A 72,089-nucleotide genomic window follows, 5' to 3' on the forward strand; every position below is an offset into this window, starting at 1 on the left:
ATTGCATTAGTGTAAAGATGATTAAAGTATTTAAGATTACAAGGTAGACTTCTTGGTATTTGAATAAAATTATCCATCAATAATGTGTTTGTAGCCTTCTAAGATAATTAATTATTAAAAGTAAAAAAGGAAAAATATAATCATTTTGTCTTGAACTTCTAAAATGACAGATAATTTGAAACATTTATTTTTAGTAACTACGACATATATTATGAGACGGAGGGAGTAATAAAGAAATAGTTTTTCTCGGTTTCCTATCGAGATGAAATACAGTACTTGTTGGCAGAGAAGATTGTTAGTACATGGCAACTTGCTCCAATCAGAGAGGTTAATATTATTCACGTGATGCGGAGTACTACCCAACTAACTTTAGTAACTTGTACAAAAATTGTTATGTTACTTAATTATTATATGCGAAAATGTAACAAGCTAATTTGATAAACTACTACAGTTTAGTCCCTGAAAATCAAACAACATCAAGGTGTGTATGTTGTTTAGTACAGTCCCTGAAAATGAGACTGTACAACATACATTTGTGGAAAGCCAGCCGGCTGGATATCCGTGGAGAAATTTTGGGGATCCAATGGTGGAGTGTTAGGCCAAAAAATGGTGTTCACAAATACATTTTACAGATTACCCCTAAACTAATTGTATGGGAATTGTGGAAAAGTTGGTGCACCTGTAGATATGTTTCTTAGAAGAAGTTTATGACTAGAAATGTGGAGTATACGATGCTACTGGAATATCAAAGCAGCACTGGGGATTACCTTTCCCAATTGTGCTGTAACTTGGCCTTGGTGCAAGCTATGTGAAGACATTGAGAAGCTCAAGCATTCATGTACAGAAAATCCTCCCTCTAACTTGGAAGCTGCCGGAACAAGGGAATGTCAAAATGAACACGGCTGGAAGGTAAGAGCAAGCCAGGAATATGAGGAATTCTAATAAATGCTGATGGCGATTTCATTGCAACATTTTCTATACAGCAATAGCATGGCTGAAGCTTTGGCAGCAAGAGGTGGAATTCAACAGCCAAGGCTTTAACACTTTTGAGCTACAGTTGGACTCCTTACTCATCGTGGATATGCTGCAAAACAGAAAAATGTACAATGCTAGGATGAGAAAGATCATTGAGGATATAATACAAATTTTAGACCAAAATCGAGTAAGGATCTCTCAATGTTACAGGGAAGCAAATCAAGTCGCCGATGCTTTGGCGAAACATGCAACAACACTGGATAATGCTACCTTCTATGAGAGCCTCCAGCAACTACCTGGAGGAGCAAAGGGTCCCTTCCAACTTGATAAATGGCAATTACCAAGTTTTAGAAGTAAATATGATAAGGCTAATTTCTTTAAAAGTAAGTTGAATGTAATGAGTATAGGAGTCATTTTGTCCATAGGCTCCCCATTTTTTGAAGAATGGTCTGGTACACCATTCTTGCGTTGTATATTGTCGTAACGCAGAGGTTTTGGCCGAGTCCCCCTCTTTTTTACATGAAATACAGCACCTACACTGCTAATCGCTGGGTAGAGGTAGAATTAACCGGAAAAGAAAACTACAAGAAACTGTAATTACGACGGACATCATATGAAATTAACATATACGACGAACCTTAGAGCAAATTTACAACGAGATGAAAGAAAATAATTTAAAATAGCACTATGTTATGTTAATTTTAGCTTGTAGAAGATGAAGATGTCAAATTCACAAATTAACCATGTGCGTAGACTGCCATTGATGTGGCACCTTGAGCTCGAAAGACAAATGAGAGATTGAGCTGTGAAAGAGAAGAAGATTCTGGAGAAATGAAATGAGGAAAATGAAGACTAAGTTGTATTTATCTGCTATGTTTCTTTTATATATACACGTTTGATAGGAAAAGAAAATATCCAATCAACTAATGCTAACACTTAATTACAGAAGTACTCTTGTAACTGATTAACTGTGATAGCTACCACTTGAATAAATACTCTCAATATCCCCCCCCCCCCCATGTTGAAGGTGAGGTACAACTTGCTAAGAATATTAGTGTGCTTAATCCATGTTAAGGCCATGGATAATATGTCTGACAGTTGATCATGGGTGGAAATGTGGTGGAGGCTGATTAGTCCTTCGTGTAGCTTATCTCTTACAAAGTGACAATCCGCTTCTACATACTTTGTACACTCATGAACGGGTTGTTGAAGGCCAAAACTCTCACATCGGTAGAAGACCAAATTGGTTGGGATTTTTTCCCTATAAAAAGAGACATAATGTTTAGGATTTAAATACACCTCTCATTTGCCTTCTTATCTTTTTAAGGCATTTGTATCTTCTCTCTTTAGTATTATTTCACTTGTATTTTTGGAGTGGAATAAAATATTGGTTGTGTCCGAGGAGTAGGCAAAATTAGTCGAACCTCGTAAATTCTGGTGTTCCCTTTATTATTGCTTTATTGTCTTATTTATTATTTGGTGACTGTCATAATTTTTGGTATAGTAGTTGTGACTTATTCACACTATATACATTTGGCTTCCGCAACAATTGGTATCAGAGCCAAGGTATTGTCTAAGTATGCTCTGTGGTTGCAGCATAGTCTGATCTTCCACATCAGAAAAGATTTATCTTGGTAACTGAGTCAAGGTTCTGTCTGAGTATGCTCTGTGGTTGCAGCTTAGTCTGACCTTCCACACCAGAAAGGAAATAATCTTGATTTGTGTCGTCAGCTATTAAATAATATTTGTGTCAAAGATGGGAGACAATAAACAAGAAGAATCTACATCAAGTATCAACAATACGTCATCATTGGCATCTTCGCTTATGACAAGAATTGTGTCAAATGCGAAATTTGCGGTAGAAATATTTGACGGGTCCGGACATTTTGGGATGTGGAAAGGCGAGGTTCTAGATGTCCTTTTTCAACAAGGGCTAGATCTTGCTATTGAAGAAAAGAAACCATATGCTATTGGAGAAGAAGATTGGACAATTATCAACCGTGTTGCTTGCGGTACTATTCGATCCTGCCTTGCTAGAGAGCAGAAATATCCATACACAAAGGAAACTTCTGCAAGTAAATTATGAAAAGCACTGGAGGATAAATTTTTGAAGAAAAACAGTCAAAATAAATTGTACATGAAGAAGAGACTGTTTCACTTCACCTATGTTCCTGGTACCACGATGAATGAACATATCACCAGTTTCAATAAGTTGGTCACAGATTTGCAAAATATGGATACAACTTATGATGATGGTGACTTGGCCTTGATGTTGTTGGCGTCACTTCCTGATGAGTACGAGCACCTTGAAACTACTCTACTCCATGGAAATGACGAAGTTTCTCTTAGAGAAGTTTGTTCGGCTTTGTACAGCTATGAACAAAGAAAGCGAGAAAAACAGAAGGGCGGAGAAGGAGAAGCACTATTTGTGAGGGGTCGTCCTCAAAATCAAACGAGGACAAAGAAGGGAAGATCCAAGTCAAGATCCAGACCCAGCAAAGATGAATGTGCCTTTTGTCGAGAAAAAGGGCACTGGAAGAAAGACTGTCCGAAGTTGAAGAATAAGGCCAAACATAACAATGGAAAGGCCATTATGGATTCAAATGTAGCTGATTGTGATGATTCAGACTTCTCATTAGTTACAACAGAGTCATCAACATCATCAGACATATGGTTGATGGACTCGGCTTGTAGCTATCATATGTGTCCCAACAGGGACTGGTTCGTGGAATTTCAAGAAGGAGAATATGGAGTCATCCACACAGCGGATAACAGCCCTCTTACCTCATATGGCATTGGTTCAATACGATTAAGGAACCATGATGGAATGATCAGAACATTAACAGATGTTCGATATGTACCGGATTTGAAGAAGAATCTCATCTCTGTGGGAGCCCTAGAATCAAAAGGGTTCAAAATCATTGCAGAAAATGGAGTGATGAGAGTATGCTCTGGTGCACTAGTGGTAATGAAGGCTAATCGGAAGAATAATAATATGTACCGCTATCGTGGCAGTACAGTTATTGGGACAGCGACAGTGACATCCAGTGACGACAAAGAGGCAGAAGCAACCAAGCTATGGCACATGCGCTTGGGACATGCTGGAGGAAAATCCTTGAAAACTCTATCAGATCAAGGATTGTTAAAAGGAGTAAAGGCTTGCAACTTGGAGTTTTGTGAGCATTGTGTCAAAGGGAAACAGACAAGGGTTAAATTTGGTACAGCGATCCATAATACTAAAGGCATTTTGGATTATGTACACTCTGATGTTTGGGGTCCTTCCAAAACACCTTCATTGGGTGGGAAGCACTATTTTGTAACCTTTGTTGATGATTTTTCTCGAAGAGTGTGGGTGTATACAATGAAAAACAAAGATGAAGTGCTGGGAATTTTTCTCAAATGGAAGACGATGGTGGAGAATCAAACAGGCAGGAGGATCAAGTGTATTCGCACAGACAATGGAGGTGAATACAAAAATGATCATTTCAATAAGGTCTGTGAAAATGATGGCATCGTCCGACACTTCACTGTTAGACATACACCACAACAGAATGGAGTGGCAGAACGTATGAACCGGACCTTGCTGGAGAAGGTACGGTGTATGTTGTCCAATGCTGGCTTGGGCAAAGAATTTTGGGCTGAGGCAATTACATATGCATGTCACCTCATTAATCGTCTACCATCTGCTGCTATTGATGGCAAAACACCATTTGAAAAATGGTACGGAAAACCTGCTGTAGATTATAACTCTTTGCACGTGTTTGGCTCAACTGCATATTATCATGTGACGGAGTCAAAATTGGATCCAAGGGCAAAGAAGGCTATTTTTATGGGAATTACTTCTGGAGTCAAAGGATATCACTTATGGTGTCCTATGACAAAGAAAGTAATATTCAGTAGGGATGTTACCTTTGATGAATCTGCTATGGTAAATAAGGTAACAGAAGATACCAAACAAAATGAAGGTGCTTCTAAGCAGGTGGAGTTTGAGGGAAAATTTATTTTTCCTACACAAGAAGCAGAGGAGGAAACAAATGAAGATTACCCTCTGGAAGGAGAGCCAGTAGAGGAGATTCCAACTCAGGAACCTCAACAACAACTTGAATCAATAGCAACCAGCAGGCCAAAAAGAACAATAACGAAACCTGTTCGTCTCATAGAGACGGTTGCTTGTGCAACCTCAATTGTAGCTGATGATGTTCCTACCACTTATAAAGACGCTGTCCAAAGTTCAGAAGAAGATAAGTGGAGGATTGCCATGAATGATGAAATACAGTCCCTTCATCAGAATCATACATGGAGATTGGCCAATCTCCCGAAGGGAAAGAAAGCAATTGGGTGCAAATGGGTATTTGCAAAGAAGGAAGGATTTCCTAACCAAGTAGATGTTCGCTACAAAGCAAGATTGGTGGCCAAAGGATATGCTCAAAAGGAGGGAATTGATTACAATGAAGTATTTTCTCCAGTTGTAAAACATTCCTCCATTAGAATTATGTTGGCTTTGGTAGCACAATTGGATTTGGAACTAGTTCAGATGGATGTAAAAACTGCATTTTTACATGGAAACTTGGAGGAGGAAATCTACATGACTCAGCCAGAAGGATTCAAAGTTGCTGGAAAAGAAAATATGGTGTGCAAACTTGAAAAATCGTTGTACGGATTGAAACAATCTTCTAGACAATGGTACAAGCGATTTGACGAGTTTATGTTGCGGCAAGGGTACAAGAGAAGCAAATACGATCATTGTGTGTATTTGCACAAGCTTAAAGATGGTTCCTTTGTATATCTTCTCCTATATGTTGATGATATGTTGATAGCTTCCAAGAATTCGGAAGAAATGATAAGTTGAAGATTCAATTGAAGAAGGAGTTCGAGATGAAGGATTTGGGTGAGGCAAAGAAAATTCTTGGCATGGAGATAATAAGAGATAGACGTTCAAAGAAACTCTGTTTATCTCAGAAAGAATATTTGAAAAGAGTACTACAACGTTTTGGCATAGATGAAAAGACTAAGCCAGTTAGTACTCCACTTGCTCCCCATTTTAAGCTAAGTACTACTATGTCGCCAAAGGATGAAGCTGAACGAGAGTATATGTCAAATGTACCATACGCAAATGTTGTTGGTAGCTTGATGTATGCAATGGTCTGTACGAGACCTGACATTTCACAAGCTGTTGGAGTTATTAGCAGATACATGCATAATCCAGGAAAGGAGCATTGGCAAGCTGTGAAGTGGATTCTACGGTATATTCATAATACTGTAGATGTTGGGTTAGTTTTTGAGCAGGAATGCAATCAGTCTGTAGTTGGATATTGTGACTCAGATTTTGCCGGTGATCTGGACAAACGAAGATCAACTACTGGTTATGTGTTTACTTTTGCAAAAGCACCAGTTAGTTGGAAGTCTACTTTGCAGTCAATAGTAACTTTGTCTACAACAGAGGCAGAGTACATGACTATTACAGAGGCTGTAAAGGAGGCAATTTGGCTTCAGGAGTTGCTAAAAGAGCTTGGTGTTGAACAAAAAAGTATCACAATTTTTTGTGATAGTCAAAGTTCTATTCAATTAGCGAAGAACCAAGTTTATCATGCAAGGACGAAGCACATTGATGTTCGGTATCATTTCGTACAAGAAATCATAGAAGAAGGTGGAGTCACGGTAAAGAAAATTCCTACTACAGAGAATCCTACTGATATGCTGACAAAGGTGGTGACTGCGATCAAGTTTTAACATTGTTTGGATTTGATCAACATTGTTGAATACTGAAGATTGAAGATGAAGACATAACCAAAATTTGTTATTGAGAGAAAATTGAAGATGTGGAATTTTGCCAAGGTGGAGATTTGTTGAATGCCAAAACTCCCACATCGGTGGAAGACCAAATTGGTTGGGATTTTTTCCCTATAAAAGGAGACCTAATGTTTAGGATTTAAATACACCTCTCATTTGCCTTCTTATCTTTTTAAGGCATTTGTATCTTCTCTCTTTAGTATTATTTCACTTGTATTTTTGGAGTTGTGTCCGAGGAGTAGGCAAAATTAGCCAAACCTCGTAAATTCTGGTGTTCCCTTTATTATTGCGTTATTGTCTTATTTATTATTTGGTGGCTGTCATAATTTTTGGTATAGTAGTTGTGACTTATTCACACTATATACATTTGGCTTCCGCAACATGGGTTCCTTGGCATATACACTGCAGCTTAGCTATCACAGAAGACTAAGATAGGATGTGGGCAAGGTACTGTAACCTCTTCCAGCAATCTCTTAACAAAGATCAACTATCCAACTACCTTCTTGACAGACCTATACTCTGCTTTTGCAGGGGACAAGGACATTGTCTCATGTTTCTTTGATTTCCAGCTAATTGAACTATCACCGAGCAAGACAATGTAATCACTCATCAATCTCCGTGAATCAGCACATGATGCCTAGTCTGAATCACAGAAAGCCTTTATTGTACAATCTGAACTGTTGGAAAGGAACATTCCCAAGGTGGGATCATTTTTAAGGTACCTCAGAACATGTATGACAGCCTTGAGATGTGACTCTCTGGGAGCCTGCACAACCTGGCTCACTACTAGAAATTTAGTAAAAACTGACCACGGTTGATCGACCAATTTTGGTCGGTCAAAAAACAGGCCAAAAATCGACCAAAGTTGGTCGGTTTTTCAAAATATTTTATTTTTAAATTTTTTTTTATGAAACCGACCAACTTTGGCCGGTTTTATTTGGCGCAAAAATGCGAAAACCTATTTTTGAGTCCCGCGAAATTTATTTTTCAAGAAACCGACCAACTTTGGTAGGTTTTTCATTTAAAATAAATTAAAATTAATACTAAAAAAACCGACCGAAATCGGTTGGTTAATTCGGCCAGTCATTTTAAAAAACCTACAGAATTCGGTCGGTAATTTTATTTTTTAATAAAACCGACCAACTTTGGTTGGTAATTTTCGTGCGAAAATCCAATTAAAGAGTATAAATGAAATAAAAGATATTCTTAAAATAAAATGCACCAATGGTCTAGTGGTAGAATAGTATCCTGCCACAGCACAGACCTCGGTTCGATTCCCAGATGGTGCATTTTTTAATTACATAATTAAAATACCGACCAACTTTGGTCGGTTTTTTCGGTAATTTTTTTTTTGAATTTAATTGACCGACCAAAGTTGGTCGGTTTTGGTCGGTATGTCCTTCCGACCTTCAAAATACCGACCACACGTTAATGATCGCATTTTGAACGGTTATTGGTCATTACCGACCAACTTTGGTTGGTTTTTTTGGACGTTTGTCCCGAATTTCTAGTAGCGGCTTAAGTGTTGTACACTATAAGCAATATACATTCTTGTATTGGTGAGGAAGTTAACTTTTCCAACCAATTTGCTATAGTGTATAGGATTAGACAACAGAGATCCCTCATCAGCCTTTAGTTTGATGCTACAGTCAAGAGGAGCAGAAACTGTAGCATATTGATTATCATACTCCTTCATTAGGTCCGTAGTGAACTTCCTTTGTGATATGAGAACCCCTTCAGAATCAAACAACCAAAGGCTGCTCATATTGTATATGATCCCCCCTAACTCACTTGATCATAGCTTGTTAAATTTTTATAAGGACAAACATAACTACTCTCAATTCAATGATCATGTACACAGTTTGAAAAGTCAAACTCAATTGTAACTTTTTGCACATCAATGATCAATGGAGATAGTTTTAATAATTAAAAAAAAAGTTTTAGTTTTGGATAATTTACCTCTTCTTTTGATACTCCTTTTTATGAAAATATCATTTAGAGAGTGCATAGAAACGGCCTTTGTTGAGACTTAATAGTTGCTTGAGTAATTTTTCAGTCGAAGTTGTATAAAAGGGATTTTGAAGTTAAGTTGAAGAAAAGAGTTTGTAAAACTAAACCTTGATTTTTATGATTTTTATCTCATTGCATTGACCACTTTCACAATCTTTACTGCGGTTTATGCAACGATCCATTGGCCATTGAGACCCGACGCGGACCTAACCGTAGGGTAACGAGGGCACCGGCTTACGGTAATTTAAAAAAGAAAATGTGTATATATCATAAATACCATGTACATATTTTGATTGGCATGCTAAGACTCAAAGCTTAGCTAGCTACATTGGCCTATTTTGGGGCACAACATAACTTTTAGTGTCTGGGCTCGATTCCCACTAACATTTCCTCAAATTTTATTTCATAGTGGTGTCACCGCTACTTTCAATTTTGGATCCGCCTCTAATTGATACCATTTGATAAGACGACGAAGATAACAAACCTAATCAATTTTAGACCATATCAACAGCATATCATTCGAGATCCAATGGAGAAAAATGAAATAAGCTTAATTAACATAAACCACGAACCTCAATGCAAGTCTAGAACAAGAAGAAAGCTTAAATAAAACCACGTTATATTTTCTTTTTATTTTTTCCTTGGGGTGGGGTTGGGTTTAAGGAAATAAGAAAGTAAAAGAAAACAAAAATTGTTATAAAATCTAATCCCAAACCATATCGTTGACTCCAATTGATGAGTCCTCCATCCGGGAATGCATCTGCACAAACAACACATGGTAATTGTTAGCAATAGGAAAAGGGATGGCATGTGTTCATGCGTTTTACGTAACAAATAGTTAACTTGAAATAGACGATTCTTTGTTTCTCTTTTCCTTTAAGCTTGCTTGAAGCGAATTGTATGGATCTCTTCAATAATATCAGGTTTAGCTGCCAACATTTTCCTATCAAGAGTCACACAATTTTCTTGTATTCTATCTGAGCATTTATGAGATACTCTTTCCAAGTACATTTGCTACGTCTCCACTGGTACTTTTTCAACAATTGTTGACGTAGAAACTTTTTAAATTCTTCGCTACATTGTACTGTTAAACTAATGTTGTACGGTGGGCCGGGCTGGGACCTAACCGGGCCCGCGGTCCTAACGGGCTAAACGGGCCTGGTGGGCCGGTCCTTAATGGTGCAAAAAGCTCGTGGCGGCCCGGGTATGGTAAAAAAGTCCACGAGCCCGGGACCGGCTGGCGGGCCTGGGCCGGTCTTAACGGGCCTACCGGCCACTTTTTAAAAAAAAAACGGTCAAAAATTAAAATTATAGCCGTTGGGCTGCAATTTTGACCGTTTGAAAGTTTAAAAAATAGCATAACATACAATATATATGCATAACATACAATATATACTACAAGAAAATATATAAGAGAATATATATACATAACATACAATATATACTACAAAAAAATATATAAGGGAATATATATACATAACATACAATATATACTACAAGAAAATATATAAGAGAATATATATACATAACATACAATATATACTACAAAAAAATATATAAGGGAATATATATACATAACATACAATATATACTACAAGAAAATATATAAGGGAAATATATATATACATAACACACAATATATACTACAAGAAAATATATAAGGTAATATATATAAGCATAACATACAATATATACTACAAGAAAATATATAAGGTAATATATATACATAGCATACAATATATACTACAAGAAAATATATAAGGTAATGTATATACATAACATACAATATATACTACAAGAAAATATATAAGGTAATATATATACATAACATACAATATATACTACAAGAAAATATATAAGGTAATATATATACATAACATACAATATATACTACAAGAAAATCTATATATATATACTACAAAACATTATAAGAAATACTACAAGAAAAAAAAAACACATAACATACAATATATACTACAAGAAAATTTATAAGATAATATATACCTTGCTTCTCGGCCTTCAAGGTACATATTTTTATTCTTCTTTTTAGTATTTTTAGTCTCTCTCCCTAGCCGTGACTATGTCCGGCTAAACAGATTCATATCTATGTTGAAGAACTAATTTCTCTTGCATATTAACCATGAAGAATCCAGACTCTTTCAAAATATAAAGAAATTTTAATATAGTTTCTTGATTTGGTTCCAAGATGGTGGTACAGTCGGTTCTGGTACTACTCTTATTGGCTTTGCCTTAGTGGCTACGTCTAGCCAGCTGTGACATTAAAGCCCGCTGAAGTTGTCAAAAGGGCTACCTCTTTCACAGTTAGAACTGCTAGACACATGGGCTCAGTAAGAGTATGTATCGGGCTTAGACAGGCCCCGTGCTTGGGTAAAAGGATATAGATCCTTCCATACAGTCATTAAATTATAATAGAATTTCCGTATATTTCGAATCCTTATTGGTCGTGCGGACTACCGCCAACCTTTAAAGTGTACTAAAGCAGCTAGATCTGGATGGCCGTGCGGATTACCGCCCGCCTACCTAGTTCCTGGTGTAAATGGTGTTGATAACATAGGTATGGCTCTAGTAATGGGTAGGGAAGATGCAGTTTATACCCTTATCCTTACTATCTTAGAACATTTCAATGGTAGATTTACCTCGAATCATCAGACCATTCGAACTTTACTTAATGGGCTTAGATGTAAGACCCAGCTAGCAATCGTGCAGCTTCTCTACACACTATTGCTAGTGATAAGCCTGATCAAAAGGTATGAATGCAGCTTACATCTGCACAACTATCAATCATAGCTATATCAGTTATAGAAAAATTATTATCGATTAAAATAGTACATTTAATATACCATTTGTGTGCAGTAATAATTTGCATCATACCTAAAAATAAATCAGATTTTTCATCAGAAATTTCTTTTCCTTTATCATTAGAAAAATCAGAAATTCCTTTAGTCGAAGATTCAGGTAGAGAATTATTTTTCTCAATTTGAGTAATACGGTGATCGCAAATCATTTGATTTTGCTTAAGAGACTTAATATCCTTTTTCAAATTCTCAATTTCTTCTTTTAAATCATCAAAAGAAGTATCTCGACTAGGTGTATTGGACTTTTGAAGTCTTCTATTAATTTCAGATAAAGAATATGGTGCAAAATTTTCAAATTCGTTCTTGTATTTTTCAACAGATTTTGAACTACTAGAACTGGAACTTGCAGCTAAATTAATAATTTTTTCACGAAGTTTTTCATCAGTAACTTCTTTTAAAAGTTCTATTACATTGTCAGATGTAATAGTTTTTATATTAAGATTATCAAATTGTGATTGTAATTTATAAAATTCGTCACTATCACAAGTACAAATATCACTTTTACAAGCAGTGCAAGAAGTATCAATATTCTTATTATTATCAGAAAAATCAATTAACTCAACTTCAGTTTCAGATTCAGTCTCTGAGTAATAGTCAGATTCTGATCCCGAAGTGTATAACAAACCATAAACCTTATCGTGTAACTCATCATCGAGTTCTAAGGTTTTTAGCTTTTGAAGCTTGCAATTTGGAGAAATATGACCAAACTTTCCACATTTATAACACTTAATATCAGCGAGATCACGTTTGGATCTATTCTTTGCAAATCGAGTAGATTTCCGATGCGCTTTTCTAGTATCACGTTCTTCCTTAGGCCTATATCTAGACTTCTTTTTCTTATACGGGCTGTCCGGGTAAGGATACCTATGATATTTGGTTTTCTTCTTCCTATTTTGAGTGGAAGTTCCGGGTAAACCGAACTTGGTACAGAAGTCTCCTAATTGGGACTTTTCTTTAAGCTTATCAATCTTAAGCTGTCTAGAAAGCCTTAACTCATTACACAATTTTAATCCTTCTTCTGTACAAACACCTATAAGCTTAACATAGGTATAATTATTATACAGAATCTCGCCGCAACTACCTTTTAACACATTCCTCACTCTTTCAGCAAATAAGGAAGGGAGACCATCTATAAACTTGGCTTTCCAATGCTCAAATTTATTGTCGGGTAGTTCCATAACTCTACTCATAAAAGTGTCTTTATACCATCTAAATTCACTAAGGGTCTTACATCTAAGCCCATTAAGTAAAGTTCGAATGGTCTGATGATTCGAGGTAAATCTACCATTGAAATGTTCTAAGATAGTAAGGATAAGGGTATAAACTGCATCTTCCCTACCCATTACTAGAGCCATACCTATGTTATCAACACCTTCGTCGGTTGCCGTAGCATTAATAACGAAAGCCTTTTCTTCTACAGATAAATGATTGTCCCACCAGCCACGAAGTTGGCCAGTGAATCCTGCAATGATCATTTTGCAAATATTTCTATCTGTATTTTTAACACTTTTACAGATAGTCGAATACATAAGCATTCTGTGTACGAGAATGGTTAATTGTCTATCAGTTAGACCATCAAGATTCCATTCATAAATTTCGGAACCGTTATAAGACGTATTTGTCTGATTCCAATCTCGTTCCTCAATTAACACATCTTGAGGAGTAGGACGAGGATAATAATAGGTCTGCATCCTTGGTTTGTCAGCATACCTATGATTTTGTTTAACAATCCCTTTGAGTTTATTAAACTCTGACCAAGTCTCAGTTTTATAATCAGAAACAGTCTCAATTTTATCAGCAAATTTTTTTGATAAATCAATAGGTCTAATATTTAAACCAGAAAGCTTTTTATCTAAAAGTTGAGCTAAGTCATCAAGAGATTTAAATTTAAAATCCTGAATCTCAGGAGGTCTTTGAATATGAGTAGGAATAGCTTGATCAACTGTTTTACTTCTTGAAGTGGAGGCAATATCAGTTGGTCCTTTCTTAGTACTAATTTCCTTTATTAAACTAGTCAAATTATCAAGTTTTTTATCAAGAGAACCAATATGTTCTCCTAAAAGTTTTACATACAAACCCAAATAATTGTTTTGAGAAATCAATTTATTAATTTCTGCAATACTAATAGCTGCCACGTTATCATCAATAAATTTTTGAAAGGCAGTGAAAGTAATACTAGTATTATTAGGTAGAATAAAGGGAGCCTGAGGAGGATAAATCGCTTTAGTAATATTACCACTCCCGTCTTTATAAGATCTTTCCAATACCTTTATATAAAGCGGCAAATAAGTTGTTATAAATCAAGGAACAAAATACATAATTTGATTATGCAAGGCACAAGCTTCATAAAATTCTTGAGATATATTATTCAAATCATTTTTACTATAAGTATCAAAAAACCATGTTTTAAACTGATTCCATTTTTCACTAAAAAATTCCTTTTGAATATAACTACGGGCCCGAGAACCGGGGCTAAAATCTATTTGGTGTGGAATCATTAAATATTATTGGGGTCGAAATCCATCTCGGATACAGAAGGAATATCCTTATCAAAAATATTGTCATTATCTTGAACAATATTCGTTTGAGGGTTAATCTTAACCCTTTCAACCCTTTTAACCTTTTGATCAGGCTTATCACTAGCAATAGTGTGTAGAGAAGTTGCACGATTGCGAGCTGGACCGTAGACTGGTTCAATAGGGGAAATATGTTGAATAGCAGATAGAAGTCTATGATTAGAAAATGAATGTCTATTATAAATAGTAGACTTATCATCAAATTGAATACAAATCCTACCATCCGGATTTTGAGTGACATGCGAAAATTCAGTGTTTGACAAGTCGTTAATAATTTGACTTGGGGAGATAACAGAATTTAAAGTCCATGTAGTTGGAAAATTAATTTCCTCCCACCTGATAGGTCTCCTAGTGGTGACCTTGGACTTTGCAAAATTGGTTTTGACCAATATGGTCTGATCCGATGTATCGTATAACTTACATCTAGGATTCAAAGTAGATAACAATTTGAAATAAATCCTATAGGATAGACATATAAGTTCAGAACCAGGCGCATAATTATAACCATGCGTTTTCACATTTAAAGTCAAAGCATCAAGAATATTAACATCAGAAAGAGATAATTGCATATTGGGTTGAGTATTAAAATATACCGGACCATAGGCCACTGTAGATTCTATCGAACCCATTAGAGACTGTCTGAAATTCAGATTTCTAGCATCTCTAAGAGCTGCTAAAAAGGTCTCTGGTAATCCTTTAAGGGTTAAAGGTTTAAATGCAATTTGAACCATACCAATATGCACATAATGGTAATGATGTTTATATAAATCTATATCATGTTTGTTTAACAAACGAATAGTCTGTTCAGACGAATTTAATGCTAAAGACTGTTCAGTCGTTTTTATCAATTGTTTAGAAGAAAGTTTATCAAACCAACCATAATCATAAATGGTTTTTATAGAAACTTTAGGAATTGTCCATTTATTTAATAAATCAAGGTTTTGAGGGATATCTACCTCTTCAAGTCTAGTACTTTTAGTACTTGTTTCTCCCAGATCCATTCCAAAAGTTTCATATCTATGTTGAATCTTTCATATCTATTACACATTTACCATGAAAATTCCTAGGCTCTGATACCATTTACACCAGGAACTAGGTAGGCGGGCGGTAATCCGCACGGCCATCCAGATCTAGCTGCTTTAGTACACTTTAAAGGTTGGCGGTAGTCCGCACGACCAATAAGGATTCGAAATATACGGAAATTCTATTATAATTTAATGACTGTATGGAAGGATCTATATCCTTTTACCCAAGCACGGGGCCTGTCTAAGCCCGATACATACTCTTACTGAGCCCATGTGTCTAGCAGTTCTAACTGTGAAAGAGGTAGCCCTTTTGACAACTTCAGCGGGCTTTAATGTCACAGCTGGCTAGACGTAGCCACTAAGGCAAAGCCAATAAGAGTAGTACCAGAACCGACTGTACCACCATCTTGGAACCAAATCAAGAAACTATATTAAAATTTCTTTATATTTTGAAAGAGTCTGGATTCTTCATGGTTAATATGCAAGAGAAATTAGTTCTTCAACATAGATATGAATCCGTTTAGCCGGACACAGTCACGGCTGGGGAGAGAAACTAAGTATTTAAAATACTAAAAAGAAAAGAGAATAAGTACCTTGAAGGCCGAGAAGCAAGGCCCTGAAGATGAACTGAACTTCAAAACTTTTATTAGCTTTAACTGATTTACAAACTATAAACTAAATCTTTACAAAGGGGGTTGGTTGAGAGAGAGAGGAGAGAGAAAGTAGAGAGGGGGGGTTTCGGCTCTTCTTCTTCAAATGAAGAAGCCTCCTTATATAACAAAAAAAAGAATCTAGAATAGTAAATTGGGTCCCACATCTGGGTCCCTACATAGTGTTTCTACTGTAGTTAAACAGTGTTTCTACTGTGGATGAACAGTGTATCTACTGTTTAAGTGGGTCCTGGCGGCTGATAAGCTGTCAAGTCTTCTTTTTGTCCAAATTGTGCATTTGTTGGAGGAATTCTTCCACCTTGTCGATATCTCTGTCAGATAATATCATTTCTGGCTGTATAGGTTGTGTATCTTCTACGAGGTCATCACCACTCGTTTCACTTCTCATTGAAGTGTCTTATTTTTTGCACTGATCTAGTGATTGGAGCAGATTTCTTTTTAATCCTTCTAAGTATTGATTTATCAAATCAATTTTATCTCCGTCTTGAATAGAGATTCTTCTAGCAATATGTTTAACAGTGCTTTCTTCTATTATCCTCTTTTGAGGGGTCGTTACATATAAATGGATTTGTGTTTTGATAGAATCTAATAATTCTTGTCCATATAACGTTTTTGTTTTGGGATCAGTCTTCATCAATTTGTCCCAAAAATTGTTGTAGAATACCCTATATAAACAAGGGATTTGTTCTTCCGTATAACCTAATTCCGGAGTCCATTTATGGATCCAGGGGATAGAAAATTCAATAAAGAAGTAGATTTGATCAATTTTTTCTAGGTAGCAGATATGATCTGCGTGATATAACTCTGTTAAGAACGGCGAAGCTTTTGTCCATTCTTTGTATAACTTTAGAAATGGTTCGGGCAAAATCTTGGTAGTAGGACCGTGGTATGACCACCAGTTTAAAAACCAGTTAGGGATAGGTCCTGTAAATACCTTTGCGCATACTTTGATAAACCAAGTATGCTTATGTCTCTCATTGTTATAATAAAGCACCCTATCAAATGCTTGAATATAATCCCAATAAGTGAAATTCATAGGTGATTTATTAAGGCTTATCTGCCTTTCTTTCATTGTTGAAATACCCCATTCTTCAACAGATATAATCTGTTTGATAATGACTTTTGAAAAGTTATAAACATTTTCATTCGTGTTATAACCCGAAAAGTGCTGGAATTCTGCACTACCTGTACTGATCAGGATAGTCTCATAATAGGTACGGGTTTTATATGATTCACCCGGATAGTATAACCCATTAATCAGATATCTCTGAAATATTTTCCACGGTTCTTCTTTTCTCTGAATCTCAGAGTTTTCAAGGAGAAATATCATTTCTCTCTTTGGTAACTTTTCATATGACTTGATATCGTCATTGTCTTCTTCTTTAGCAATTGAAGCAAAAGTATCACTTTGCTTTTTGGATGCTAAATAGGCCTGCAGATGTCCATATAATGGACTATCTTCTGGAATATCTTCCAAATGTATAGAATGTCCTGAGGATTCACCTGTATGCGGTACCTTTGAGTTTATCAAACTCTTTTTCCTCTTTGTATTACTGGGGAGTTTGATGAGGATCCGTATGACGATCCTTGAGAATAAGTCCTACTAGGGGAAGATCTTCCCCTACCTCTACCCCTGGTGACCCACGAAGGGTCCATTCTGCAGAAATTGTAAATCATCAATTAACTGAAAAATAGCAGTAATTTCATCAGAATTAGAGTATTCTTCTTCCATATTATCAATTCTGTCAGCCATGATTTTATCAAGTATGAGTTCCTTTAAGTCTCTGTTTAAATTAATCACTCTAAGAATAGTGATCAATTCCTCGTTATCAAATAGCATGGTATAATAATTCATAAATTATTCTAAATATTCCCGGGATAGAAAATCCGGAAGGGAATTATCAATTCCTTTTTTGTATTGTATTTCAAAATCGAAAGGTGCTAGCTGAGCCTGCCATCTAGCAAATATTAATTTAGAAGCATCGTGCTTAAAATCTTTGTCAAACATGTATTTAACAGATTGAGCATCAGTTTTTATCAAAAACTTTTGGTTATATAAGTCGTCTTGAAATTTTAATACACACTTAACAATTGTTAACATTTCATGCGCCATAGTAGCATATTTCTTCTGGGCTTCGGTCCATTTACCAGAGTGAAATCTTATTAAGTATTCACTCTTATTATTGGGATTTACTTGTTTCAAAATCCCTCCATATCCAACATTAGATGCATCTGTCTCGATAATCTTTTGCCAAGTAGGATTGGCAAGGGTTAAACAAGGTAGAGATTTAACCCGCCCTTTAATACTTTTGACTAACTCAGTATGTTGGTTAGTCCAAGGGTGTTTATGATCTTTCTTCAGCCGATCGTATAGAGGGGCTAGATCTCGTGACAAACTTTTATAAAAAGGGGATATATAATTCAGACTTCCCAAAAATCTTTGTAATTGAGTCCTGTCAGTGATAACATCAGGAAATTTTGAGGCAAAATCAATTGATCTTTGTATTGGGGTAATTTTTCCCTGGCAAATATTATGACCTAAAAAACGAACATTCGTTTGGAATAGACTCATCTTAGGCTTAGAAATTACTAAACCGTTTTGTATAACAATTTTCTTAAGAATATCAAGATGCTTAATATGCATCTCCAAAGTTTTAGAAAATACTAATATGTCGTCAATATACACGATGATAAAATCCAAATACGGGTTAAAAATATCATTCATAATTTTTTGAAATTCAGAAGGGGCATTTTTCAAACCAAATGACATAACATTCCATTCATATTGCCCAAATGGAACATTGAAAGCAGTTCTATAAGTATGCTCTTTAAATATTTGAATTTGTCAATAACCAGATTTTAAATCAAATTTTGAAAATATATTGGCGTCATATAACCTAGATAGCAAGTCCCTTTTATTATGGATAGGATACCTAATCCATTTTAGATGTTTATTTAATGGTTTATAATTTATAACTAATCGAGGGATACCTCGTTCTTTTTATGCCGCATTATTAACATAAAAGGAAGAACATGACCAAGGAGATTTTGAGGGTTTTATCAAACCCTTTTGTAACAAACTATCAATCTCGTTTTTGCAGAATTCAACTAGTTCAGCATTCATCTGGAAAGGTCGAGATTTAGTAGGAATATCATCCTCAGAGAAGTTTTCTTCGTATGGAAGAGTTACAATATGCCTTTTCCGGTTCCAAAAGGCACTAGGGTGATCGGCGCAAACATCAACGGCCATTTTTTCAGCAATCAATTTAATCTTTTGCTGAACTTTAACAGATTGTAAAGTATCGAATATATTCATGCTAAGAATTTCTAATTGTAATGAATCAACATGCCTTTGTATCATATTAATCAAGGCATTATTATCTCTAGTTACGGGATCTGTAACAAAGGAATAACTTATCTTTTTATCTTGATAAGTAGCAGAAAAACCATGTTCATCTATATTATTAAACGGATAAATAGCATTAATAAAAGGTGTTCCAAGTATGATTGGAGGGTATAACTGGTTTTTTACCAAAAAGAAGAAATGTGGAATACAGACTTTATTCTGGCAAATATGAGTATTAGGCAATTTGTACTCTATATCTAAAGCATGACCAGAAGCGGATTTCACCAAATGAGTAGTCTTTTGAAAATATCTAGTAGGAATCAATCCTTCCTGAATGCAGCTTACATCTGCACCACTATCAATCATAGCTATATCAGTTATAGAAAAATTATTATCAATTAAAATAGTACATTTAATATACCATTTGTGTGCAGTAACAATTTGCATCATACCTAAAAATAAATCAGATTTTTCATCAGAAATTTCTTTTCCTTTATCATTAGAAAAATCAGAAAATCCTTTAGTCGAAGATTCAGGTAGAGAATTATTTTTCTCAATTTGAGTAATCCGGTGATCGCAAATCATTTGATTTTGCTTAAGAGACTTAATATCTCTTTTCAAATTTTCGATTTCTTCTTTTAAATCATCAAAAGAAGTATCTCGACTTGGAGTACTGGACTTTTGAAGTCTTCTATTTATCTCAGATAAAGAATATAGACTTCTATCTGCTATTCAACATATTTCCCCTATTGAACCAGTCTACGGTCCTGCTCGCAATCGTGCAGCTTCTCTACACACTATTGCTAGTGATAAGCCTGATCAAAAGGTTAAAAGGGTTGAAAGGGTTAAGATTAACCCTTAAACGAATATTGTTCAAGATAATGACAATATTTCTGATAAGGATATTCCTTCTGTATCCGAGATGAATTTCGACCCCAATAATATTTAATGATTCCACACCAAATAGATTTTAGCCCCGGTTCTCGGGCCCGTAGTTATATTCAAAAGGAATTTTTTAGTGAAAAATGGAATCAGTTTAAAGCATGGTTTTTTGATACTTATAGTTAAGATGATTTGAATAATATATCTCAAGAATTTTATGAAGCTTGTGCCTTGCATAATCAAATTATGTATTTTGTTCCTTGGTTTATAACAACTTATTTGCCTCTTTATATAAAGGTATTGGAAAGATCTTATAAAGACGGGAGTGGTAATATTACTAAAGCGATTTATCCTCCTCAGGCTCCCTTTATTCTACCTAATAATACTGGTATTACTTTCACTGCCTTTCAAAAATTTATTGATGATAACGTGGCAGCTATTAGTATTGCAGAAATTAATAAATTGATTTCTCAAAACAATTATTTGGGTTTGTATGTAAAAATTTTAGGAGAACATATTGGTTCTCTTGATAAAAAACTTGATGATTTGACTAGTTTAATAAAGGAAATGAGTACTAAGAAAGGACCAACTAATATTGTCTCCACTTCAGGAAGAAAAACAGTTGATCAAGTTATTCCTACTCATATTCAAAGACCTCCTGAGATTCAGGATTTTAAATTTAAATCTCTTGATGACTTAGCTCAACTTTTAGATAAAAAGCTTTCTGGTTTAAATATTAGACCTATTGATTTATCAAAAAAATTTGCTGATAAAATTGAGACTGTTTCTGATTATAAAACTGAGACTTGGTCAGAGTTTAATAAACTCAAAGGGATTGTTAAACAAAATCATAGGTATGCTGACAAACCAAGGATGCAGACCTATTATTATCCTCGTCCTACTCCTCAAGATGTGTTAATTGAGGAACGAGATTGGAATCAGACAAATACGTCTTATAACGGTTCCGAAATTTATGAATGGAATCTTGATGGTCTAACTGATAGACAATTAACCATTCTCGTACACAGAATGCTTATGTATTCGACTATCTGTAAAAGTGTTAAAAATACAGATAGAAATATTTGCAAAATGATCATTGCAGGATTCACTGGCCAACTTCGTGGCTGGTGGGACAATCATTTATCTGTAGAAGAAAAGTCTTTCGTTATTAATGCTACGGCAACCGACGAAGGTGTTGATAACATAGGTATGGCTCTAGTAATGGGTGGAGAAGATGCAGTTTATACCCTTATCCTTACTATCTTAGAACATTTCAATGGTAGATTTACCTCGAATCATCAGACCATTCGAACTTTACTTAATGGGCTTAGATGTAAGACCCTTAGTGAATTTAGATGGTATAAAGACACTTTTATGAGTAGAGTTATGGAACTACCCGACAATAAATTTGAGCATTGGAAAGCCAAGTTTATAGATGGTCTCCCTTCCTTATTTGCTGAAAGAGTGAGGAATGTGTTAAAAGGTAGTTGCGGCGAGATTCTGTATAATAATTATACCTATGGTAAGCTTATAGGTGTTTGTACAGAAGAAGGATTAAAATTGTGTAATGAGTTAAGGCTTTCTAGACAGCTTAAGATTGATAAGCTTAAAGAAAAGTCCCAATTAGGAGACTTCTGTACCCAGTTCGGTTTACCCGGAACTTCCACTCAAAATAGGAAGAAGAAAACCAAATATCATAGGTATCCTTACCCGGACAGCCCGTATAAGAAAAAGAGGTCTAGATATAGGCCTAAGGAAGAACGTGATACTAGAAAAGCGCATCGGAAATCTACTCGATTTGCAAAGAATAGATCCAAACGTGATCTCACTGATATTAAGTGTTATAAATGTGGAAAGTTTGGTCATATTTCTCCAAATTGCAAGCTTCAAAAGCTAAAAACCTTAGAACTCGATGATGAGTTACACGATAAGGTTTATGGTTTGTTATACACTTCGGGGTCAGAATCTGACTATTACTCAGAGACTGAATCTGAAACTGAAGTTGAGTTAATTGATTTTTCTGATAATAATAAGAATATTGATACTTCTTGCACTGCTTATAAAGGTGATATTTGTACTTGTCATAGTGACGAATTTTATAAATTACAATCACAATTTGATAATCTTAATATAAAAACTATTACATCTGACAATGTAATAGAACTTTTAAAAGAAGTTACTGATGAAAAACTTCGTGAAAAAATTATTAATTTAGCTGCAAGTTCCAGTTCTAGTAGTTTAAAATCTGTTGAAAAATACAAGAACGAATTTGAAAATTTTGCATCATATTCTTTATCTGAAATTAATAGAAGAGTTCAAAAGTCCAATACACCTAGTCGAGATACTTTTTTGATGATTTAAAAGAAGAAATTGAGAATTTGAAAAAGGATATTAAGTCTGTTAAGCAAAATCAAATGATTTGCGATCACCGTATTACTCAAATTGAGAAAAATAATTCTCTACCTGAATCTTCGACTAAAAGAATTTCTGATTTTTCTAATGATAAAGGAAAAGAAATTTCTGATGAAAAATCTGATTTATTTTTAGGTATGATGCAAATTATTACTGCACACAAATGGTATATTAAATGTACTATTTTAATCGATAATAATTTTTCTATAACTGATATAGCTATGATTGATAGTGGTGCAGATGTAAGCTGCATTCAGGAAGGATTAATTCCTACTAAGTATTTTCAAAAGACCACTCATTTGGTGAAATCCGCTTCTGGTCATGCTTTAGATATAGAGTACAAATTGCCTAATACTCATATTTGCCAGAATAAAGTCTGTATTCCACATTTCTTCTTTTTGGTAAAAAACCAGTTATACCCTCCAATCATACTTGGAACACCTTTTATTAATGCTATTTATCCGTTTAATAATATAGATGAACATGGTTTTTCTGCTACTTATCAAGATAAAAAGATAAGTTATTCCTTTGTTACAGATCCCGTAACTAGAGATATTAATGCCTTGATTAATATGAAACAAAGGCATGTTGATTCATTACAATTAGAAATTCTTAGTATGAATATATTCGATACTATACAATCTGCTAAAGTTCAGCAAAAGATTAAATTGATTGCTGAAAAAATGGCCGTTGATGTTTGCGCTGATCACCCTAGTGCCTTTTGGAACCGGAAAGGCATATTGTAACTCTTCCATACGAAGAAAACTTCTCTGAGGATGATATTCCTACTAAATCTCGACCTTGCCAGATGAATGCTGAACTAGTTGAATTCTGCAAAAACGAGATTGATAGTTTGTTACAAAAGGGTTTGATAAAACCCTCAAAATCTCCTTGGTCATGTTCTGCCTTTTATGTTAATAATGCGGCAGAAAAAGAACGAGGTATCCCTCGATTAGTTATAAATTATAAACCATTAAATAAACATCTAAAATGGATTAGGTATCCTATCCCTAATAAAAGGGACTTGCTATCTAGGTTATATGACGCCAATATATTTTCAAAATTTGATTTAAAATCTGGTTATTGGCAAATTCAAATATTTAAAGAGCATACTTATAGAACTGCTTTCAATGTTCCATTTGGGCAATATGAATGGAATGTTATGCCATTTGGTTTGAAAAATGCCCCTTCTGAATTTCAAAAAATTATGAATGATATTTTTAACCCATATTTGGATTTTATCATCGTTTATATTGACGACATATTGGTATTTTCTAAAACTCTGGAGATGCATATTAAGCATCTTGATATTTTCAAGAAAATTGTTATACAAAACGGTTTAGTAATCTCTAAGCCCAAGATGAGTCTATTCCAAACAAATGTTCGTTTTCTAGGTCATAATATTTGCCAGGGAAAAATTACCCCAATACAAAGATCTATTGATTTTGCCTCAAAATTTCCTGATGTTATCACTGACAGGACTCAATTACAAAGATTTTTGGGAAGTCTGAATTATATATCCCCTTTTTATAAAAGTTTGTCACGAGATCTAGCCCCTCTATACGATCGGCTGAAGAAAGATCATAAACACCCTTGGACTAACCAACATACTGAGTTAGTCAAAAGTATTAAAGGGCGGGTTAAATCTCTACCTTGTTTAACCCTTGCCAATCCTACTTGGCAAAAGATTATCGAGACAGATGCGTCTAATGTTGGATATGGAGGGATTTTGAAACAAGTAAATCCCAATAATAAGAGTAAATACTTAATAAGATTTCACTCTGGTAAATGGACCGAAGCCCAGAAGAAATATGCTACTATGGCGCATGAAAAGTTAACAATTGTTAAGTGTGTATTAAAATTTCAAGACGACTTATATAACCAAGAGTTTTTGATAAAAACTAATGCTCAATCTGTTAAATACATGTTTGACAAAGATTTTAAGCACGATGCTTCTAAATTAATATTTGCTAGATGGCAGGCTCAGCTAGCGCCTTTCGATTTTGAAATACAATACAAAAAAGGAATTGATAATTCCCTTCCGGATTTTCTATCCCGGGAATATTTAGAATAATTTATGAATTATTATACCATGCTATTTTATAACGAGGAATTGATCACTATTTTTAGAGTGATTAATTTAAACAGAGACTTAAAGGAACTCATACTTGATAAAATCATGGCTGACAGAATTGATAATATGGAAGAAGAATACTCTAATACTGATGAAATTACTGTTATTCTTCAGTTAATTGATGATTTACAATTTCTGCAGAATGGACCCTTCGTGGGTCACCAGGGGCAGAGGTAGGGGAAGATCTTCCCCTAGTAGGACTTATTCTCAAGGATCGTCATACGGATCCTTATCAAACTCCCCAGTATACAAAGAGGAAAAAAAAGTTTGATAAACTCAAAGGTACCGCATACAGGTGAATCTTCAGGACATTCTATACATTTGGAAGATATTCCAGAAGATAGTCCGATATATGGACATCTGCAGGCCTATTTAGCATCCAAAAAGCAAAGTGATACTTTTGCTTCAATTGCTAAAGAAGAAGACAATGACGATATCAAGTCATATGAAAAGTTACCAAAGAGAGAAATGATATTTCTCCTTGAAAACTCTGAGATTCAGAGAAAAGAAGAACCGTGGAAAATATTTCAGAGATATCTGATTAATGGGTTATACTATCCGGGTGAATCATATAAAACCCGCACCTATTATGAGACTATCCTGATCAGTACAGGTAGTGCAGAATTCCAGCACTTTTCGGGTTATAACACGAATGAAAATGTTTATAACTTTTCAAAAGTCATTATCAAACAGATTATATCTGTTGAAGAATGGGGTATTTCAACAATGAAAGAAAGGCAGATAAGCCTTAATAAATCACCTATGAATTTCACTTATTGGGATTATATTCAAGCATTTGATAGGGTGCTTTATTATAACAATGAGAGACATAAGCATACTTGGTTTATCAAAGTATGCGCAAAGGTATTTACAGGACCTATCCCTAACTGGTTTTTAAACTGGTGGTCATACCACGGTCCTACTACCAAGATTTTGCCCGAACCATTTCTAAAGTTATACAAAGAATGGACAAAAGCTTCGCCGTTCTTAACAGAGTTATATCACGTAGATCATATCTGCTACCTAGAAAAAATTGATCAAATCTACTTCTTTATTGAATTTTCTATCCCCTGGATCCATAAATGGACTCCGGAATTAGGTTATACGGAAGAACAAATCCCTTGTTTATATAGGGTATTCTACAACAAATTTTGGGACAAATTGATGAAGACTGATCCCAAAACAAAAACGTTATATGGACAAGAATTATTAGATTCTATCAAAACACAAATCCATTTATATGTAACGGCCCCTCAAAAGAGGATAATAGAAGAAAGCATTGTTAAACATATTGCTAGAAGAATCTCTATTCAAGACGGAGATAAAATTGATTTGATAAATCAATACTTAGAAGGATTAAAAAGAAATCTGCTCCAATCACTAGATCAGTGCGAAAAATCAGACACTTCAATGAGAAGTGAAACGAGTGGTGATGACCTCGTAGAAGATACACAACCAATACAGCCAGAAATGATACTATCTGACAGAGATATCGACAAGGTGGAAGAATTCCTCCAACAAATGCACAATTTGGACAAAAAGAAGACTTGACATCTTATCAGCCGCCAGGACCCACTTAAACAGTAGATACACTGTTCATCCACAATAGAAACACTGTTTAACTACAGTAGAAACACTATGTAGGGACCCAGATGTGGGACCCAATTTACTATTCTAGATTCTTTTTTTGTTATATAAGGAGGCTTCTTCATTTAAAGAAGAGAGAGCCGGAACCCCCCTCTATCTCTACTTTCTCTCTCCTCTCTCTCTCAACCAACCCCTTTTGTAAAGATTTAGTTTATAGTTTGTAAATCAGTTAAAGCTAATAAAAGTTTTAAGTTCAGTTTATCTTCAGGGCCTTGCTTCTCGGCCTTCAAGGTACTTATTCCCTTTTCTTTTTAGTATTTTAAATACTTAGTTTCTCTCCCCAGCCGTGACTATGTCCGGCTAAACGGATTCATATCTATGTTGAAGAACTAATTTCTCTTGCATATTAACCATGAAGAATCCAGACTCTTTCAAAATATAAAGAAATTTTAATATAGTTTCTTGATTTGGTTCCAAGATGGTGGTACAGTCGGTTCTGGTACTACTCTTATTGGCTTTGCCTTAGTGGCTACGTCTAGCCAGCTGTGACATTAAAGCCCGCTGAAGTTGTCAAAAGGGCTACCTCTTTCACAGTTAGAACTGCTAGACACATGGGCTCAGTAAGAGTATGTATCGGGCTTAGACAGGCCCCGTGCTTGGGTAAAAGGATATAGATCCTTCCATACAGTCATTAAATTATAATAGAATTTCCGTATATTTCGAATCCTTATTGGTCGTGCGGACTACCGCCAACCTTTAAAGTGTACTAAAGCAGCTAGATCTGGATGGCCGTGCGGATTACCACCCGCCTACCTAGTTCCTGGTGTAAATGGTGTCAGAGCCTAGGAATTTTCATGGTAAATGTGTAATAGATATGAAAGATTCAACATAGATATGAAGCTTTTGGAATGGATCTGGGAGAAACAAGTACTAAAAGTACTAGACTTGAAGAGGTAGATATACCTCAAAACCTTGATTTATTAAATAAATGGACAATTCCTAAAGTTTCTATAAAAACCATTTATGATTATGGTTGGTTTGATAAACTTTCTTCTAAACAATTGATAAAAACGACTGAACAGTCTTTAGCATTAAATTCGTCTGAACAGACTATTCGTTTGTTAAACAAGCATGATATAGATTTATATAAACATCATTACCATTATGTGCATATTGGTATGGTTCAAATTGCATTTAAACCTTTAACCCTTAAAGGATTACCAGAGACCTTTTTATGGTAAAAAACCAGTTATACCCTCCAATCATACTTGGAACACCTTTTATTAATGCTATTTATCCATTTAATAATATAGATGAACATGGTTTTTCTGCTACTTATCAAGATAAAAAGATAAGTTATTCCTTTGTTACAGATCCCGTAACTAGAGATATTAATGCCTTGATTAATATGAAACAAAGGCATGTTGATTCATTACAATTAGAAATTCTTAGTATGAATATATTCGATACTATACAATCTGCAAAAGTTCAGCAGAAGATTAAATTGATTGCTGAAAAAATGGCCGTTGATGTTTGCGCCGATCACCCTAGTGCCTTTTGGAACAGGAAAAGGCATATTGTAACTCTTCCATACGAAAGTCCCTTTTATTAGGGATAGGATACCTAATCCATTTTAGATGTTTATTTAATGGTTTATAATTTATAACTAATCGAGGGATACCTCGTTCTTTTTCTGCCGCATTATTAACATAAAAGGCAGAACATGACCAAGGAGATTTTGAGGGTTTTATCAAACCCTTTTGTAACAAACTATCAATCTCGTTTTTGCAGAATTCAACTAGTTCAGCATTCATCTGGCAAGGTCGAGATTTAGTAGGAATATCATCCTCAGAGAAGTTTTCTTCGTATGGAAGAGTTACAATATGCCTTTTCCGGTTCCAAAAGGCACTAGGGTGATCGGCGCAAACATCAACGGCCATTTTTTCAGCAATCAATTTAATCTTTTGCTGAACTTTAACAGATTGTAAAGTATCGAATATATTCATGCTAAGAATTTCTAATTGTAATGAATCAACATGCCTTTGTTTCATATTAATCAAGGCATTAATATCTCTAGTTACGGGATCTGTAACAAAGGAATAACTTATCTTTTTATCTTGATAAGTAGCAGAAAAACCATGTTCATCTATATTATTAAACGGATAAATAGCATTAATAAAAGGTGTTCCAAGTATGATTGGAGGGTATAACTGGTTTTTTACCAAAAAGAAGAAATGTGGAATACAGACTTTATTCTGGCAAATATGAGTATTAGGCAATTTGTACTCTATATCTAAAGCATGACCAGAAGCGGATTTCACCAAATGAGTGGTCTTTTGAAAATACTTAGTAGGAATTAATCCTTCCTGAATGCAGCTTACATCTGCACCACTATCAATCATAGCTATATCAGTTATAGAAAAATTATTATCGATTAAAATAGTACATTTAATATACCATTTGTGTGCAGTAATAATTTGCATCATACCTAAAAATAAATCAGATTTTTCATCAGAAATTTCTTTTCCTTTATCATTAGAAAAATCAGAAATTCCTTTAGTCGAAGATTCAGGTAGAGAATTATTTTTCACAATTTGAGTAATACGGTGATCGCAAATCATTTGATTTTGCTTAAGAGACTTAATATCCTTTTTCAAATTCTCAATTTCTTCTTTTAAATCATCAAAAGAAGTATCTCGACTAGGTGTATTGGACTTTTGAAGTCTTCTATTAATTTCAGATAAAGAATATGGTGCAAAATTTTCAAATTCGTTCTTGTATTTTTCAACATATTTTGAACTACTAGAACTGGAACTTGCAGCTAAATTAATAATTTTTTCACGAAGTTTTTCATCAGTAACTTCTTTTAAAAGTTCTATTACATTGTCAGATGTAATAGTTTTTATATTAAGATTATCAAATTGTGATTGTAATTTATAAAATTCGTCACTATCACAAGTACAAATATCACCTTTACAAGCAGTGCAAGAAGTATCAATATTCTTATTATTATCAGAAAAATCAATTAACTCAACTTCAGTTTCAGATTCAGTCTCTGAGTAATAGTCAGATTCTGATCCCGAAGTGTATAACAAACCATAAACCTTATCGTGTAACTCATCATCGAGTTCTAAGGTTTTTAGCTTTTGAAGCTTGCAATTTGGAGAAATATGACCAAACTTTCCACATTTATAACACTTAATATCAGCGAGATCACGTTTGGATCTATTCTTTGCAAATCGAGTAGATTTCCGATGCGCTTTTCTAGTATCACGTTCTTCCTTAGGCCTATATCTAGACCTCTTTTTCTTATACGGGCTGTCCGGGTAAGGATACCTATGATATTTGGTTTTCTTCTTCCTATTTTGAGTGGAAGTTCCGGGTAAACCGAACTGGGTATAGAAGTCTCCTAATTGGGACTTTTCTTTAAGCTTATCAATCTTAAGCTGTCTAGAAAGCCTTAACTCATTACACAATTTTAATCATTCTTCTGTACAAACACCTATAAGCTTACAATAGGTATAATTATTATATAGAATCTCGCCGCAACTACCTTTTAACACATTCCTCACTCTTTCAGCAAATAAGGAAGGGAGACCATCTATAAACTTGGCTTTCTAATGCTCAAATTTATTGTCGGGTAGTTCCATAACTCTACTCATAAAAGTGTCTTTATACCATCTAAATTCACTAAGGGTCTTACATCTAAGCCCATTAAGTAAAGTTCGAATGGTCTGATGATTCGAGGTAAATCTACCATTAAAATGTTCTAAGATAGTAAGGATAAGGGTATAAACTGCATCTTCCCTACCCATTACTAGAGCCATACCTATGTTATCAACACCTTCGTCGGTTGCCGTAGCATTTATGACGAAAGCCTTTTCCTCTACAGATAAATGATTATCCCACCAGCCACGAAGTTGGCCAGTAAATCCTGCAATAATCATTTTGCAAATAGTTCTATCTGTATTTTTAACACTTTTACAGATAGTCGAATACATAAGCATTCTGTGTACGAGAATGGTTAATTGTCTATCAGTTAGACCATCAAGATTCCATTCATAAATTTCGGAACCGTTATAAGACGTATTTGTCTGATTCCAATCTCGTTCCTCAATTAACACATCTTGAGGAGTAGGACGAGGATAATAATAGGTCTACATCCTTGGTTTGTCAGCATACCTATGATTTTGTTTAACAATCCATTTGAGTTTATTAAACTCTGACCAAGTCTCAGTTTTATAATCAGAAACAGTCTCAATTTTATCAGCAAAATTTTTTGATAAATCAATAGGTCTAATATTTAAACCAGAAAGCTTTTTATCTAAAAGTTGAGCTAAGTCATCAAGAGATTTAAATTTAAAATCCTGAATCTCAGGAGGTCTTTGAATATGAGTAGGAATAGCTTGATCAACTGTTTTACTTCCTGAAGTGGAGGCAATATCAGTTGGTCCTTTCTTAGTACTCATTTCCTTTATTAAACTAGTCAAATTTTCAAGTTTTTTATCAAGAGAACCAATATGTTCTCCTAAAATTTTTACATACAAACCCAAATAATTTTTCTATAACTGATATAGCTATGATTGATAGTGGTGCAGATGTAAGCTGCATTCAGGAAGGATTGATTCCTACTAGATATTTTCAAAAGACTACTCATTTGGTGAAATCCGCTTCTGGTCATGCTTTAGATATAGAGTACAAATTGCCTAATACTCATATTTGCCAGAATAAAGTCTGTATTCCACATTTCTTCTTTTTGGTAAAAAACCAGTTATACCCTCCAATCATACTTGGAACACCTTTTATTAATGCTATTTATCCGTTTAATAATATAGATGAACATGGTTTTTCTGCTACTTATCAAGATAAAAAGATAAGTTATTCCTTTGTTACAGATCCCGTAACTAGAGATATTAATGCCTTGATTAATATGATACAAAGGCATGTTGATTCATTACAATTAGAAATTCTTAGCATGAATATATTCGATACTTTACAATCTGTTAAAGTTCAGCAAAAGATTAAATTGATTGCTGAAAAAATGGCCGTTGATGTTTGCGTCGATCACCCTAGTGCCTTTTGGAACCGGAAAAGGCATATTCTAACTCTTCCATACGAAGAAAACTTCTCTGAGGATGATATTCCTACTAAATCTCGACCTTGCCAGATGAATGCTGAACTAGTTGAATTCTGCAAAAACGAGATTGATAGTTTGTTACAAAAGGGTTTGATAAAACCCTCAAAATCTCCTTGGTCATGTTCTGCCTTTTATGTTAATAATGCCGCAGAAAAGGAACGAGGTATTCCTCGCTTAGTTATAAATTATAAACCATTAAATAAACATCTAAAATGGATTAGGTATCCTATCCCTAATAAAAGGGACTTGCTATCTAGGTTATATGACGCCAATATATTTTCAAAATTTGATTTAAAATCTGGTTATTGGCAAATTCAAATATTTAAAGAGCATACTTATAGAACTGCTTTCAATGTTCCATTTGGGCAATATGAATGGAATGTTATGCCATTTGGTTTGAAAAATGCCCCTTCTGAATTTCAAAAAATTATGAATGATATTTTTAACCCATATTTGGATTTTATCATCGTTTATATTGACGACATATTGGTATTTTCTAAAACTCTGGAGATGCATATTAAGCATCTTGATATTTTCAAGAAAATTGTTATACAAAACGGTTTAGTAATCTCTAAGCCCAAGATGAGTCTATTCCAAACAAGTGTTCGTTTTCTAGGTCATAATATTTGCCAGGGAAAAATTACCCCAATACAAAGATCTATTGATTTTGCCTCAAAATTTCCTGATGTTATCACTGACAGGACTCAATTACAAAGATTTTTGGGAAGTCTGAATTATATATCCCCTTTTTATAAAAGTTTGTCACGAGATCTAGCCCCTCTATACGATCGGCTGAAGAAAGATCATAAACACCCTTGGACTAACCAACATACTGAGTTAGTCAAAAGTATTAAAGGGCGGGTTAAATCTTTACCTTGTTTAACCCTTGCCAATCCTACTTGGCAAAAGATTATCGAGACAGATGCGTCTAATGTTGGATATGGAGGGATTTTGAAACAAGTAAATCCCAATAATAAGAGTGAATACTTAATAAGATTTCACTCTGGTAAATGGACCGAAGCCCAGAAGAAATACGCTACTGTGGCGCATGAAATGTTAACAATTGTTAAGTGTGTATTAAAATTTCAAGACGACTTATACAACCAAAAGTTTTTGATAAAAACTGATGCTCAATCTGTTAAATACATGTTTGACAAAGATTTTAAGCACGATGCTTCTAAATTAATATTTGCTAGATGGCAGGCTCAGCTAGCACCTTTCGATTTTGAAATACAATACAAAAAAGGAATTGATAATTCCCTTCCGGATTTTCTATCCCGGGAATATTTAGAATAATTTATGAATTATTATACCATGCTATTTGATAACGAGGAATTGATCACTATTCTTAGAGTGATTAATTTAAACAAAGACTTAAAGGAACTCATACTTGATAAAATCATGGCTGACAGAATTGATAATATGGAAGAAGAATACTCTAATTCTGATGAAATTACTGCTATTCTTCAGTTAATTGATGATTTACAATTTCTGCAGAATGGACCCTTCGTGGGTCACCAGGGGCAGAGGTAGGGGAAGATCTTCCCCTAGTAGGACTTATTCTCAAGGATCGTCATACGGATCCTCATCAAACTCCCCAGTAATACAAAGAGGAAAAAGAGTTTGATAAACTCAAAGGTACCGCATACAGGTGAATCCTCAGGACATTCTATACATTTGGAAGATATTCCAGAAGATAGTCCGTTATATGGACATCTGCAGGCCTATTTAGTATCCAAAAAGCAAAGTGATACTTTTGCTTCAATTGCTAAAGAAGAAGACAATGACGATATCAAGTCATATGAAAAGTTACCAAAGAGAGAAATGATATTTCTCCTTGAAAACTCTGAGATTCAGAGAAAAGAAGAACCGTGGAAAATATTTCAGAGATATCTGATTAATGGATTATACTATCCGGGTGAATCATATAAAACCCGCACCTATTATGAAACTATCCTGATCAGTACAGGTAGTGCAGAATTCCAGCACTTTTCGGGTTATAACACGAATGAAAATGTTTATAACTTTTCAAAAGTCATTATCAAACAGATTATATCTGTTGAAGAATGGGGTATTTCAACAATGAAAGAAAGGCAGATAAGCCTTAATAAATCACCTATGAATTTCACTTATTGGGATTATATTCAAGCATTTGATAGAGTGCTTTATTATAACAATGAGAGACATAAGCATACTTGGTTTATCAAAGTATGCGCAAAGGTATTTACTTGACCTATCCCTAACTGGTTTTTAAACTGGTGGTCATACCACGGTCCTACTACCAAGACTTTACCCGAACCATTCCTAAAGTTATACAAAGAATGGACAAAAGCTTCGCCGTTCTTAACAGAGTTATATCACGCAGATCATATCTGCTACCTAGAAAAAATTGATCAAATCTACTTCTTTATTGAATTTTCTATCCCCTGGATCCATAAATGGACTCCGGAATTAGGTTATACGGAAGAACAAATCCCTTGTTTATATAGGGTATTCTACAACAATTTTTGGGACAAATTGATGAAGACTGATCCCAAAACAAAAACGTTATATGGACAAGAATTATTAGATTCTATCAAAACACAAATCCATTTATATGTAACGGCCCCTCAAAAGAGGATAATAGAAGAAAGCACTTTTAAACATATTGCTAGAAGAATCTCTATTCAAGACGGAGATAAAATTGATTTGATAAATCAATACTTAGAAGGATTAAAAAGAAATCTGCTCCAATCACTAGATCAGTGCAAAAAATAAGACACTTCAATGAGAAGTGAAACGAGTGGTGATGACCTCGTAGAAGATACACAACCAATACAACCAGAAATGATACTATCTGACAGAGATATCGACAAGGTGGAAGAATTCCTCCAACAAATGCACAATTTGGACAAAAAGAAGACTTGAGAGCTTATCAGCCGCCAGGACCCACTTAAACAGTAGATACACTGTTCATCCACAGTAGAAACACTGTTTAACTATAGTAGAAACACTGTGTAGGGACCCAGATGTGGGACCCAATTTACTATTCTAGATTCTTTTTTTTTGTTATATAAGGAGGCTTCTTCATTTGAAGAAGAATAGCCGAAACCCCCCCTCTCTACTTTCTCTCTCCTCTCTCTCTCAACCAACCCCCTTTGTAAAGATTTAGTTTATAGTTTGTAAATCAGTTAAACCTAATAAAAGTTTTGAAGTTCAGTTCATCTTCAGGGCCTTGCTTCTCGGCCTTCAAGGTACTTATTCTCTTTTCTTTTTAGTATTTTAAATACTTAGTTTCTCTCCCCAGCCGTGACTATGTCCGGCTAAACGGATTCATATATATGTTGAAGAACTAATTTCTCTTGCATATTAACCATGAAGAATCCAGACTCTTTCAAAATATAAAGAAATTTTAATATAGTTTCTTGATTTTGTTCCAAGATGGTGGTACAGTCGGTTCTGGTACTACTCTTATTGGCTTTGCCTTAGTGGCTACGTCTAGCCAGCTGTGACATTAAAGCCCGCTGAAGTTGTCAAAAGGGCTACCTCTTTCACAGTTAGAACTGCTAGACACATGGGCTCAGTAAGAGTATGTATTTTCATGGTAAATGTGTAATAGATATGAAAGATTCAACATAGATATGAAACTTTTGGAATGGATTTGGGAGAAACAAGTACTAAAAGTACTAGACTTGAAGAGGTAGATATACCTCAAAACCTTGATTTATTAAATAAATGGACAATTCCTAAAGTTTCTATAAAAACCATTTATGATTATGGTTGGTTTGATAAACTTTCTTCTAAACAATTGATAAAAACGACTGAACAGTCTTTAGCATTAAATTCGTCTGAACAGACTATTCGTTTGTTAAACAAGCATGATATAGATTTATATAAACATCATTACCATTATGTGCATATTGGTATGGTTCAAATTGCATTTAAACCTTTAACCCTTAAAGGATTACCAGAGACCTTTTTAGCAGCTCTTAGAGATGCTAGAAATCTGAATTTCAGACAGTCTCTAATGGGTTCGATAGAATCTACAGTGGCCTATGGTCCGGTATATTTTAATACTCAACCCAAATCTGCAATTATCTCTTTCTGATGTTAATATTCTTGATGCTTTGACTTTAAATGTGAAAACGCATGGTTATAATTATGCGCCTGGTTCTGAACTTATATGTCTATCCTATAGGATTTATTTCAAATTGTTATCTACTTTGAATACTAGATGTGAGTTATACGATACATCGGATCAGACCATATTGGTCGAAACCAATTTTGCAAAGTCCAAGGTCACCACTAGGAGACCTATCAGGTGGGAGAAAATTAGTTTTCCAACTACATGGACTTTAAATTCTGTTATCTCCCCAAGTCAAATTACTAACGACTTGTCAAACACTGAATTTTCGCATGTCACTCAAAATCCGGATGGTAGGATTTGTATTCAATTTGATGATAAGTCTACTATTTATAATAGACATTCATTTTCTAATCATAGACTTCTATCTGTTATTCAACATATTTCCCCTATTAAACCAGTCTACGGTCCAGCTCGCAATCGTGCAGCTTCTCTACACACTATTGCTAGTGATAAGCCTGATCAAAAGGTTAAAAGGGTTGAAAGGGTTAAGATTAACCCTTAAACGAATATTGTTCAAGATAATGACAATATTTCTGATAAGGATATTCCTTCTGTATCCGAGATGGATTTCGACCCCAATAATATTTAATGATTCCACACCAAATAGATTTTAGCCCCGGTTCTCGGGCCCGTAGTTATATTCAAAAGGAATTTTTTAGTGAAAAATGGAATCAGTTTAAAGCATGGTTTTTTGATACTTATAGTTAAGATGATTTGAATAATATATCTCAAGAATTTTATGAAGCTTGTGCCTTGCATAATCAAATTATGTATTTTGTTCCTTGGTTTATAACAACTTATTTGCCTCTTTATATAAAGGTATTGGAAAGATCTTATAAAGACGGGAGTGGTAATATTACTAAAGCGATTTATCCTCCTCAGGCTCCCTTTATTCTACCTAATAATACTGGTATTACTTTCACTGCCTTTCAAAAATTTATTGATGATAACGTGGCAGCTATTAGTATTGCAGAAATTAATAAATTGATTTCTCAAAACAATTATTTGGGTTTGTATGTAAAAATTTTAGGAGAACATATTGGTTCTCTTGATAAAAAACTTGATGATTTGACTATTTTAATAAAAGAAATGGGTACTAAGAAAGGACCAACTGATATTGCCTCCACTTCAGGAAGTAAAACAGTTGATCAAAACATTCTTACTCATATTCAAAGACCTCCTGAGATTCAGGATTTTAAATTTAAATCTCTTGATGACTTAGCTCAACTTTTAGATAAAAAGCTTTCTGGTTTAAATATTAGACCTATTGATTTATCAAAAAAATTTGCTGATAAAATTGAGACTGTTTCTGATTATAAAACTGAGACTTGGTCAGAGTTTAATAAACTCAAAGGGATTGTTAAACAAAATCATAGGTATGCTGACAAACCAAGGATGCAGACCTATTATTATCCTCGTCCTACTCCTCAAGATGTGTTAATTGAGGAACGAGATTGGAATCAGACAAATACGTCTTATAACGGTTCCGAAATTTATGAATGGAATCTTGATAGTCTAACTGATAGACAATTAACCATTCTCGTACACAGAATGCTTATGTATTCGACTATCTGTAAAGTGTTAAAAATACAGATAGAAATATTTGCAAAATGATCATTGCAGGATTCACTGGCCAACTTCGTGGCTGGTGGGACAATCATTTATCTGTAGAAGAAAAGGCTTTCGTTATTAATGCTACGGCAACCGACGAAGGTGTTGATAACATAGGTATGGCTCTAGTAATGGGTGGGGAAGATGCAGTTTATACCCTTATCCTTGCTATCTTAGAACATTTCAATGGTAGATTTACCTCGAATCATCAGACCATTCGAACTTTACTTAATGGGCTTAGATGTAAGACCCTTAGTGAATTTAGATGGTATAAAGACACTTTTATGAGTAGAGTTATGGAACTACCCGACAATAAATTTGAGCATTGGAAAGCCAAGTTTATAGATGGTCTCCTTTCCTTATTTGCTGAAAGAGTGAGGAATGTGTTAAAAGGTAGTTGCGGCGAGATTCTGTATAATAATTATACCTATGGTAAGCTTATAGGTGTTTGTACAGAAGAAGGATTAAAATTGTGTAATGAGTTAAGGCTTTCTAGACAGCTTAAGATTGATAAGCTTAAAGAAAAGTCCCAATTAGGAGACTTCTGTACCCAGTTCGGTTTACCCGGAACTTCCACTCAAAATAGGAAGAAGAAAACCAAATATCATAGGTATCCTTACCCGGACAGCCCGTATAAGAAAAAGAGGTCTAGATATAGGCCTAAGGAAGAACGTGATATTAGAAAAGCGCATCGGAAATCTACTCGATTTGCAAAGAATAGATCCAAACGTGATCTCGCTGATATTAAGTGTTATAAATGTGGAAAGTTTGGTCATATTTCTCCAAATTGCAAGCTTCAAAAGCTAAAAACCTTAGAACTCGATGATGAGTTACACGATAAGGTTTATGGTTTGTTATACACTTCGGGATCAGAATCTGACTATTACTCAGAGACTGAATCTGAAACTGAAGTTGAGTTAATTGATTTTTCTGATAATAATAAGAATATTGATACTTCTTGCACTGCTTGTAAAGGTGATATTTGTACTTGTGATAGTGACGAATTTTATAAATTACAATCACAATTTGATAATCTTAATATAAAAACTATTACATCTGACAATGTAATAGAACTTTTAAAAGAAGTTACTGATGAAAAACTTCGTGAAAAAATTATTAATTTAGCTGCAAGTTCCAGTTCTAGTAGTTCAAAATCTGTTGAAAAATACAAGAACGAATTTGAAAATTTTGCATCATATTCTTTATCTGAAATTAATAGAAGACTTCAAAATTCCAATACACCTAGTCGAGATACTTCTTTTGATGATTTAAAAGAAGAAATCGAAAATTTGAAAAGAGATATTAAGTCTCTTAAGCAAAATCAAATGATTTGCGATCACCGGATTACTCAAATTGAGAAAAATAATTCTCTACCTGAATCTTCGACTAAAGGATTTTCTGATTTTTCTAATGATAAAGGAAAAGAAATTTCTGATGAAAAATCTGATTTATTTTTAGGTATGATGCAAATTGTTACTGCACACAAATGGTATATTAAATGTACTATTTTAATTGATAATAATTTTTCTATAACTGATATAGCTATGATTGATAGTGGTGCAGATGTAAGCTGCATTCAGGAAGGATTGATTCCTACTAGATATTTTCAAAAGACTACTCATTTGGTGAAATCCGCTTCTGGTCATGCTTTAGATATAGAGTACAAATTGCCTAATACTCATATTTGCCAGAATAAAGTCTGTATTCCACATTTCTTCTTTTTGGTAAAAAACCAGTTATACCCTCCAATCATACTTGGAACACCTTTTATTAATGCTATTTATCCGTTTAATAATATAGATGAACATGGTTTTTCTGCTACTTATCAAGATAAAAAGATAAGTTATTCCTTTGTTACAGATCCCGTAACTAGAGATATTAATGCCTTGATTAATATGAAACAAAGGCATGTTGATTCATTACAATTAGAAATTCTTAGCATGAATATATTCGATACTTTACAATCTGTTAAAGTTCAGCAAAAGATTAAATTGATTGCTGAAAAAATGGCCGTTGATGTTTGCGCTGATCACCCTAGTGCCTTTTGGAACTGGAAAAGGCATATTGTAACTCTTCCATACGAAGAAAACTTCTCTGAGGATGATATTCCTACTAAATCTCGACCTTGCCAGATGAATGCTGAACTAGTTGAATTCTGCAAAAACGAGATTGATAGTTTGTTACAAAAGGGTTTGATAAAACCCTCAAAATCTCCTTGGTCATGTTCTGCCTTTTATGTTAATAATGCGGCAGAAAAAGAACGAGGTATCCCTCGATTAGTTATAAATTATAAATCATTAAATAAAAATCTAAAATGAATTAGGTATCCTATCCCTAATAAAAGGGACTTGCTATCTAGGTTATATGACGCCAATATATTTTCAAAATTTGATTTAAAATCTGGTTATTGGAAAATTCAAATATTTAAAGAGCATACTTATAGAGCTACTTTCAATGTTCCGTTTGGGCAATATGAATGGAATGTTATGCCATTTGGTTTGAAAAATGCCCCTTCTGAATTTCAAAAAATTATGAATGATATTTTTAACCCGTATTTGGATTTTTTCATCGTGTATATTGACGACATATTAGTATTTTCTAAAACTTTGGAGATGCATATTAAGCATCTTGATATTTTTAAGAAAATTGTTATACAAAACGGTTTAGTAATTTCTAAGCCTAAGATGAGTCTATTCCAAACGAATGTTCGTTTTTTAGGTCATAATATTTGCCAGGGAAAAATTACCCCAATACAAAGATCAATTGATTTTGCCTCAAAATTTCCTGATGTTATCACTGACAGGACTCAATTACAAAGATTTTTGGGAAGTCTGAATTATATATCCCCTTTTTATAAAAGTTTGTCACGAGATCTAGCCCCTCTATACGATCGGCTGAAGAAAGATCATAAACACCCTTGGACTAACCAACATACTGAGTTAGTCAAAAGTATTAAAGGGCGGGTTAAATCTCTACCTTGTTTAACCCTTGCCAATCCTACTTGGCAAAAGATTATCGAGACAGATGCATCTAATGTTGGATATGGAGGGATTTTGAAACAAGTAAATCCCAAAAATAAGAGTGAATACTTAATAAGATTTCACTCTGGTAAATGGACCGAAGCCCAGAAGAAATATGCTACTGTGGCGCATGAAATGTTAACAATTGTTAAGTGTGTATTAAAATTTCAAGACGACTTATATAACCAAAAGGTTTTGATAAAAACTGATGCTCAATCTGTTAAATACATGTTTGACAAAGATTTTAAGCACGATGCTTCTAAATTAATATTTGCTAGATGGCAGGCTCAGCTAGCACCTTTCGATTTTGAAATACAATACAAAAAAAGAATTGATAATTCCCTTCCGGATTTTCTATCCCGGGAATATTTAGAATAATTTATGAATTATTATACCATGCTATTTGATAACGAGGAATTGATCACTATTCTTAGAGTGATTAATTTAAACAGAGACTTAAAGGAACTCATACTTGATAAAATCATGGCTGACAGAATTGATAATATGGAAGAAGAATACTCTAATTCTGATGAAATTACTGCTATTCTTCAGTTAATTGATGATTTACAATTTCTGCAGAATGGACCCTTCGTGGGTCACCAGGGGCAGAGGTAGGGGAAGATCTTCCCCTAGTAGGACTTATTCTCAAGGATCGTCATACGGATCCTCATCAAACTCCGCAGTAATACAAAGAGGAAAAAAGAGTTTGATAAACTCAAAGGTACCGCATACAGGTGAATCCTCAGGACATTCTATACATCTGGAAGATATTCCAGAAGATAGTCCGTTATATGGACATCTGCAGGCTTATTTAGCATCCAAAAAGCAAAGTGATACTTTTGCTTCAATTGCTAAAGAGGAAGACAATGACGATATCAAGTCATATGAAAAGTTACCAAAGAGAGAAATGATATTTCTCCTTGAAAACTCTGAGATTCAGAGAAAAGAAGAACCGTGGAAAATATTTCAGAGATATCTGATTAATGGATTATACTATCCGGGTGAATCATATAAAACCCGCACCTATTATGAAACTATCCTGATCAGTACAGGTAGTGCAGAATTCCAGCACTTTTCGGGTTATAACACGAATGAAAATGTTTATAACTTTTCAAAAGTCATTATCAAACAGATTATATCTGTTGAAGAATGGGGTATTTCAACAATAAAAGAAAGGCAGATAAGCCTTAATAAATCACCTATGAATTTCACTTATTGGGATTATATTCAAGCATTTGATAGAGTGCTTTATTATAACAATGAGAGACATAAGCATACTTGGTTTATCAAAGTATGCGCAAAAGTATTTACAGGACCTATCCCTAACTGGTTTTTAAACTGGTGGTCATACCACGGTCCTACTACCAAGATTTTACCCGAACCATTCCTAAAGTTATACAAAGAATGGACAAAAGCTTCGCCGTTCTTAACAGAGTTATATCACGCAGATCATATCTGCTACCTAGAAAAAATTGATCAAATCTACTTCTTTATTGAATTTTCTATCCCCTGGATCCATAAATGGACTCCGGAATTAGGTTATACGGAAGAACAAATCCCTTGTTTATATAGGGTATTCTACAACAATTTTTGGGACAAATTGATGAAGACTGATCCCAAAACAAAAACGTTATATGGACAAGAATTATTAGATTCTATCAAAACACAAATCCATTTATATGTAACGGCCCCTCAAAAGAGGATAATAGAAGAAAGCACTGTTAAACATATTGCTAGAAGAATCTCTATTCAAGACGGAGATAAAATTGATTTGATAAATCAATACTTAGAAGGATTAAAAAGAAATCTGCTCCAATCACTAGATCAGTGCGAAAAATCAGACACTTCAATGAGAAGTGAAACGAGTGGTGATGACCTCGTAGAAGATACACAACCTATACAGCCAGAAATGATATTATCTGACAGAGATATCGACAAGGTGGAAGAATTCCTCCAACAAATGCACAATTTGGACAAAAAGAAGACTTGACAGCTTATCAGCCGCCAGGACCCACTTAAACAGTAGATACACTGTTCATCCACAGTAGAAACACTGTGTAGGGACCCAGATGTGGGACCCAATTTACTATTCTAGATTCTTTTTTTTTGTTATATAAGGAGGCTTCTTCATTTGAAGAAGAAGAGCCGAAACCCCACTCTCTCTCTACTTTCTCTCTCCTCTCTCTCTCAACCAACCCACTTTGTAAAGATTTAGTTTATAGTTTGTAAATCAGTTAAAGCTAATAAAAGTTTTGAAGTTCAGTTCATCTTCAGGGCCTTGCTTCTCGGCCTTCAAGGTACTTATTCTCTTTTCTTTTTAGTATTTTAAATACTTAGTTTCTCTCCCCAGCCGTGACTATGTCCGGCTAAACGGATTCATATCTATGTTGAAGAACTAATTTCTCTTGCATATTAACCATGAAGAATCCAGACTCTTTCAAAATATAAAGAAATTTTAATATAGTTTCTTGATTTGGTTCCAAGATGGTGGTACAGTCGGTTCTGGTACTACTCTTATTGGCTTTGCCTTAGTGGCTACGTCTAGCCAGCTGTGACATTAAAGCCTGCTGAATTTTTTCACGAAGTTTTTCATCAGTAACTTCTTTTAAAAGTTCTATTACATTGTCAGATGTAATAGTTTTTATATTAAGATTATCAAATTGTGATTGTAATTTATAAAATTCGTCACTATCACAAGTACAAATATCACCTTTACAAGCAGTGCAAGAAGTATCAATATTCTTATTATTATCAGAAAAATCAATTAACTCAACTTCAGTTTCAGATTCAGTCTCTGAGTAATAGTCAGATTCTGATCCCGAAGTGTATAACAAACCGGCTTTGCCTTAGTGGCTACGTCTAGCCAGCTGTTACATTAAAGCCCGCTGAAGTTGTCAAAAGGGCTACCTCTTTCACAGTTAGAACTGCTAGACACATGGGCTCAGTAAGAGTATGTATCGGGCTTAGACAGGCCCGTGCTTGGGTAAAAGGATATAGATCCTTCCATACAGTCATTAAATTATAATAGAATTTCCGTATATTTCGAATCCTTATTGGTCGTGCGGACTACCGCCAACCTTTAAAGTGTACTAAAGCAGCTAGATCTGGATGGTCGTGCGGATTACCGCCCGCCTACCAGACAAATACGTCTTATAACGGTTCCGAAATTTATGAATGGAATCTTGATGGTCTAACTGATAGACAATTAACCATTCTCGTACACAGAATGCTTATGTATTCGACTATCTGTAAAAGTGTTAAAAATACAGATAGAAATATTTGCAAAATGATCATTGCAGGATTCACTGGCCAACTTCGTGGCTGGTGGGACAATCATTTATCTGTAGAAGAAAAGGCTTTCGTTATTAATGCTACGGCAACCGACGAAGGTGTTGATAACATAGGTATGGCTCTAGTAATGGGTAGGAAAGATGCAGTTTATACCCTTATCCTTACTATCTTAGAACATTTCAATGGTAGATTTACCTCGAATCATCAGACCATTCGAACTTTACTTAATGGGCTTAGATGTAAGACCCTTAGTGAATTTAGATGGTATAAAGACACTTTTATGAGTAGAGTTATGGAACTACCCGACAATAAATTTGAGCATTGGAAAGCCAAGTTTATAGATGGTCTCCCTTCCTTATTTGCTGAAAGAGTGAGGAATGTGTTAAAAGGTAGTTGCGGCGAGATTCTGTATAATAATTATACATATGGTAAGCTTATAGGTGTTTGTACAGAAGAAGGATTAAAATTGTGTAATGAGTTAAGGCTTTCTAGACAGCTTAAGATTGATAAGCTTAAAGTAAAGTCCCAATTAGGAGACTTCTGTACCCAGTTCGATTTACCCGAAACTTCCACTCAAAATAGGAAGAAGAAAACCAAATATCATAGGTATCCTTACCCGGACAGCCCGTATAAGAAAAAGAGGTCTAGATATAGGCCTAAGGAAGAACGTGATACTAAAAAAGCGCATCGGAAATCTACTCGATTTGCAAAGAATAGATCCAAAAGTGATCTCGCTGATATTAAGTGTTATAAATGTGGAAAGTTTGGTCATATTTCTCCAAATTGCAAGCTTCAAAAGCTAAAAACCTTAGAACTCGATGATGAGTTACACGATAAGGTTTATGGTTTGTTATACACTTTCATAAATTTCGGAACCATTATAAGACGTATTTGTCTGATTCCAATCTTGTTCCTCAATTAACACATCTTGAGGAGTAGGACGAGGATAATAATAGGTCTGCATCCTTGGTTTGTCAGCATACCTATGATTTTGTTTAACAATCCCTTTGAGTTTATTAAATTCTGACCAAGTCTCAGTTTTATAATCAGAAACAGTCTCAATTTTATCAGCAAATTTTTTTGATAAATCAATAGGTCTAATATTTAAACCAGAAAGCTTTTTATCTAAAAGTTGAGCTAAGTCATCAAGAGATTTAAATTTAAAATCCTGAATCTCAGGAGGTCTTTGAATATGAGTAGGAATAGCTTGATCAACTGTTTTACTTCCTGAAGTGGAGGCAATATCAGTTGGTCCTTTCTTAGTACTCATTTCCTTTATTAAACTAGTCAAATTATCAAGTTTTTTATCAAGAGAACCAATATGTTCTCCTAAATATTTTACATACAAACCCAAATAATTGTTTTGAGAAATCAATTTATTAATTTCTGCAATACTAATAGTTGCCACGTTATCATCAATAAATTTTTGAAAGGCAGTGAAAGTAATACCAGTATTATTAGGTAGAGTAAAGGGAGCCTGAGGAAGATAAATCATTTTAGTAATATTACCACTCCCGTCTTTATAAGATCTTTCCAATACCTTTATATAAAGAGGCAAATAAGTTGTTATAAACCAAGGAACAAAATACATAATTTGATTATGCAAGGCACAAGCTTCATAAAATTCTTGATATATATTATTCGAATCATCTTTACTATAAGTATCAAAAAACCATGCTTTAAACTGATTCCATTTTTCACTAAAAAATTCCTTTTGAATATAACTACGGGCCCGAGAACCGGGGCTAAAATCTATTTGGTTTGGAATCATTAAATATTATTGGAGTCGAAATCCATCTCGGATACAGAAGGAATATCCTTATCAGAAATAATGTCATTATCCTAAACAATATTCGTTTGAGGGTTAATCTTAACCCTTTCAACCCTTTTAACCTTTTGATCAGGCTTATCACTAGCAATAGTGTGTAGAGAAGTTGCACGATTGCGAGCTGGACCGTAGACTGGTTCAATAGGGGAAATATGTTGAATAGCAGATAGAAGTCTATGATTAGAAAATGAATGTCTATTATAAATAGTAGACTTATCATCAAATTGAATACAAATCCTACCATCCGGATTTTGAGTGACATGCGAAATTCAGTGTTTGACAAGTCGTTAGTAATCTGACTTGGGGAGATAACAGAATTTAAAGTCCATGTAGTTGGAAAATTAATTTCCTCCCACCTGATAGGTCTCCTAGTGATACTGCTTGCACTGCTTGCAAAGGTGATATTTGTGCTTGTGATAGTGACGAATTTTATAAATTGAAATCACAATTTGATGATCTTAATATAAAAACTATTACATCTGACAATGTAATAGAACTTTTAAAAGAAGTTACTGATGAAAAACTTCGTGAAAAAATTATTACTTTAGCTGCAAGTTCAAGTTCTAGTAGTTCAAAAACTGTTGAAAAATACAAAAACGAATTTGAACACTTTGCACCATATTCTTTATCTGAGATAAATAGAAGACTTCAAAAGTCCAGTACTCCAAGTCGAGATACTTCTTTTGATGATTTAAAAGAAGAAATCGAAAATTTGAAAAGAGATATTAAGTCTCTTAAGCAAAATCAAATGATTTGCGATCACCGGATTACTCAAATTGAGAAAAATAATTCTCTACCTGAATCTTCGACTAAAGGATTTTCTGATTTTTCTAATGATAAAGGAAAAGAAATTTCTGATGAAAAATCTGATTTATTTTTAGGTATGATGCAAATTGTTACTGCACACAAATGGTATATTAAATGTACTATTTTAATTGATAATAATTTTTCTATAACTGATATAGCTATGATTGATAGTGGTGCAGATGTAAGCTGCATTCAGGAAGGATTGATTCCTACTAGATATTTTCAAAAGACTACTCATTTGGTGAAATCCGCTTCTGGTCATGCTTTAGATATAGAGTACAAATTGCCTAATACTCATATTTGCCAGAATAAAGTCTGTATTCCACATTTCTTCTTTTTGGTAAAAAACCAGTTATACCCTCCAATCATACTTGGAACACCTTTTATTAATGCTATTTATCCGTTTAATAATATAGATGAACATGGTTTTTCTGCTACTTATCAAGATAAAAAGATAAGTTATTCCTTTGTTACAGATCCCGTAACTAGAGATATTAATGCCTTGATTAATATGAAACAAAGGCATGTTGATTCATTACAATTAGAAATTCTTAGCATGAATATATTCGATACTTTACAAGCTGTTAAAGTTCAGCAAAAGATTAAATTGATTGCTGAAAAAATGGCCGTTGATGTTTGCGCCGATCACCCTAGTGCCTTTTGGAACCGGAAAAGGCATATTGTAACTCTTCCATACGAAGAAAACTTCTCTGAGGATGATATTCCTACTAAATCTCGACCTTGCCAGATGAATGCTGAACTAGTTGAATTCTGCAAAAACGAGATTGATAGTTTGTTACAAAAGGGTTTGATAAAACCCTCAAAATCTCCTTGGTCATGTTCTGCCTTTTATGTTAATAATGCGGCAGAAAAGGAACGAGGTATTCCTCGCTTAGTTATAAATTATAAACCATTAAATAAACATCTAAAATGGATTAGGTATCCTATCCCTAATAAAAGGGACTTGCTATCTAGGTTATATGACGCCAATATATTTTCAAAATTTGATTTAAAATCTGGTTATTGGCAAATTCAAATATTTAAAGAGCATACTTATAGAACTGCTTTCAATGTTCCATTTGGGCAATATGAATGGAATGTTATGTCATTTGGTTTGAAAAATGCCCCTTCTGAATTTCAAAAAATTATGAATGATATTTTTAACCCGTATTTGGATTTTATCATCGTGTATATTGACGACATATTAGTATTTTCTAAAACTTTGGAGATGCATATTAAGCATCTTGATATTTTTAAGAAAATTGTTATACAAAACGGTTTAGTAATTTCTAAGCCTAAGATGAGTCTATTCCAAACGAATGTTCGTTTTTTAGGTCATAATATTTGCCAGGGAAAAATTACCCCAATACAAAGATCAATTGATTTTGCCTCAAAATTTCCTGATGTTATCACTGACAGGACTCAATTACAAAGATTTTTGGGAAGTCTGAATTATATATCCCCTTTTTATAAAAGTTTGTCACGAGATCTAGCCCCTCTATACGATCGGCTGAAGAAAGATCATAAACACCCTTGGACTAACCAACATACTGAGTTAGTCAAAAGTATTAAAGGGCGGGTTAAATCTTTACCTTGTTTAACCCTTGCCAATCCTACTTGGCAAAAGATTATCGAGACAGATGCGTCTAATGTTGGATATGGAGGGATTTTGAAACAAGTAAATCCCAATAATAAGAGTGAATACTTAATAAGATTTCACTCTGGTAAATGGACCGAAGCCCAGAAGAAATACGCTACTGTGGCGCATGAAATGTTAACAATTGTTAAGTGTGTATTAAAATTTCAAGACGACTTATACAACCAAAAGTTTTTGATAAAAACTGATGCTCAATCTGTTAAATACATGTTTGACAAAGATTTTAAGCACGATGCTTCTAAATTAATATTTGCTAGATGGCAGGCTCAGCTAGCACCTTTCGATTTTGAAATACAATACAAAAAATGAATTGATAATTCCCTTCCGGATTTTCTATCCCGGGAATATTTAGAATAATTTATGAATTATTATACCATGCTATTTGATAACGAGGAATTGATCACTATTCTTAGAGTGATTAATTTAAACAGAGACTTAAAGGAACTCATACTTGATAAAATCATGGCTGACAGAATTGATAATATGGAAGAAGAATACTCTAATTCTGATGAAATTACTGCTATTCTTCAGTTAATTGATGATTTACAATTTCTGCAGAATGGACCCATCGTGGGTCACCAGGGGCAGAGGTAGGGGAAGATCTTCCCCTAGTAGGACTTATTCTCAAGGATCGCCATACGGATCCTCATTAAACTCCCCAGTAATACAAAGAGGAAAAAAGAGTTTGATAAACTCAAAGGTACCGCATACAGGTGAATCCTCAGGACATTCTATACATTTGGAAGATATTCCAGAAGATAGTCCGTTATATGGACATCTGCAGGCCTATTTAGCATCCAAAAAGCAAAGTGATACTTTTGCTTCAATTGCTAAAGAAGAAGACAATGACGATATCAAGTCATATGAAAAGTTACCAAAGAGAGAAATGATATTTCTCCTTGAAAACTCTGAGATTCAGAGAAAAGAAGAACCGTGAAAAATATTTCAGAGATATCTGATTAATGGGTTATACTATCCGGGTGAATCATATAAAACCCGCACCTATTATGAGACTATCCTGATCAGTACAGGTAGTGCAGAATTCCAGCACTTTTCGGGTTATAACACGAATGAAAATGTTTATAACTTTTCAAAAGTCATTATCAAACAGATTATATCTGTTGAAGAATGGGGTATTTCAACAATGAAAGAAAGGCAGATAAGCCTTAATAAATCACCTATGAATTTCACTTATTGGGATTATATTCAAGCATTTGATAGAGTGCTTTATTATAACAATGAGAGACATAAGCATACTTGGTTTATCAAAGTATGCGCAAAGATATTTACAGGACCTATCCCTAACTGGTTTTTAAACTGGTGGTCATACCACGGTCCTACTACCAAGATTTTACCCGAACCATTCTTAAAGTTATACAAAGAATGGACAAAAGCTTCGCCATTCTTAACAGAGTTATATCACGCAGATCATATCTGCTACCTAGAAAAAATTGATCAAATCTACTTCTTTATTGAATTTTCTATCCCCTGGATCCATAAATGGACTCCGGAATTAGGTTATACGGAAGAACAAATCCCTTGTTTATATAGGGTATTCTACAACAAATTTTGGGACAAATTGATGAAGACTGATCCCAAAACAAAAACGTTATATGGACAAGAATTATTAGATTCTATCAAAACACAAATCCATTTATATGTAACGGCTCCTCAAAAGAGGATAATAGAAGAAAGCACTGTTAAACATATTGCTAGAAGAATCTCTATTCAAGACGGAGATAAAATTGATTTGATAAATCAATACTTAGAAGGATTGAAAAGAAATCTGCTCCAATCACTAGATCAGTGCGAAAAATCAGACACTTCGATGAGAAGTGAAACGAGTGGTGATGACCTCGTAGAAGATACACAACCTATACAGCCAGAAATGATATTATCTGACAGAGATATCGACAAGGTGGAAGAATTCCTCCAACAAATGCACAATTTGGACAAAAAGAAGACTTGACAGCTTATCAGCCGCCAGGACCCACTTAAACAGTAGATACACTGTTCATCCACAGTAGAAACACTGTTTAACTACACTAGAAACACTGTGTAGGGACCCAGATGTGGGACCCAATTTACTATTCTAGATTCTTTTTTTTGTTATATAAGGAGGCTTCTTCATTTGAAGAAGAAGAGCCGGAACCCCCCTCTCTCTCTACTTTCTCTCTCCTCTCTCTCTCAACCAACCCCCTTTGTAAAGATTTAGTTTATAGTTTGTAAATCAGTTAAACCTAATAAAAGTTTTGAAGTTCAGTTCATCTTCAGGGCCTTGCTTCTCGGCCTTCAAGGTACTTATTCTCTTTTATTTTTAGTATTTTAAATACTTAGTTTCTCTCCCCAGTCGTGACTATGTCCGGCTAAACGGATTCATATCTATGTTGAAGAACTAATTTCTCTTGCATATTAACCATGAAGAATCCAGACTCTTTCAAAATATAAAGAAATTTTATTATAGTTTCTTGATTTGGTTCCAAGATGGTGGTACAATCGGTTCTGGTACTACTCTTATTGGCTTTGATATACTACAAGAAAATATATAAGGTAATATATATACATAACATACAATATATACTACAAGAAAATATATAAGGTAATATATATATACATAACATACAATATATACAACAAGAAAATATATAAGAGAATATATATACATAACATACAATATATACTACAAGAAAATATATAAGGGAATATATATATACATAACACACAATATATACTATAAGAAAATATATAAGGTAATGTATATACATAACACACAATATATACTACAAGAAAATATATAAGGTAATATATATAAGCATAACATACAATATATATATAAGGTAATATATATACATAACATACAATATATACTACAAGAAAATATATAAGGTAATATATATACATAACATACAATATATACTACAAGAAAATATATAAGGTAATATATATACATAACATACAATATATACTACAAGAAAATATATAAGGTAATATATATACACATAACATACAATATATATATATATATATATATATATATATATATATATATATATATATATATATATACATAACATACAATATATACTACAAGAAAATTTATAAGATAATATATATACATAACATACAATATATACTACAAAAAAATATATAAGGTAATAAGTTACATCATGCCTCGTTCGGAAAGAGTGCGCTTATTTGTTTCGCACTACTATGAAGTGCTTGAAGAAAATGAAGAAGGCCAAATATTAAAATGCAAGAACTGTGGAAGAGTCTTAAATTTTCGTTCAGGGTGTACCACAGGCATTTTAAGGAGGCATATAACGTATTGTGTTGATGGTATTTATCCGCAAATTCGTCTTTAAGATATTTCAACAATTTGTGTTATTTTAAAATTATTAGACGTATTTATGCTTCATGTTGTACTTTCTTAATAATTTATTATGCATGGCAATTTAGTTTTACTATTGTTTTGTTATTTTACTTTTTCGTCAAGCACTTTAATAATTAGATTTCTACATATATATTATTTATATAGTCATGATATAGTTTACAAGAAATTGCCTTAAACAAAAAAAAAAAAAAAAAAGCCCGGAAATAAAAAAGCTTGTTAGGCCCGCTAAGCCCACGAGCCCGGCCCGTTTAGCCAAGGACCATATGGGCTTAGGCCCGTCACGGGCTGGTTCCACCCGTTGAGCCCACGAAGCCCGGGACCGTGAGGCTCGGGACCGCCAGAGCCCAGGCCCGTAAGCCCAGCCCGTTTGGCCCATTTAGGCACGGGCCCGGCCCAGAATACAGCACTATGTTAAACTCTTAGGCCAACAAGTCAAGAAGATGGCATCAAATTAAACTAAGTGGAATATGATTGAGTTAAATATCCAGAAATAGATGTCAAATTCTCAACTTGAGGTGTGGGGTGATGATCACTTATTCCACTTGCTCTCAAGCTTTTAGAGCTGAAGCTTCTGAAAAGTATATTAGACGTTGTCACCTCTACCCTATAATCATTCCACTCAACTAGAGATCTCCTTAAGTTAATGAAGCTCTCAGCATCCCATAAATAGTGATAATCTATGGAAATCCTGCATTGACTTGAAACACATTCAAAAGATAGAGATGGCAGTAGCTAAGGAGAGTAACTTGGGCACATCAAAAATGGCTTGCACTAAGCATTCACAATTGCTTATGCTACAAACCTCAAGGGTTGAACTTGAGATTTTCATTATTTTCAACTACTTACAGTAGCTTAAGCTCAATTCCTTAATGAAGAATAATTTTTGTATAAGTTGGAAGAGAATCGTATCATCCATTGTGGCCTTCACAAATTCTACCCTTCTGAGATTCTGGCAAGTATCAATATTGAACGAACGCAAGAATATGTCAACACCAGATGAATAACAAGCTGGCTCCAACTTATCTTTGTTCACATGCATATTCGAAAGACAACAATTTTGGTGCATCAACAATATGAACTTCCTCAATTGGGCAGCATAATATATTAAGAGACAAAAGGTTAGGAAGATGTGAAGCACGAATGCAACTAAACCCAAAATAGTAGTGCAACGATATCATCATTATATGAAAGTAGGCTATCAAGTGTTGATTCAGAAACACTAACATAATGCAAGCTTAAACTTTTTAGGTTACGACACTTAATTTTACTATCTTCAAATATTATTGGTTTTAGTTTCACTACTTAATTTGCAATGATTTAGCTCCAACTTCTGCAATGATTCCATAGCAAAAATGGTATAAGCTGACAAAGTATATCTTTCTGAAACTAATTGTGATCTGCTTTTCGCCAAAAGTGCAACCTGTGAAACCCCTTTCTCTGCAACTATGTCTAACCATTTATCCATTAGACCATCACAGTCAGTTTGATCAGAAAAAGAGATGCAAAGCTTAAAAGTTGAAATAGGTAGTTTTTCATGGCGATACCTTTCCAATGTATTGTCTACAATTCTCAAAAACTTACGTTGAAAGTTCTGAAAGTAAGAATCATCAAAACTAAGATGGGGGTTCGTAGAACATGCTTTAAGCCATGGCTTTGACTTCGAGCTGCAGTTTTTGTGGAGAGACGAGAGAGTATTTGGTGGAGGATTTCTGTTGGTAACTCTGAAGTTTTATCCATGGCACTGAGGTTTGTTTCCTCTATGTCATGTTCAAGGTTCAGTAAGTATATGTTAGAAAATAATAATCAAAATTGGCTTTGAGGCGTGAAAATCGACTGTCCTTAAAGAGTTATCGCCTGTATACTAATTTAAGGAAAATACAAAACGATTCTCTTCAGGATACAACAAAGCCTGCAATAACACTTGTGATTTTCTATATCCACTTCGTTGGAATTCTTGTGTATTTATAGGCAACCAACAGACCATTTCAGAAAAGATGTCTTGTTTCACAAACAGACACGACTATTTATTCGAATTTTGAATTTAAAATTCAAATAAATTTGATTTTTCTGTTAAAAATCATTAACTTTAGGATCTCGTGCCTGTTGAGTCAATCTCGTGCCTGCAGTCTCGTGCCTGTTGAGACAATCTTGTGCCTGTTGAGACAATCTCGTGCCTGTTGAGTCAGTCTCGTGCCTGTTGAGACAATCTCGTGCTTGTTATGTGCTATTTCATAATGATCAGTTCCGAGGCTAACAGGCACGGTACGAGTAAGGTCGGTCCCGGGAGTGTTTCACATGACAGGCACGGAACTTCTTTCTTCCGTTGTCGGAAGAATCCCACTTCCAACTTGCCAATAACAAACTATCTTACAATGCCCCACTAGTTTGTTATTTCACTTCATAACACTTGTGAATAATTGAAAGTATCTTTTACAGATTTGAACTTTCCTTTAGTGTAAGTATATTAAAGTTTTGACGAAGTTAATGGTATCTTAAGATTTGAACCACAAATCCTTGTGCCAAAACCGAAAATACCACACACACAGCGTTATCTAGTAGCTTAGAAAATCCAGTATTCGCTTTAGCACGTTTACGGCCATGTGCTCATCCTGAATTCATGAATATTTACAAGATCAACCCTTTAAATCTTGCTAGAAGCGGCACCACTTCAATATTCATATAGGTGGAATTAGTTACTATGTCCCTGTTACTCCAGACATTAATAATTCCATTAAGATTAATCAACCTCTTCATGTAACAGTATGCACTTTGGAGTTTGTCTTTATGCCCCTGTTATAACAAGCATTTAACAACTCCTTAACTCCTCATATAACAGTAAGTAGTACAATAGAATTAGGGCTCCTAAAGAGGAGATCAGTGCTTAAACAATACAAGTAACTTGTTATTACCCATTGAACTTATATTGTTAGAGTGTATACTAACTCAAAGTGGGGTTCCTATTCCTTGTATTTAATTTAAGGGTCTCAGCCCCATCCCTCCACAAGTTTGTTGTACTACATCTCTACCTAATGGCTTCGTAAGTGGATCAGCCAAATTCTTATTTGATCTCACATATATTATAGTTATAGCTCCATTTGTAATTAATTCTCTTATATAAGTATGTCTCAAGCTTATATGTCTCGATTTTCCATTATATATTTTATTGTGAGCAACACACATTGTAGTCTCACTATCACAGAATATGGAAATGGCTGGCATAGGTTGTGGCCACAACTTTATATCAAGTAACATATTCCTCAGTCATTCTGCTTCTTTTCCAGCAGCTGCTAATGCAATAAATTCAGATTCCATAGTAGAATGGGAAATACATATTTGTTTCTTGGATGCCCAACTAATGGCTACACCGCCTAGAGTAAATATCCATCCTGATGTGGATTTATTATCATTAACACTTGTAATCCAACTTGCATCAGAATATCCCTCTAATACATTAGGAAAACCATTATAGCAAATGCCTAAGTGCTTTGTATATTTTAAATATCCAAGTACTCTACTTATTGCTTTCCAATGATCATTACCTGGATTACTGGTAAACCTTGAAAGTTTACAAACAGCAAATGCAATGTCGGGTCTAGTGCAATGCATTGCATACATCATACTACCTATCGCACTTGCATACTCCAACTGTGCTACTGCTCTTCCAGTATTTGCAGTTAGCTTAACACTAGAATCATAAGGAGTATTATACCCCTTTATTCCTAAATGACTGAATTTAGTAAGGATTTTATCTATATAATGTGCTTGTGACAAAGTCACTTGCTTGTTATCTCTTTTGACCTTGATTCCCAAAATAGTATCAACTTCATTTAAATCCTTCATTTTAAAAACTGAGGTTAGATACTTCTTGGTCTCGGTAATTCCTTGTAGATTCGTACCAAAAATCAGCATGTCATCGACATATAAACAAATTATTACTCCATATTCTTTTGTAAATTTAGAGTAAATGCACTTGTCTGCATTATTATGTACGAATCCGGTTGATAGTATTACACTATCAAATCTTTCATGCCACTGTTTAGGCGCTTGTTTAAGACCATAAAGAGACTTTATCAATTTACAAACTTTCTTCTCGTTTCCCGGAAGAACAAATCCTTCAGGTTGTTGCATATATATTTCTTCACTAAGGTTCCCATTTAAAAAGGCTGTTTTAACATCCATTTGATGTACGTAAAGATCATAGATAGAGGCCAAGGATAAAAGGACTCTAATGGATGTTATTCTTGCAACAGGAGCATATGTATCAAAATAGTCTATGCCTTCCTTTTGAGTGAAACCTTTTGCAACTAATCTTGCTTTGAAGGTTTGGACAGAACCATCTGTATTGTACTTTCTCCTAAAGACCCACTTACAACCTATAGGTTTTGATCCAAGAGGAAGATCAACCAAAACCCAAGTGTTGTTGGATATAATTGAGTCCATTTCATCATTAATGGCCTCTTTCCAAAAGGCAGCGTCTCTAGAAGACATTGCTTCTTGAAACGTCTTTGGGTCTTCTTCAACATTTAATACAATAGGAATTTGATTACAAACGTTTGTCCTATCTCCTTCAACAAGAAATACTATAGATTGTGAAGAAATAAAATCAGAACCAAGATGTTTTTCTTTTCTTATTCTTTGGCTTTTCCTTGGTTCTATCTGCATATCATCACTTCTTTCCTTAGTTTTAATAATTTCAGAAAGCGACAATTTATTAGCATCGATACGTTTTCCATTTATTTCAGTCATTTTATCAACATTGTCATTTATAAATCTATTTTCAATAAATTCAACATGTATAGATTCTATAATGACATTAGATTCTAGATCTAGCAGTCTATAAGCTTTGGAATGTTGTGCATATCCTACAAAAACACTTTTAATTCCTCTAGGACCCAATTTTATTCTTTGATGGTTAGGTACTCTATAATAGGATATACACCCCCACACTTTAAAATAATTTAAATTTGGTTTTCTACCATTCCAAAGCTCATAAGGCGAAATATGCATACTTTTTGAAGGTACTCTATTTAAAATATAACATGCAGTTAGTAGTGCTTCACCCCATAAATTATGTGGCAAATGTGCATTAAGTAACATAGCATTAACCACATCCACCAAAGTTCTATTTTTTCTTTCCGCTAACCTATTTTGTTGAGGAGTATAAGGGGCACTCATTTGATGTATTAGGCCATGCTCTTCACAGAACTTATTAAATTTGTTAGGAAAATATTCTCCGCCTCTATCACTTCGAATAATTTTAATTTTCCTACTCCTTTGATTTTCCACAACAGACTTGTATTCTTTAAACTTTTGAAAAGTTTCGTCCTTAGTTCTAAGTAGGTAAACATATGTAAATCTAGAGAAGTCGTCTATAAAAGTAATAAAATATCTTTTGCCTCCTCTAGTTAATTCTCCATTTAATTCACACAAGTCTGAATGTATTAAATCTAATAGTTCTGTGGATCTTTCAACTTTACGAAATGGTTTCTTTGTCATCTTTGCTTGTATGCAAATTTCACATTTTATATGTTGAGTTTTACATGAGATATAACCATTTTTGGACATATAATTCAAGGAGCCAAAATTTAAATGTCCTAGTCTAGCATGCCATAAACAAGAATCAGACTCAACGATGTAAGCAGAAACATAATTTATTTCATTAATACTCAATTTGAACATGCCGTTACAGTTATAGCCTTTTCCAACAAAAACACCATTCTTAGACACTATTACATGATCACACTCAATAACTATCTTGAAGCCTTTCTTTGACAGCAAAGCAGCGGACATTAAGTTTTTCTTCATATCAGGAACATGATACACATTCAGTAATGTCAACTTCTGGCCAGATGTGAAGTTAATCTCAATACTTCCTTTTCCAGCAACATCTGCCGCAACATGGTTTCCCATCAAGACTTGTTCAGAATCCTGCACTTCTGCATATGTCTTGAACATCTTCTTGTCATAACAGACATGAATAGTAGCACCCGAATCTAGCCACCAGTCTTGAGTATTTGTAGCAGCGGTAGCCACATTCAACTCTGTGACCATACCAATTTGCATTGCGGAAACCATGGCAACCAGTCCTTGGGCAGAATTTTCCACTACGTTTGCCTTTTCAGAATTTCCAGATTTTTTAATCTTTCCAGACTTTTCGGTTTTGCCTGCATTGAAATTTATTCCTGCCTTTCTATATCTGCAGTCCCGAATCATATGGCCTTTCTTTCCACAATGATGACAACTAAAGTTCTTTCTCTTTTTAAAAGAAGACTTTTTGGAAACTTTCAGATGTTTGTTCCCACTTCCTGAATCATTCTGACTGACAAAATTGACTGCGGAACTTCGAAGGCTGACTAATAGCATCACGAGCACGAGTCTCACTTTCAATTTGAATGTGAGTACGAAATTGTTCCACAGTCATTTTATCCATAGAATGTAGGATTTTCTTTCTATAGTCATTCCAAGAGGAAGGCAATTTCGAAAGAATAGCACCTATTTGAAGTGCATCAGGAATTTTAACTTCAAGATCACTTAGTTTTGATACTAAGATTTGCAGTTCATGAATCTGATCCATTATAGGCCTAGTATCAAATATTTTAAATTCAAAGTACTGCAGAGCCAGGAATTTGTCAATACCTCGTTTTTCATTCTGGTATGCAGTTTGTAGAGCAGTCCAAATCTCTCTTGGCGACTTCAGATTGCAGTAAAGATCATAGAGTCGATCTGTCAAAGTATTCAGAATATGGCCGCGACACAATAGTTCATCATGTTCTCGTTTCTTCCTTTCTTCCTTGACTACGTCAGAATCTTCTGCTGTGGGCTCAGGCATCGGAGGCAAGGCAGAATCAAGAACATAGTAGATATTGAGAGCGGACAACAAGAATATCATCTTGTCTCTCCAACGGGTAAAGTTCGTTCCATCAAAGCGATCAAGTTTGATGAACTCCTTCGGATTCTCAACAACAGACATCAATTTCTCCATAGCAGTATAACTCTTTAAGATTGTTAGAAAATAATAATCAAAATTGGCGTTGAGGCGTGAAAATCGACTGTCCTTAAAGAGTTATCGCCTGTATACTAATTTAGAAAAAATACAAAACGATTCTCTTCAGGATACAACAAAGCCTGCAATAACACTTGTGATTTTCTATATCCACTTCGTTGGAATTCTTGTGTATTTATAGGCAACCAACAGACCCTTTCAGAAAAGATGTCTTGTTTCACAAACAGACACGACTATTTATTCGAATTTTGAATTTAAAATTCAAATAAATTTGATTTTTCTGTTAAAAATAATTAACTCTAGGATCTCGTGCCTGTTGAGTCAATCTCGTGCCTGTTGAGTCAATCTCGTGCCTGTTGAGTCAATCTCGTGCATGTTGAGTCAATCTCGTGCCTGTTGAGACAATCTCGTGCCTGTTGAGTCAGTCTCGTGCCTGTTGAGACAATCTCGTGCTTGTTATGTGCTATTTCATAATGATCAGTTCCGAGGCTAACAGGCACGGTACGAGTAAGGTCGGTCCCGAGAGTGTTTCACATGACAAGCATGGAACTTCTTTCTTCCGTTGTGGGAAGAATCTCATTTCCAACTTGCCAATAACAAACTATCTTACAGTATATATCCAAAGAAGAGAATATCATAACCAAATGGAGTCTAGTCCATAATTATAGCTTCTCTCTAATGTCGAATGACGGAGTCTTTCGACGAATTCTATTTACACCACAATTTAGTGGAACAGATGAGTACAACTCTTAAAAACAACATTTAACGAAATGGAAAACCAAAGACTTAATTAATATTTAAATAGTTCTATTTGCTTGAAAAGGAAAGAACTGGTCTAGTAAAATGAAAATTTCAAAATAGAAAGCGGTTCGTTTCCCTAAGATATCGATTACCATTGACATTATTGGATTGTGCGGGAAACAATGTTGTAAAAAACATTTTTTGTGGAAAATTTTGTGAATACTTTCTCTTTCAAGTTGAAACAAATGAAGGAAAGTTTTCAGGCACTTCCTCTTTTTTTTCCTCCCCCCTCAACCAAATGGAACTACAAGAAATAAATAAATAATCAAGGGCGTCAATTGATATCCATTTGTCGGTCAATTGATATCCATTTGTCGGAAAATTTTACTGTGTAATTATATAAACTTTTTTATGTATATCTTTACATATTGAATTTTCTTGACTTTTTCATGTGTTTTATTTTTATATTCTGACTCTATTTATTAAAAATCCAAGCTCGGCACGGCGTATGATGACATTTGGGGCAAAGATGACCCAAATGCTGTTTGTCTTCTACATAACAGCCATACTTACCTTGAGAAACTCCTTTTCCTTTATCACAAAGCCTAAATATTACTCTCTCCCTCCAGTTCACAATAAGTGTCCAATTTGTTTTTTCATTTTGGTTCAAAATAAGTGTCCAGTTATGTAATCAAGAAAGAATTCAATTTATTTTTATAAAATAATCCTTATGTACATATCCCTAAAAAGTTCTTACTCCTCACATTAAATGTTTAATTAGGGGTAGTTTAGTCATAGTAGATATTTTTATATAAAATTTAATATTTTCTTAATGGGCGTGCTAAAAACAAATTAGACACTTACCGTGAACCGGAGGGAGTATGTAAATGTCAATGATTGAAACTTGTCGACGCTACAACGCGACATTCAGACTATTTTTAACCAACAAAATCCGAAATGTAGGGGTAAGGTCTACGTACACAATACCCTCCCCAAACAGGTACAACTATGTATCATGTTTGAAGTTGTTTGAGTTTAATATTTAGAGATTCTTTTGCAAGTAAAATAAAATAAAGTCAAATTAAACCATGAACACCACTCTGCCAACTAGATCGGTTCAAACAATGGAACATGAATAGAATGTTTCAAAAATCAAAATAATCTCAGATTGAAAATAGATTTATTTACGAAAAATCAAACCAAGAGGCCCAGAAATTATTCAGAACAAAAAGGCAACCCAAAGTCGATTCGCACACACTAACACAAATATTAGTCAAAAACAAATTAAAGCAGGATTATTCCAAAAAATATTTCCCAACAACTTATCTAAAACAAGTTTTCCATAACAAATCCAAAAGCTTAATAAGCCTAAGCCATTTGTGCAAACAGTCGCTGTATTGCCCAGTTCATCAAACAAATCAATGGGTGGAATGGATTTAAGGATCACAATGAGCCATTCCATGTCTCGAGCTACTTCTTGGTATTTATTTAGGAAAACGGGATGCATCTCAATAAAAAGTACTCATTCAATGTATTAATTCAAACGCAACCGGCAAAACTTTGATCCCACAGTAAACAAATGCTTGCAACGCCATCAGAGGATTTATAGACTATAACCCTCCCAATGGCAAAACAAGAACATTTCAGTGCAAACATTACAAAATACCTAATAAACTTCCTCTATGTGTTCGGACTCCGCATACTAAAGAGAAGCATAAAACATATAGGAACCGGCAAGTAAATGATTTATCTCTTCTTGGAGACACCAACAGTCTTCCCCCTGCGGCCAGTGGTCTTTGTGTGCTGACCACGTACACGAAGGCCCCAGTAGTGACGCAAACCACGGTGATTCCTGTGAGCAAGAGACATAATAAATGTAAGACATAAAACGCAACTCACAGAGCGACTACTTGTATAGCTAAGAAGTTAATAGCAAAAGCATGGCCTGATAAGACACCTGATCTTCTTCAGCCGTTCCAGATCATCCCTGAGTTTCATGTCAAGTGCATTAGATGTAACTTGAGAAAACTTGCCATCCTTGTAATCCTTCTGCCTGTTCAAAAACCAATCTGGGATTTTGAATTGACGAGGATTAGCCACAACCACCATCAAGCTATCAAGCTCTGCGGCAGAGAGTTCTCCGGCCCTACAGGAGATAGAGCAAACAGAAATTTATATAACCTTGCAACATGCTAAACTATAGGGCTCGAAAAGATCATATGGAACACTAAGCTCTTAACACAACACCTACTTCTGCATAATCACTTGGCGGTTTGAGTTCTTTCTTGTCAGAACACTATAAACAGGGATGATTTTAATTATGTAATCCTGGAAATTTCCATGGCACAGAGCAAGACAATATCATGACGGTACACCAACACGAAGATTTCAGTAAAGGGAAAAGAAAAAATTATTTGTGTAGATTTTGAGAAGAAGAAAAGGCTTCTTGTATTTATGTGTATGTTTACATCCCATGAGCAAGGGAATTTATACAAAGCTCCTAATGTTAATTAAGGAAATAAAATAAATCTATACAATCAATCCAGCTATCAAATCAAATCAGAACAAAATCAGATCACCTAAATATAATCAAATCTCCTGAAATCATGCTAATCAACACTCCTAAATCAAGTCCCCTTGAATCATGCTAATCAATTCTCTTTTCTTGGTACTATTACGGTTTCTACTGGAGTTACTAATGAATTCTCTTTTCTTGTTTCTTATTTTATTTTCGTCTTTCTGAGCGGAGGGTCTATCGAAACCGTCTCTCTGCCCCGATTGGGTAAGGTCTGCGTACACATTACCCTCCCCAGACCCCACTATGTGAAATTTTACTGGGTAGTTGTTGTTGTTGAATCATGCTAATCAACAATTTGATAGTAATTTAGGCAATCTGCAGATCCATTCATTGTAAAGATAAAACTGTTTGTTAGCAAGAAAGATGAGAAAAGACTCCACAAAAATCGTCCAAGAAAGAAATAACAATGTTTTTTCTCTTACTCAGCACGACAATGTGGAAGATGCTGCTCAGTGGGACGTGTTATCAAAGGTGAAAATCCAAGAACCAAGTATACGTTGAGATTTTACGAAAAAGCACAATTAAAGTGCGCACTTTTTGAGGAGAGATGGAACGAAGAAAAAGATCATATATGTAACACAAGAAAAAACCAATGAACACGAAAACCAATTACGTGAAACAAGAAACTGAAGAAACTATTATTAAGCAAAATAGAACAAGTAAAAAAAAAAGCAGAGTATACCAGATATTCAGATGTCAGTCAAGTTTAACGAACCACTTTAAATTTTTCGTTCAGATGTCATTATGTCATACTTCATCCAGATTATATGAGCTTCTTGAGCAAAAGTTTTCCCTATTCAAACAGTAAGATGTTTGTCCATAGCGTTATCACAACAGTTAATATATTATGTTTAAGGCAAGCCTTGGCTCCTTGGGTGCATGCAAGCAGAGTGAAACCCCCAACCTGCGTTACTTCAGCAATGCAGTTGGTGGGTCCATTCCCCAGAAAATAGGAGTATATCACTACTTTGAGGATAGCTCTCTCTTCGAAAAGCTAAGCAGCCAGCAGGTTCCAGTAGCCAATTATTCCTATGCACAGGTACACAAGACCCTCCTCAAAACAGTCGCCATACCAAAATCCAGCTTGACATACAAAGACAATCACCCACCGGCCACCATGGACCAAGCTCAGTCAGTCACTATCGTTTATATTTCCAAAGTATTTTCTTTGATCTACTTCTCATTTCAACTGATACTTTAAATAAATAACAGTCTATATTAGCATAAATAACAAACACCAAAGCTCTGTACTAACAACCATTGGTCCCTCTATAATTTCTTTGTCTCTCCTTTAGTTTCTCCAATATAATTTACTCCCAGCTTAGTCAGTGATGTCACATTTTATTTCATCTTCCAATTCCTTAAAAAGAGATCTATCAATTAATCAACTAAGCCACAATCCTAAACTAGTTGGAGCTAACATTATAAATGAATTAAACACTTTCAGCTATATCAATTTTAATTGACTACCTCTTAATTAGCAATTTCAATTTATTCCTTCAATGTGCTACCACTGCTTCCAGTTGAAAAATTAAAACGCAACAAAGTTTGACAGCAAATGCTACATTTAAGTAAAAAATATAGTGCAATAAACCACAATAAAAATGTGCAATGATGAAAATATCAATTTGAATCTAGATAATAACAATAATAATAATAATAATAACTGATAAAGAAAAAGGGAAAATGAAAAAAACTAACCTCTTGTTCATGTCGATATCGGCTTTCTTGCAAGCAATGTTAGCAAAACGGCGACCGATACCTTTGATAGAGGTCATAGCGAACATGATCTTCTGCTTTCCATCAACGTTCGTGTTTTGCACACGAAGAATGTGCTGAAACTCTTCGTTTGCAACCAACGACTATTTTTATTATTATTAATGCACCAAAACAACAAAATATAAACAGAATCAGTAAGCAAAGATAGCAAAAGTGCAGTTCACTAGAGAGAGAGATAGGAATTGTGTTGTTGAGGATCATACCATGGCTAGGGTTTCACTGCTTTCACAGTGCGGCTGCGGCTGCTTTAGTTTGAAAGAGATGCCAAGCTCCAAAGAAAACCCTAGATACGGAAGAAAAGAAATTTGCTTTGATACGATACATATATATATTTAAAGGGTAAGGGTAAATTTTGTAATTAGAAGTTCTCCTGTTAATTACTTCGATTCTCTTAATTAACACAAAAAAGCTTGTTTCGCCAAGTTTATCTAAGGTCAAAATTACTTCTTTTTTTCCAAAAGAAAAAATATTTTTTTCAAAGTTGAAGTATTTGGTCAAGCTTTTAGAAGAAGAATGGTTTTGAGTAAAAGCAAAAGTAATTTTGGAGAAGCAAAAAAAATAGCTTTTTCTCATAATTACTTTTTTGGAAAAAACTTTTGAGAAAAAAAAAATACACTTATAAGCACTTTATGATAGTTTGGCTAAACACTAATTGGTGCTCATAAGTTTTTTCATAACATGTCTTGTCTAATCACCTCTCAGTATATCTTCGGACTACCATGCCCCCTCCTTGAACCCGCCATAGTTAACCTCTCACACCTCCTCACAAGGGCATATATACTTCTCCTCTTTACGTGCCTAAACTATCTCAGCCTAGCTTCCCGTATCTTGTCCGCCATACATGTCACTCCCGCCTTATCCCAAATATCTTCATTCTATTTTATCCCTCCTAGTATAACCGTATATCTATCTCAGCATCCTCATCTCCGCAATTTTTAGCTTCTGAATATGAGAGGTCTTGGCTGGCCAATACTCTGCCATATACAACAGGATCGCTCCACTACTTTGAAAAATTTACCTTTTAAGTCTTGGCGGCACATTCTTATTGCACAAGAAGCCGGATGCGAACCTCCACTTCATCCACCCGCTCAAATACGACGAGTGACATTCTTGTCAATCTCCCAATTTCCTTGGATTATAGAACCAAGATACTTAAGACTTTCTTTGTTGGGTATGGCTTGTGGGTATAATGTCAGCCTCCCAAGTCACGTCACTAGACTTGCACCCCAAATATTATGTTTTAGTCCTGCTAAACTTGAAACCTTTAAACTCAAGGATCTACCTTCAGCCTAATATCAACATTGCATTGTATCTCATCAATCGGTACTATGTCATCTGCAAATAGCATGTATCAAGGTACCTCCCTTTCAGTGTGTCATGTCAACTCATCCATCGCCAAGGCAAATAGGAATGGGTTAAGCGTTGATCGCTTATGCAACCCTGCATCTATTGGAAAGTGCCCCCGAGTCCCCTCCCACTGTTCTCACCCGGGGTTTGGCTCCACCGTACATGTTCTTAATCATCCTAATATATGCGGCAGGTAAACCTCTAGCCTCCAAGCATCTCCAAAGAACCTCCTTAGGAACGTAAAAATATATTAAAATCTCAATAAATATTAGATTTAAACTCATAATTTTAACAGTACAATGAGTTCAATGCTCAGAATCTTAAAACTTGAAGCCATTAATTTTAAATACTGAATTTGTGTCTAATCGTATATAATCCCCAAACTTCTTTATCTTTCCCATCGGCAATCGCCACAAAACAATAGCAACTAACCAAACTAAATTGGTACATTATTGAAGTGCAGAGCTTATTTCGCTAGTGTAGGAGTTCAATTTGAAAAATACAACTGGCAGCAAACTTCATAGCTTTGGAGTTGTGGCTCTTCCCGTTTTATTTTTTAATTTTTTATTCTTGAACAATTTTAAACCTGGGATTTCTTTTTGTAATTGCAAACTATAAAGTTATGGTCAATTAGCTTTAGGTATTAAAATCGCAGAGCTGTCATAATTGAAGGCTAAATGTGCTCGTAGGCAATTAAAATTTTATTGAGTTTAAATCCATAATAAAATTTGGATTTAATCTCAATTAAATATATTTTAGGCCAAATAAACATTATGAGATAATATAATTGAATTAATTATATAAGTCCAATATATATGGATTAAATAAATAAATTTTCCATTGGACTAGCTTATTTAACTAGGCTAAAGTGATGAGCTCACTTCATTAAGGCTTAGATTTCATCTTCCTAGAGGCCCAAATTGATGCTCATATGTCAAATGACGTAGCGCGCCAAGTCAAACGGAAGAGCCAATAGGATCAGGCCACGTGTCAAACTGACAAGGCCTGCCAAGGAAAATTAAGAGGCCAATAAATTCGCGCCACGTGTGCAAGCGACATGTTCTAGCCAATCAAATGCGGCTTTATCACACTTCAATTTGATTGTCGGAAAGAGTTTGATCTTATCATAACTCTTCCTTTCCACAACTATAAATAAGGGTCTTCATAACCCAGAGAAGACACCAGAAGTTATAACAAGAAGCAAGAAAGAGCTCGTGAATCAAACACCGTAAATTTCTCTACAAGTTTCAAGCTTCAAGCAATCAAGTTCAAGTTCAAGAAATCAAGTTCAACCTCAAGAACGAAGAACAAATCAAGGTTCAAGGAGTACGAGTTCAAATCAAAGTTCGGGCCCCGAATTCTCTCCGAGATACATTGATTTTTCTCTTCCTTCTCACTAGACTTCTAGAGTGAGAAAACTCCATTTTCCAATCACTCACCACATCCCTTACCAATGAATATCATGCGAGCAAAGGATGACAGCAAATGACAGAAGAAGAAATGGACTAGTTAGATCGTAGCACTCACAAACTAAAGTCTTCTCAGCCAATAACAAACTAATCCTCAGTTGAACAAGTAAGTTTTCGTGATAAACTCTTTCCCCAACCATCCCCTATGCATACTGATTTTGACACGGATTTCCTTACCAAACTTACATTGAAGGATGAAACGGAAAACAAAACAAACTACCCCCATTTTATTCCCATCACCCAGAATGACAAATCTCGACTCTATTGCCCGGGGAACCAAGCTCTTATTATAACATTACTTGGCAAAAAAACTCCTTACCATCTTCTAAAACACAAAATAGAACAACTTTGGAAACTCAATGAACCTCTTATTCTCATTGATTTAGGTTATGACTATTATTTATTAAAAATAACAAACTCTATTAACTAAAACAACATCTTCCACAATGGACCTTGATTTATTGGATCCCAATACCTTACTATTCGACAATGGGATCCAAAGTTTAATCTGGCTACTGCTAATCTTAGCTTATCTACTATATGGATTCGTTTACAAGAATTACCCACTGAATATTACGACTTGGAAATTCTCAAAAAAATTGCTACTTGCATTGGTACCCTGTTAAAAATAGACACATGCACAGTTCATACCACTAGAGGTCATTACACACGTCTTTGCATCCTTGCACTACTTGATACACCATTACCAAAAAATGTGTTATTAGGATCACGCCTACAGTAAATTTACTATGAATATGCTTTTTCCATTTGCACCGCTTTTGGATGCTTAGGCCATACTGATTCTCATTGTCCCAATATCACACATAACACACACTGCTAATCAAACTACCTTACCAAAGTCTTCTAACCCTACACCACCATCTCCTACCAAAGATAAATGGAAAACAGTTTTATATCAAACCTACATGCCATCTAATAAACAATACATTTCTCCAACCAAAGTACCCATCCTAAACCTAGCCCACCAAATATCATTTCTCTATCCAATAGATTTGCCTATACCACTCCAACTGAACACCCTGAACTCTATACATAGCCTACCACTATAGACACGCCCCTTTCAGTTAAAATATCAATACATGATACAACACCTGTCATGCCACCCGCCGAAATCCCTCATCCCAATCATTACCTTTACATGAACACATCGCCTATTATTCCTAATGATCCTACCCCACCATCAAATGACTCTCTAAATAATATTCTTTTTCATTCACATACAATACCAGCTGATACCCAACCCACGCACCCTCTAATACGCCGTCAAATATACAAAAGTAATGCTATCATTAATAACCTTACAAAACACAAAAATAAAGCAAAAAAAAAGACCCCCAAAATTGATCATCCAATTATACTTCCTAGTTCACTTACCAATTATAATCAATCATCATCATCAAACCCTATACAACCTATACTACCCCCCCAACACACACTCACACCACATGCAAAGCCATGCATCCAACAACAACACATTGCCGCCACATGCCACCCTTACCAATGCTACACCACATCCCAACATGCAAGCCACCATTTCCAGTGACACCTTTCTTCCCTTGCTAAACATAAACGACACTACTCACACTCCAATTACCTCAAACAGTGAAAACCATCATGAACCTATACCACCTTCCCCTACGCCTACTTCTTCCACTCTTTCCCTACCATGCACTTCCGATGGTATAGATAATAATTACACATCTTCTCCATTGCCACAAGCAATTACCACCACCACTACTCCGAATCACTACCTACCACCTCGTCACTCCATTGATGAATCCTCAAACCTACAATTTTCCTTCCATCAACCTCATAATAATCCTACAACTCCTATAGTCGACATTTCAAACAATTATCATGGCAATACCCCAGTCATATCAGCCATTACACCACCACTGGCTTCACCGCCTCTCCAACCAATAGTCATAGATCACCCAAACCATACATTTACTCAATCCTCCTCCTCAAATATCCTTACATCCACTACCAATATTAACTCTACCATACACACTACACTTTCACATGTAGATTCCCCTACAATCACCAATGTATCCCCGTCAACACCAATATCCTCGTCGCCGCTCACATAGGCACCAGCAACACTACCACCACCACATGCATATTGCTCAATACACCCTACCACCTCCACTTCTTCTTCCATCAATTGCACCACTACCACCAGTTCTCATGTCTCCCCCACCAAACAACTTTCAACACCATTACAAGTACCTTCCTACTCAACCAAGCTTCCTCCCTCAACCACACATCACTCTCACTCCACCTCAGCCAGACATCTCCTTGATGCAACAACAGACAGTGATCCTTCTGGACAACACGGAAGCATTAACAAACATCATTCAATAAGGCATCTTCATGCCCATGAACTACGAAGCTGTCATGCAAATACTACAACAACAGGAGATCATTACTCTAGAATTCCAAACACAACTACTCAACATTCATCAATAGAATGCTCACCTCGAACAAAACTACCACTCTTGGAATACACACCAACCTCACAACTGTTTGCCATGGTTTGTGCCTCACCACAACTAAGTGGTGGAACCACTACACCTACTGCCTCCACGCCAGGAGCAAGTACTAGTGATATTCCCAGTAACACCACCACCATCACCACCATTGGAGGAATTTTATCATCAACATGCACAAGAAGAAGAGGCAGATGCTCCGGAGATGTTCATGGAATCACTAACACTGAATGAATCCCTAACAATCTCCATGCCAAAAAATATAGAAAGAATTTTTTTTATCTACATTTCACCACGTTTAGAAAGGACATCATTGAATATCCGCTTCGACCCTTACTACTTGGAGGAGAAATATGTGGTCCTCATGATACACATGTTTAGAGACACAATGTTGCCACAGGCTTTGTATCAACCTCAACATCTGCTCATGCACCTGGAGCTTTCATTACCGCAAGAGGGAACCTAACACAACAGTCATATTATGAAGATCATGCTATGGAACTGTAGGGGAGCAAATGGTTTGGAATTCCGTCGGAACATATGATTTCTACTACAATCGAATAACCCATCTATATTGTGCCTCACAGAGACAAAGATGCAAGATCATATGTCACTATTCCAACAATTTGATTTTACTGATCTTATACAAGTTGCTGCGCATGGACACTCAAGAGGAATAGTTATTCTCTGGCGAGCATATGAACTCATTGTAGATCTGGTGGCCGTTACAAGTCAAGAAATGCATGCGTCTATTCAGGTTAGTCAATCTTCTCCCAAATGGTTTTTATCAGTTATTTATGCTAGTAACCAATATGTTAATAGGAAAATTTTATGGCAAAACCTTATAGAATTAAATAATCACATTACAAATTTAGCTTGGATATTAAGTGGGGATGTTAATGAATTATGTTCAACATTCGATAAATTTGAGGGCAACCCTATTAGACTAAATACTACGGCTACTTTTAACACTTGTCTTAATTCTATTAATATGGTAGACCTTGGTTTTACTGGGTCCCGTTTCACATGGACCAACAAACCTAAAATAATTCCTAATGCCCATCTATCTAATGCATACCAAAGAAACAAACTAATTCTTAGAAAGATTGGACAAATTTTTTGCCAACGAACCTTGGCTCAATTTATACGAAGATGCTTATGTGTTACACCTGCCACGTACTCACTCTGATCACTGTCCACTAATATTCAACTTACAAAAATTGTTTTCCAAACCTACCTCTAATTTTAAGTTCGAAAAAATATGGCTTAGCCACCCAGATTTCCAGCACATAGTGTCGTCCCATTGGCACTCTAGTCACTTGTATTTCAACTCTCTTAACAACTTTAATAATCACATTAAAAAATGGAACCTCCACACTTTTGAAAATATATTCTACAAAAAGGAAATACTTCTCTCCAGAATCGGAGGCATCCTACGAATGAATCCTAACCGAAAAAACTCATTCCATTACAACCTAGAAAATCATTTAATAGTTGAATTAGATATCATTCTAAAAGCTAAAGAAGATTTTTGGAAACTAAAGTTTAGGTTCAATGGCTAAATGAAGGAGACGCAAATACCAAATTTTTTCACCTTACAACTATCCACAGACGTAGATGCAATCGTATCCTTGGACTACTTGATAGGGTAGGAAATTGAACTTTTGATCTTAACATCATTCACAATACGATTATTGACCACTTCCAATTCTTATCCTCATTATACGATTATACACTACCCAGCTCATATCGACCCTATATTCTTATCCTCATTATCATTATAATGTATTCCCTAATAATATACACCAACATCTCACTAAACCTCTTACCCCTAATGAAATCTACAAAGCAATATCTTCCTTCCAACCATTCAAGGCACTTGGGCCAGATGGCTTGCATCCTTATTTCTTCCAAAATTTATGGGAATGCTTTCTCTGCAGCTACTATCCCAGATGATCTCAACCAAACTTTTCTAACCTTAATCCCCAAGGTTCATCATCCTGAAACTATTGCTCAATATCGTCCTGTAGGAATATGTAATACAATTTACAAAACAATTACTAAAATTGTTATTAATCGTATTACACCTTATCTACCTACTATTATTAGTCCTGCACAAAGTAGTTTTGTACCAGGGAGATGTGCCAATGATAATGCTATTATAGTACATGAAGCAGTACACTCCTTCAAAAAATAAAAAGAAAAAATTGAAAATATGATAATAAAAATAGACCTTGAAAAAACCTTTGATCGATTAGAATGGTTCTTTATTCGCTTTTCACTACATCAACTAAATTTTCAACCATATTTAATCAAACTAATCATGTTATGTGTCTCAACATCTACCATATCAATAATAGTTAATGGCAAACCTACCAATTTCTTACAACCATCATGGGGCATCAGGCAGGGAGACCCCTTAAGCCCATATGTTTTTATCATTTGTATGGAGTCACTCTCCCGTTTGATTGACCATGATGTTGATTGTTTATAATGGTCACTTGTTAAACTATCATAAAATTATCACCCCTTTCACATCTACTGTTTGCAGACGACCTAGTCTTATTTGCCAAAGCAACTGAAAAAAATGTACACACAATCAAAAATATCTTCAACCAATTCCACCTCCATTCAGGACAACGTATTAATTTCGCAAAATCAAAACTTATTTTTTTCTAACAATGTTCATACACATACTCAAAATGCACTTTCCACACTATTAAATATCCAGCCCACCATTAACTTTGAAATATATCTAGGCCTGCCTATCACCAACACAACACCAACTTCTACTGATTATCAATATCTAATAGATCAGTTGACTCGGAAACTAGCAGGATGGAAACAAAACTTCCTTTCATTTGCTGGCAGAACCACCCTCATCAAATCTGTTCTAAATATTATCCCCACGTATGTCATGCAGATAAATATTCTCCCAATTAAGACAATAAATAATTTAGAATAAATTCAAAGAAACTTCCTCTGGGGCTCTTCTCCTGCTAAACAAAAGCTTCACCTTATTAATTGAGACAAAATTACTACTCCTAAAACTTATGGGGGGTTAGGAATCCAAAAACTGTATCCCAAAAATCTCTCTTTAATAATGGCCCTCCTTTGGCGTTATTACCAAAATACTACCACTCCTTGGGCAACTACCCTACATTTTAAATATCAATCGTATCTCAATCAAACTCACCCTCACTTCCCTCACCCTCAAATAAACTTTGCTTCCTACATTTGGAAAAGCATGGCCAAAACTTACCCCTACTTCAAACAAGGACTAGGTTGGAATATCACCATTGGTACCCAAATTCAACTATGGTCTGGCTATTGGTTACCTACGCACCAAACTTTACGCCATCTCATACATGATCCTCTCAATCGCAATAAGGACAACCTTCCACTGAGCTCAATTCTTCCAAATGGCTTGTGGAATCTCCAAACATTATCCTTTCCAATACCACACCATCTACTCTCACTCATTCATCATGTTTTACTGAACCCAATAGC

General features: G+C 34.8%; 3 protein-coding genes across 3 annotated transcripts; 2 read left to right on the plus strand and 1 right to left on the minus strand.

The window, feature by feature from the left end:
- Positions 1-21,240: 21,240 nt before the first annotated feature.
- Positions 21,241-39,476, plus strand: LOC138869489 (uncharacterized). The gene is made up of 6 exons (XM_070147109.1): positions 21,241-21,634; positions 36,860-37,030; positions 37,171-37,594; positions 37,655-38,026; positions 38,435-38,602; positions 39,209-39,476. Exons 1-6 carry the CDS (start codon positions 21,241-21,243, stop codon positions 39,474-39,476), a joined length of 1,797 nt encoding a protein of 598 aa, XP_070003210.1.
- A 3,988-nt stretch (positions 39,477-43,464) lies between these two features.
- Positions 43,465-48,414, plus strand: LOC138869490 (uncharacterized). The gene is made up of 2 exons (XM_070147110.1): positions 43,465-44,314; positions 48,320-48,414. Exons 1-2 carry the CDS (start codon positions 43,465-43,467, stop codon positions 48,412-48,414), a joined length of 945 nt encoding a protein of 314 aa, XP_070003211.1.
- An 11,990-nt stretch (positions 48,415-60,404) lies between these two features.
- On the minus strand, positions 60,405-63,554 carry LOC104238784 (small ribosomal subunit protein uS13z/uS13y/uS13x). Its single transcript, XM_009793261.2, has 4 exons — positions 63,457-63,554; positions 63,176-63,336; positions 60,854-61,042; positions 60,405-60,748 (listed from the first exon to the last, which is right to left on the minus strand). The coding sequence occupies exons 1-4, from the start codon at positions 63,457-63,459 to the stop codon at positions 60,643-60,645; spliced, it is 459 nt and encodes a 152-aa protein (XP_009791563.1). The 5' UTR covers positions 63,460-63,554; the 3' UTR covers positions 60,405-60,642.
- Between the last annotated feature and the right edge of the window lie 8,535 nt (positions 63,555-72,089).

The sequence above is a fragment of the Nicotiana sylvestris genome, chromosome 5 (assembly GCF_000393655.2).
Source record: "Nicotiana sylvestris chromosome 5, ASM39365v2, whole genome shotgun sequence".
Lineage (NCBI taxonomy): Eukaryota > Viridiplantae > Streptophyta > Magnoliopsida > Solanales > Solanaceae > Nicotiana > Nicotiana sylvestris.

What these genes read in the sequence shown, in the direction of transcription:
- LOC138869490 (XM_070147110.1), top strand. Translation starts at nt 43,465, where the DNA reads ATGATCATTGCAGGATTCACTGGCCAACTTCGTGGCTGGTGGGACAAT. An exon ending in GTTACACGATAAGGTTTATG is followed by an intron (nt 44,315 to 48,319) that starts GTTTGTTATACA and finishes CAATTTCTGCAG; the next exon opens with AATGGACCCATCGTGGGTCA.
- LOC138869489 (XM_070147109.1), top strand. Translation starts at nt 21,241, where the DNA reads ATGATCATTGCAGGATTCACTGGCCAACTTCGTGGCTGGTGGGACAAT. An exon ending in GACAAATACGTCTTATAACG is followed by an intron (nt 37,031 to 37,170) that starts GTTCCGAAATTT and finishes TGATCATTGCAG; the next exon opens with GATTCACTGGCCAACTTCGT. An exon ending in AATAATTATACCTATGGTAA is followed by an intron (nt 37,595 to 37,654) that starts GCTTATAGGTGT and finishes AAGGCTTTCTAG; the next exon opens with ACAGCTTAAGATTGATAAGC.
- LOC104238784 (XM_009793261.2), bottom strand. An exon ending in GATATCGACATGAACAAGAG is followed by an intron (nt 61,043 to 63,175) that starts GTTAGTTTTTTT and finishes TATCTCCTGTAG; the next exon opens with GGCCGGAGAACTCTCTGCCG. An exon ending in GAACGGCTGAAGAAGATCAG is followed by an intron (nt 60,749 to 60,853) that starts GTGTCTTATCAG and finishes TCTTGCTCACAG; the next exon opens with GAATCACCGTGGTTTGCGTC.